The sequence below is a fragment of the Taudactylus pleione genome, unplaced genomic scaffold, assembly GCF_031769625.1.
Source record: "Taudactylus pleione unplaced genomic scaffold, aTauple2 ptg000397bl, whole genome shotgun sequence".
NCBI lineage: Eukaryota > Metazoa > Chordata > Amphibia > Anura > Myobatrachidae > Taudactylus > Taudactylus pleione.
In genome coordinates this window covers 6,022,895-6,094,983 of record NW_028284799.1, presented here as the reverse complement: position 1 = coordinate 6,094,983, position 72,089 = coordinate 6,022,895, and the positions used below count along the sequence as shown (strand labels likewise).

The 72,089-nt window shown below is 45.8% G+C and overlaps 1 protein-coding gene across 1 annotated transcript; it reads left to right on the top strand.

The window, feature by feature from the left end:
- Positions 1-20,851: 20,851 nt before the first annotated feature.
- Positions 20,852-52,255, top strand: LOC148506734 (protein kinase C theta type-like). Its single transcript, XM_088446333.1, has 10 exons — positions 20,852-21,150; positions 21,220-21,356; positions 23,670-23,770; positions 27,754-27,927; positions 38,421-38,512; positions 43,872-43,934; positions 46,543-46,681; positions 47,618-47,773; positions 51,695-51,823; positions 52,124-52,255. The coding sequence occupies exons 1-10, from the start codon at positions 20,852-20,854 to the stop codon at positions 52,253-52,255; spliced, it is 1,422 nt and encodes a 473-aa protein (XP_088302459.1).
- Positions 52,256-72,089: the final 19,834 nt, after the last annotated feature.

Sequence of the window (72,089 nt, the reverse complement as noted above, 5' to 3'; positions counted from 1 at the left end):
ACAGCCAGGTCGGTAGTTTGAGTGACAGATTGAGGCGTTTGTGGGTGGTAACAGGGGAAGGTGCTTGAAAACGGGGGAGTGGAGATCCGAACGCAGGCGTGCCTAATTATGCGAACGGGAGTGCATAATTAACAAAGTAGTGTCATGGCACACGTGACATGGGAGGTTTTTACACTGACATGATCGTAGAGCTTAAGAGAGGGTATGGTCAACCTTAAGCTCTACGACCAGTTCCGATGGTGCCCGATGGTCTCGATTAATCCTTATATGCCCAGAGATGACGTGTAATGCGTACGAGAAAGGGGCGTATTTTTTTTCTTCCGGCCGCTTCCTCCCCTTGGTCGGCCAGCTGCCGATCCGATCTTAGGGACGCAACATGCGAGTGCATCATTTGCATATCCGGCCCCTTTTCCTGTACGACCGTGGCCGCTTCGACCGACTCTGAATGAGGTCCTCAATGTGCTTGTGTGCTTGTTATTATACCTTGCTGTGCTCATTATTTATTTGCTGATAAATTCACTTATGCAGGTTTTGTAGTAGTAGACATTATAGTTAAGTACTGTTGTGTAAGTTTAGTATAGTGTTGTGTAAGTTGTTGTATAGTGTTGTATAAGTGTTGTGCAGCACGTTCATTGGTTAGTGCAGCACATTCATTGGTTAGTGGTTATTGTTTGCACTAAGCCAGTTGTTAGTTGTAGGGTCAGTGTATTGTTATATTGTTAGTTGTTTAGGTGAGTGGGCTCATCAATAGACCAAGTGAATAGACTAGCTGTGTGGATGGGCATATTGTATCTTCATACAGGGTGCTGTGCGGGCGATCAACCAGCAAGGTGACAAGTGACCAACCGGTGAGTATGTTTTCCTACCTTTCTCTATCACTGCTACAGTGTCTTTGTCTCTCTGAGGATGATGTCTCCCAGCCTCCCTCAGGGCTTCTATCTCTCAGTCTCTTTTAGGACCGCTGTCTTTCAGTCACCCTCAGAACTGGCTTGGACTGGACTGCTTGTAAATCGGATTATTTCCCTGTGGGCCCCACTGTACTGTGACCATGCCTTTTTCTGTGAGGGGACGGGGTTTAGTGGGCCACGCCAAGCGGGGGTACGCTGCTTTGCATGCAGGGCTGTAACTAGGGTGGTGCGACATATGCCACTGCAAAGAGCACCGCAGGGCAGGGGGGCACTGTTTGGGCCTGGCAATTTTTCAATTATAAACATTTTCACTAGTAGCTTCCTATTTTTTTATCCCACGGCATCTCCTGGGCACCCCTATCCCCTCTCTGGCCAACTCCCCCTACCATTGTCCACCTCTCCAAACACCTTCAGTCACATCTTTTATTTAACACACACATTTCAAAATACTATCATACCCGGGACTCAAACCCGTCAGTCAGACACCTTACACATGACTATCTACCCCACAATTTCCTATTGGAACCTCAGCACAGAGCCACCGATTCCCGATCCAGATGTTACCAGCACACCTTGAGTACCCTTGCTGGTGAGTTCAGCTGCAGGTGCAGGGTACATACACAGATCTCCTCGGCGCTATTCGTTGCATACACACTACAAGTAGCACACTTTCTATACCGTCAGTCGGTGATCTACATTGGCATGTGCAGCTTCACCTGCACTCTCCGACATCTAGAGCTGGTAAGTTATACTGCATAATTATTATCAATGCAGCCATTGGATTCACACTGTATTTGACAGGGACACCTAGATAATAGTGGTACAGCGGGATCGGTACCACCTCATCATAGTACGGGACAAATCAGATTTGTCATTGCCATTCCCAATAAGACCACACCCCTTTTTACAGGTGCACAACTTATGTGCCTATTTGAAAAATGGGAGGGGGGCGCCAATGCTCTTCACCAAACAATCTAGTTACAGCTCTGCTTGCATGTTTGGGTCATAGACAGGTCTAACTGTGAGACACAGTGGGTCACTTGGAGCTGCCCTGTGCATGGAGTGGGACTAGGGAACTCAAGAGAAACTTCTGCCAACTTGAATGTGGAGCATATGGCGCCAGCCCCAACACTGTGACACACAGTCACACAGGTACACTCCTCGCTTTCGTTATGAATAGCCGGCTGCCGCATGACCCGCAGTTTGACTCCCAGCTGCGGCAGGCCGACAAAACAGCAGAGCCCGGCAGCGGAAGCCCGACAGCGCTGGAAATCCCGATCATCTCTAAGGTAAGTACTTACTAACCTAACCAACCCCCCTAACCCTAACCCTCCTTAGGGGTGCCTAACCCTAACCTCCCCCCCAAAGTGCCTAACCCTAACCTCCCCCCTCTAAGTGCCTAACCCTAACCCCCCCTTCCCTGCTGCCTAAACTTAAGTCCCCCGGGGGGGTGCCTAACCCTGAGTCCCCCCCGGGGGTGCCTAACCCTCCCTCCCCCTAGTATAACCCTAATCCTCCTGGGGGGTGCCTAGCCCTAATTCCCCCCCTGGTGCCCTAAACCTAACTCTCCTCCCCGCAGCTGTCAGCTCGCGGCGCCAGGCATCCCTTCGATCAGGATGCCGGGCGCCTGTCTCCCGGCGCCGGGAAAATGACAGGCGTCTAGATTTTAGACGCCGGTCATTTATCCCTAGGCGGGATAGAGGATTCGGGAAGCCGGCGGTCGGAATTGCAGCCGCCGGCTTCCTAAACGTATCCCACACTCCTCCCTCACTGCACTCTCATTAGCGCTGCTCTCCAGTCACAGCCCTGCTATGCCTCAGTACCAGGGCATTGTCGGCACCACCTAGCTGAAATCAGATGTGCTGTACATGGACTGACATTTTGACCTGTATTTGGATATTCAATGCAACAAATAATCTATTGTAGTGAGTACTGAAAAAGTTGTTAATCACACTCCCCTTCTTTCCTTGAAAAGCAGCAGGCATTGCTTTATGGCGCGAGCATGCTTTTCTGAGCAGTGTGTGTCCTACAAGGGCTGGGGGCTAGCAGCAAACCTTCACGGAACTAGCTGTTGTAAGGATACATTACCTGGCTGCTATAATCATGGCAGCCCTTTTTTGAGCTGCTGGTCAGACAAGAGAGCCACAACATCATTGTGTTCCCATCTTGCCCACTTCTTATCTCATGTTCTCCTCTGTCTTGCAGCAGGGAAGGCTAAAAACCAATGGTCAAGCAACGTAGAAAGCTGGGGATCCAATGGCAGTCAGGTCTGGGGAGTATGCTCTTACCAAGCTTTCAGGAAGGAAAAAGAGCCAGCAGTGGGGTCAGTGGCAGCTGCAGAACTGGGTCTGTTGCACAGTGTAAGCTAGCCGAAAGTAGGGAGACACTGGAGGGGTCACTGTGGTGTCAGTGATAGCATCTCAGGTTCCATGGCCATAGTCACAGTGGAATTTGTGGCTACTGTTGCAGCTACAGCTCCACTGAGAAAACACAGGTGCTTCCTGGCAGTCTGGGTGATGCTCACTATCTTGAGTAGTCTTTTTGGGGGGGCATACTGTTTTACTACAATGTAGGTTATAGTGGGAATTGTTCCATTGTCAACAAATCCCTAATAATTGTGGTGAGCCATCTGTGTTATGTTATATTGTCTTAAACAAATGTTGTTTATAAACAACCTGCATACTGTATGTGTGAACCTTTATTGTGGTAATCCAGGGGATAGTGGGAGGCTTCCTTTATAATGTGGAAGCCTTGCAACGGGGTAGTCCTGGGGTAATGCTAGTGTCATTCACACTTGGCATGTGAGGGTAAGACAGGACACATGGCGCCATCCCGCCATTGTACTCCAGATCATACAGTGTGTACAGCACGCAGTGTATCGCTGCATCACATTGCACCATTGCTGGGTACACACATCGTATATTGTGTACCCAGCTTAACTCCCAGGCTTTTGCATAATTCTGATTTACAAATTACAATACCAGGATAATTAAGATATAGGAGTCCATTTACTAAGCAGTGTTAGGAGACAGAGTGAAAAGTGATAAGAAAGTGATAAGGTGCCAGCCAATCATCTCCCAACTGTCATTTTTCAAACACAGCCTGTGAGAAGACAGGTGGGAGCTGATTGGCTGGCACCTTATCACTTTCTTATCACTTTTCACTCTGTCTCCTAACACTGCTTAGTAAATAGACCCCTTCATTTCAAAGTACAATAAGAATCTTACCTACAGTATATCCCAAATCATCACATCATATACTGCTCTAGTCAACTTATTTAAAGGATCAGGGGTTATCAAGTCCCACCCATGCCCCCATATGAATGTATATGCCATGTAAAAAATATATTTAATCGGCACCAATTAGACTATAAAACTGGATAGTATGCTGCTTATAGGGATTTACTCAATCCCTATAAATAGAAACTAAAAGAAAGGGGTGGAGAAGGAAAGCGCTGACACACCGTTTTTATATATAAGAAAAAAACATTTATTGATAGCTTTCCTCAATGAAAGGATATTACCAGCTATTTAGCAATTATTACTGAGCCAAAGTAATTTGAAAAAAGCATACATTTACCATTGATAAAAACAAATCAGGAAAAATACTCATAAAAAATATTAGCTGTTTTATATTATACCTTCAGAAGATAATAATAACCTCTTGATATTTATATCACAAGATCCTTATTATTGTAGAACCCTTGACAGGCTATTATCTATGAGTAACAATAGACGATCATTATGGATGCATCCCTAACAGGTTGGGGAGGTTTCTCACAAGAAAAAGCAGTAAGGAGCGCCTGGTCAAAAAAGGAATCCTGATTTTTCATAAACATTTTGTAATTATGCGCAGCAAAATTAGCCCTACAATCTCCTGCCACCTTACAGGGGCCTGTATCCAGCTATGCCTGGACAATACGACCACAGTGTCCTATATAAACAAAATGGGCGGCACCAGGTCAACAGCCCTATTCAAAGAGGCATTAGAATTGTGGGATTGGGCAGTCCAGAAAGACATACTTCTGTTTGCAATTTATGTCCCAGGGAAGTTAAACGAATTAGCAGACTCCCTATCCCACAAAAGAATCTCCCTAGATTCAGTAGCACTGAAAAGTCAAATCTTTCAGAAAATAGTTTACACAAATGCGGGAGAATAGAGATAGATCTCTTCACCAGTCACGAATGCTTAGATTCAGTGTTGGATGGATGCAATGTCCTTCCCATGGACGAACCTGACTTGCCCCTATGCTCTCCCTCCACCGCCCTACTCCTGAATGTCTTACATAAAATCAGGGAGGACATAGTACCACAAATTGTGGTAGTATACCCTGTATGGCTATCCAGAGTCTGGTTCCCTCTGATCAACTAGTTACGAATAGGACCGAAAATTCCCCTGGGGTTATCCCAAGAATGCTTTCAGTGGACCCCAGACCTATTAGAGGCACTTCCCCAATGTATGTGGATGGTAATATTACTAGGCTGTTAACAGATGTAGCTCTAGAATCCCCTACAAAAGCCCTAATAAATGCCTCCTTAAGGTCCCGGACAAGGGCTAGATATTGTACAATCATTAAGGAATTTAACCTTTGGTGATCCACAACAAACCCCACTCCCCAGTCTTCACTATTCCATTTAGCTTTAGATTTCCTAGCCTCTAAGTATGAGTCAAGCCTAGCGTCAGCTACCATTAAATCATATGGTTCAGCTTTAGCTATTATGATTCCAAATTGAATGGACAACAAGCTATACCTACGTTTATTAAGAGGCATATATCTCTCTAGGCCCATAGTTCCAAAATATTCACATACTTGGGACATTGAGCCTTTCCTCTCTATCCTGGCTTCCTGGGATACAGACTCCAACATTTTATTTTTATCCCATAAGTTAGCATCTTTGTTGGCTCTAGCCATAGTGGCCAGAGGAGCTGAACTAACTCTTATACATGTCTCTGACCCCTGATTAGTGCAGACTCCTACAGGATTCCAAATTATCCTAAAAAGCCTGACTGCTCTCAGGAGAGACAATATAATGCAGCACTTCATTACCTGTAGGAAACCCTTTCACCCAGCAAGATCCTCAACTATCAGAGGATGGATTGTAGCATCCATGAGCGAGGAAGGGGTAGACTACAAACCAATTCAAAAGTCATTCCCTACATGGGTCTGCAACCACAAAAGCATCAGCTAAAGGCATCCCTTTGCAGATGATAATACTAGTAGTGAGATGCTATTCAGCTCGTACCTTCGCTAAGCGCTGTTGGAGACCAACTGGTCTACAAAAGATCAAGTTTCTCGTAGCAACCACCAGCTGTTACTAGCTGTTGCTAGGTAGCAAGCTTCCAAAACACTGGTTTGCAGGAATCTATGATCTGCAAACTGTATTTGTTCTAGGGAACAGGATTGCCACCTAGCAACAGCTCCCACCCTAACCACCCTTTCTCCTTTGCTAGGACTGTTGTTTCCTCTGGAGATTCTATGTTTTGGCTATTAATAGCTTTTCTCCTATTATCCCTCAAGGTGCAGCAAGGGACCCGAAGAAGCCTCAAGCAGTCACCAATAAGGACCAGAAATAGCCTACCACCCAACATTTAACTCTGTTCCAGAAAGTTGCAACCCATACTGTTTCCACTTTATTTCTTTAGTTCCAGTTCCGATCTCATTGCATAAGCAGTTTCCAAGAGATATCTGTTAAAGTTCAATAAACTTGTTCTTGGTTGGAAATCACTTATGTCCTAGTCTTCCAACACAGTGTAGTGTGATTGTCAAGCAAACTGAAAAGCAGTTATATCAGAAGGAGGTGGCTAGCCCCCATGAAAATGTAATGCACAAAGAAAAAAGAAGAAAACTGGGAGCTCTAATCAGAAATATTTATTAATAACAGTGTACAATTGTGATCATTAATTTGAATTAAACTAGAAAAATAAAAAACTGTCAGTACAAAATAATCACTAGAAACATGCAATGATCAGAATATATGTATATGATCAGCATATAAATAATTAAACAACATTAATGTAACAAATTAGCATCACAGATAAAAATGTATCAATTAAAAGTATTAAGCAACAAGTCATCTTATGAAAAAAATGCAAGTTGTAATAAAAAAGACATTACCAGGAGTCTTTCAATCAGAATCCTCCACAATAATGGCATATATTAAATATTCAATATGCAACTTGTTACTCCAAACAGCACTGTGTCAAAATTGATCTCACACGATTCGTGGGTCAGTAAACATTATAACAGTCTCACAAGTTAAGCACGATCCCCTTTGTAAGTGGAAATATAAAAGAGTCTCTTACCAAGGAAAAGTACAAAACCAAAAGGGTCAGAGCTTGCTGTGCAGGAGGAGAGACAGGTCCACTCGTATGTTTAAGTCCCGGCCGGGCTGTAATAGGCGGAAATATGAAGCGGGTACCTGCTTTGGATGTCCTTATGTAGCCAAGGCATGGCTGTATCAGCTCCTGCAAGCCACTATGCACAGTGCGGGTGCTCGATCAATACATTAAGGGAGGTCCAGAAACATAGCGGCAATCAGGATATGAATCAATCAGTCCCGCTTATGAGGCAAATACCACTAACGCGTTTCTTAGCCCACTATGTACTGGCTGTTTCATCAGAGGTAATTGAGCCTCACTACAACAGACCTGTTTTATAGCTCCAGAGCTAATTTAAGATAATTACATGCAAGTGTATGGCAGCACAGATTTCTGTTTGTGTGCAAAAAAGCCTCCTTATTAACTCAGAGAAAAATTTGTTACCTTCTCATATTTAAATAACACCAGATACATACAGAAAACATAATATATGCAATCAAATAACTATACAATATCTAAAGAAATTTTATGCCTCAAAATGTATAATAGGATAATATTTATCACATAGTCAACCTTAATCAGAAAATCTATAAACTGACATTCTGCATGCTGACAATAAAATAAAAAAATAAAAAATGATGATGATGGGCAAGGACAGATGGAGGTCATGTTCACACCAAGGTCTGGTAACAGGTATCCAAATTTCAATGGGCAGATGCAGAGGCAGGTCAGGTACACTCTCAGGTGTGGTAACAGGTATCCAGATATCAATAGGCAACTATAATGGCAGGACAGGTTCAATCAAAAGACTAGTAGCAGGCACAGGAGTCAAATATAGGAGTCAAACTTCTGTGAGAAGATGAAAAACCTACCAATTTGTGTTAGGTGAGGCACACTTAAGTAGTTTCATACAGCCTGCTCTTTGTACCAGCCTGAACTCACTATATATATATATATAATGTACCAAGAACTGTGAAACATATGAATTTAGAGCACTGCCTCACTTATTCAAGCCGCTCTATAATGTGCAATTAGTCTGGTTAGGAGTCTCTTTGGGATTGCTGTTTCTCTGTCTCTCTCAAGACTGCTGTCTCTCAGAGGCTCTGAGAAAGGGTCTTCAAAAGCCCATCATGGGGCACAGAGGGACTGATAGAAGGTGGAAGCTTAACTGCCTAATATTGCTTGAGCTGCAGGTCATGGTTACATCGCAGGAGCTACTGCCTCGGAGATACTGTTGGTAAGTTGCAGCAATCTTCGGATTCAAGTTTAGCCAATTACCAAGATCCATTTTGAAATTGGATTTTAGTGTCTGTGACTCATTTGGACCCATATCAGGGCCCGAGGCAGTTATGTGGTTAGAGGCCGTGTGAAGGAAACTGGAGGGTTTAATAAAGCTTCTTATTGATGATAAATAATATAGGTTTTAAACAGAATATTGTCAGGGCTCACAATAATATCACTGGTTACAAGCAGGACTGGCGAATATAATCTAGTCAGGAACTGTGGTGAGTGCCCAGCACTAAAACATGCAGTGGCTGATTTTGCCTAGGGGTTGAGAGGCTGCAGCCCCCCCAGTAAAATCTGCCACCTCAGTGTAGTCACTGCAGTCCATGACTGCACTGGCTACACTGTGACTGGCACTGGCCTCCCATTGGAAGTGCTACCTGCCAGTCACAAACAACAAGCAGTCTCAGGGGGAGGAGACACCTCCCCCTGGGACTCGCAGTCCTGGGCTGCTATTAGCACAGAGCCTCTTCTCTGTCTTTCCACCAGCCCTAACAGGCTCCTAGGGGCTGCAGAAAATGCAGCCCATTGGATGCGAATTTATGCGCATGTGCGGCTCCCACAAATCCGAACCCCCCCCCCGAGCCCCCCGATCCGAGCCGGGAACCGAGTCCGGCTCAGGTTTTCCCGCCAGACTCGGTTTTTGGAACAAAGCAAAACGTCATCATCCTAGTGTCGGATTCTCGTGAGACCCGGACTTTGCACATTTCACACCTCCCTCCCCGCCATCTTCACTCCAGTCCTGGAAAGGGAAGTGAGAGGATGTGTCTAGTGTCTGTGGGAAAGTGGCTGCTGTATCAGTCTTGGAGAACCTGCTCTGCTGTATCAGTCCAGTCCAGTGGTGCTGTGCTGCTGTATCAGTCTGAGGGTGACCTGCTCTGCTGTATCAGTCCAGTCCAGTGGTGCTGTGCTGCTGTATCAGTCTGGGGGTGACCTGCACTGCTGTATCAGTCCAGTCCAGTGGTGCTGTGCTGCTGCTGTATCAGTCTGTGGGTGCCCTGCTCTGCTGTATCAGTCCAGTCCAGTCCAGTGGTGCTGTCCTGTGCAGTATATACTATAGTCAGTTACATTTTTTTTTACAGGGGCTGCCCTGTGTGGTGTAGGGGTACGCTGCCCTTCATAAAAAAATAATTTTTACAGGGGCTGCCCTGTGCAATGTAGGGGCACGCTGCCCTTCATAAAAATTTTTTTTTTACATGGGCTGCCCTGTGTGATGTAGGGGTACGTTGCCCTTCATACAAATAATTTTTACAGGGGCTGCCCTGTGTGGTGTACGAGTATGCTGCCCTTCATACAAATAATTTTTACGAGGGCTGCCCTGTGTGGTGTAGGGGTACGCTGCCATGCATAAAAATAAATGATTATTACAGGGGCTGCCCTGTGTAGTGTAGGGGTATGTTGCCCTTCACACAAATAATTTTTACAGGGGCTGCCCTGTATGGTGTAGGGGTACACTGCCCTTCATAAAACATTTTTTTTACAGGTGCTGCCCTGTGTGATGTAGGGGTACGTTGCCATTCATACAAATCATTTTTACAGGGGCTGCCCTGTGTGGTGTACGGGTACATTGCCCTTCATTCAAATAATGTTTACAGGGGCTGCCCTGTGTGGTGTAGGGGTTCGCTGCCCTTCATAATTTTTTTTTTTTTACAGGGGCTGCCCTGTGTGGTGTACGGGTACATTGCCCTTCATTCAAATAATGTTTACAGGGGCTGCCCTGTGTGGTGTAGGGTATGCTGCCCTTCATAAAAAAATTATAATTACAGGGGCTGCCCTGTGTGGTGTAGGGGTACTTTGCCCTTCATACAAATAATTTTTACTGGGGCTGCCCTGTGTGGTGTAGGGGTACGCTGCCCTTCATAAAAAAATAATTTTTACAGGTGCTGCCCTGTGTGATGTAGGGGTATGTTGCCATTCATACAAATAATTTTTACAGGGGCTGCCCTGTGTGGTGTAGGGGTACGCTGCCCTTCATAAAAAAATAATTTTTACAGGTGCTGCCCTGTGTGGTGTACAGGTACGTTGCCCTTCATACAAATAATTTTTACAGGGGCTGCCCTGTGTAGTGTAGGGCATACTTGCCGACAATCAGCTCCAGCCTTCCGGGAGGGAGCTGATTGTCGGCTAATAGCAGGGGGCGGGGAATGACCTGACTCAAGCTGGCAGTGTCTGAACTGACTTCACGTGTGGCAAGTTCGAAGGGCTGGAGAACCTTGCACAACACGGAAATCATTCTCCACTGCGCTTGAGTCAGGTGCATACCCCCTCCTTTGCCTATGTCATAGGTGGATGTATAGGCTTGAATGGCCTTTTGCTGCTCCTCCATCCTCTGAAGCATATAGAGGGTTGAGTTCCACCGCGTCACAACCTCTTGGTTCAGGTGATGGCGGGGCAGGTTCAAGAGTGTTTGCTGGCGCTCCAGTCTTCGGCACGCAGTCGCTGAATGGCGAAAGTGGCCAGAAATTTTTCGGGCCACCCAAAGCATCTCCTGCACGCCCCTGTCGCTTTTCAGAAAATTCTGCACCACCAAGTTTATTGTGTGAGCAAAACATGGGACGTGCTGGAATTTGCCCAGATGTAATGCCCGCACAATATTGGTGGCGTTGTCAGATATCACAAATCCCCAGGAGAGTCTAAGTGGGGTAAGCCACTGGGCGATGATTTCCCTCAGTTTCTCTAAGAGGTTGTCGGCGGTGTGCCTCTTACTGAAACCGGTGATACACAGCGTAGCCTGCCTTGGAACGAGCTGGCGTTTCTGAGATGCTGCGACTGGTGACGCTGCTGCTGTTGCTGCGTAAGGTGATACATCTACCCAGTGGGCTGTCACAGTCATATAGTCCTTAGTCTGCCCTGTTCCACTGGTCCACTTGTCCGTGGTTAAGTGGACATTGGGTACAACGGCATTTTTCAGGACACTGAGGACACTTTTTCTGACGTTTCTGTACAGTCTCGGTATCGCCTGCCTAGTGAAGTGGAATCTAGACGGGATTTGGAACCGGGGACACACTACCTCCATCAATTGTCTAAATCCCACTGCACTAATGGCGGATACTGGACGCACGTCTAACACCAACATAGCAGTCAAGGCCTCAGTTATACGTTTTGCTTCAGGATGACTGCTGTTGTACTTCATCCTCCTCGCTAAGGACTGTTGGAGGGTCAATTGTTTAGTAAAAGTAGTGGTGTTCCTACTTCCTCTCTGGGATGATGAACGACTCCCAGCAGCAGCAACAGCAGCAGCGGCAGCAGGAGGCGTAGCAATGCAGGATCCTCCGGAGGAATCCGGGATAGGAGAGTCATTCATGCCAGTGACATGGCCTGCAGGACTACTTCCGATCCTGACTAAGGAGGAAATTGACGAGAAGGGAGTTGACGGTGTGGTTTGCAGGCGCTTGGATACAACAGGACAACGGGATTTAGGTGTCCCTGGACTGCTTACGGTCTTAGCCAAAGTTTCTGAACTTGACAGTAACTTATTATGAACGCGCTGCAGGTGCCGTATAAGGGAGGATGTTCCTAGGTGGTTAACGTCCCTACCCCTACTTATTCCACCTTTACATAAGGTACATATGGCAAGACAGTTGTTGTCCGGATTTGGATAGAAATATTGCCAAACCAAAGAGGTGGAATGTTTGGTCTTCTGCCCAGGCATGACCGTGATGGGCTTTTTCATCCCACGGACAACAACTGTCTCCCCCGGAGCCTGATTTAAACAAACCACATCACCATCAGAATCCTCCTCGCCAACTTCCTCCTCAGCGCCAGCTACACCAGTATCCTCATCCTGTTGTACTTCAACAGTGACATCTTCAATTTGCATATCAGCAAGTGGACTGTGGGTGCTCCTTTCAGCACTTGCAGGGGGCGTGCAAATGGTGGAAAGAGCCACCTCTTCCCGTCCAGTGCTGGGAAGGTCAGGCATCGCAACCACCACCACACTTGGACTCTCCTTGGGGATTTGTGATATCTTCTTAGAAAGCACAGTTCTTCACTGTGCTTTTGCCAGCTTAACTCTTTTGATTTTTTTAGTGGGAGGAGGGCTTCCATCGTCATGTGAAGCTGAACCACTAGTCATGAACATACTAGGGATCGACCTTAGCCGTTCCTTGCCACTCCGTGTCGTAAATGCCATATTGGCAAGTTTACGTTTCTCTTCAGCTGATTTAAATGTTTTTTTCAAGGTCATTTTCCTGAACTTTGTCATTTGGGATTGTATGTGCCCTCTATTATGACATTGGGCATTGGCCTTGGCAAACGACGTTGATGGCATGTTATCGTCTATGTCATGACTAGTGGCAGCAGCTTCAGCACTAGGAGGAAGTGGTTCTTGATCTTTCTCTATTTTATTTTTATCGGAGAAAGTTTGGTCCTCCATTTATGTTATATCGATTTGATATATACGTGCGGCTAAACACAGAAAATATTTTTTTATTTTTCCTGGAGAGTAGTGCACTTTGTGGGTTACACTAGCCTTTAAGAAATGAGCCAGCCGGCTCTTTACTTATGGGACACAGGCGCACGCTTGGCGCTGCTCCTTTGTTGATGCACGTGCGGCTACTGCGCACACAATTCACAAACACAGAAAATAATTTTTTTTTTGGTTTGGACTAGAGTGTACTTTGGGGGTTACAGCACCCTTTAACGGTCAAGCCAGCCGGCCCTTTACTTATGACACAGGCGCACGCTTGGCACTACTTTGTTGATGCACATGCGGCTACTGCGCACACAATTCACAAACACAGAAAATAATTTTTTTTTTGGTTTGGACTGGAGTGTACTTTGGGGGTTACAGCACCCTTTAACGGTCAAGCCAGCCGGCCCTTTACTTATGACACAGGCGCACGCTTGGCACTACTTTGTTGATGCACGTGCGGCTACTGCGCACACAATTCACAAACACAGAAAATATATATTTTTTTGGTTTGGATTGGAGTGTACTTTGGGGGTTACAGCACCCTTTAACGGTCAAGCCAGCCGGCCCTTTACTTATGACACAGGCGCACGCTTGGCACTACTTTGTTGATGCACGTGCGGCTACTGCGCACACAATTCACAAACACAGAAAATATTTTTTTTTTGGTTTGGACTGGAGTGTACTTTGGGGGTTACAGCACCCTTTAATGGTCAAGCCAGCTGGCCCTTTACTTATGACACAGGCGCTCGCTTGGCACTACTTTGTTGATGCACGTGCGGCTACTGCGCACACAATTCACAAACACAGAAAATATTTTTTTTTTTGGTTTGTACTGGAGTGTACTTTGGGGGTTACAGCACCCTTTAACGGTCAAGCCAGCCGGCCCTTTACTTATGACACAGGCGCACGCTTGGCACTACTTTGTTGATGCACGTGAGGCTACTGCGCACACAATTCACAAACACAGAAAATATTTTTTTTTTTGGTTTGGACTGGAGTGTACTTTGGGGGTTACAGCACCCTTTAACGGTCAAGCCAGCCGGCCCTTTACTTATGACACAGGCGCACGCTTGGCACTACTTTGTTGATGCACGTGTGGCTACTGCGCACACAATTCACAAACACAGAAAACAATTTTTTTTTTGGTTTGGACTGGAGTGTACTTTGGGGGTTACAGCACCCTTTAACGGTCAAGCCAGACGGCCCTTTACTTATGACACAGGCGCACGCTTGGCACTACTTTGTTGATGCACGTGCGGCTACTGCGCACACAATTCACAAACACAGAAAATATTTTTTTTTTTGGTTTGGACTGGAGTGTACTTTGGGGGTTACAGCACCCTTTAACGGTCAAGCCAGCCGGCCCTTTACTTATGACACAGGCGCACGCTTGGCACTACTTTGTTGATGCACGTGCGGCTACTGCGCACACAATTCACAAACACAGAAAATATATATTTTTTTGGTTTGGACTGGAGTGTACTTTGTGGGTTACAGCACCCTTTAATGGTCAAGCCAGCCGGCCCTTTACTTATGACACAGGCGCACGCTTGGCACTACTTTGTTGATGCACGTGCGGCTACTGCGCACACAATTCACAAACACAGAAAATATTTATTTTTTTGGTTTGGACTGGAGTGTACTTTGGGGGTTACAGCACCCTTTAACGGTCAAGCCAGCCGGCCCTTTACTTATGACACAGGCGCACGCTTGGCACTACTTTGTTGATGCACGTGCGGCTACTGCGCACACAATTCACAAACACAGAAAATATATTATTTTTTTAGCACTTGGGGGGAGCACCCCTGATGGACAGAGCACCCCCTGGACAACACTACAGCACCCCTTTAGGACTGGGACACTGCACAGGACTTTGGAGTGGACACAGCCCCTATGGAGAACTGACTGCACAACACAGTCCAGCCAGCCCCTATGGACTTTGAAGTAGTGGACACAGCCCCTATTAACAACAGCAGCACAGCACAACACAGCCAGCCCCTATGGACTTTGAAGTAGTGGACAACAGCAGCACAGCACAGCGCAGCACAGCACAACACTACTCTGCACTACACTACACTACACTACACAGCCCAGCCAGCCCTAACTCCCACCCTCCCTCTTCACTGTCCACAGCCGAGTGAGAAAATGGCGCCGACGCGGGTACCTTATATAGGATCCAAAACCCGCGAGACTCGGAAGGCGGGATGATGACGTTTTGCCTCGATTTCAGATCCGAGTCAGGCGGGAAAAGTTGAGCCTGACTCGGATCTGCCTCGGATCGGGGGGGCTCGGGGGGGTTCGGATTTCAGAAATCCGAACCCGCTCACCCCTAATTATTATTATCATTATTATTATGCTTCCCTCACTGTGCCCTCCCTAACAGCAGCGGGTGGGTGGAGTGCACAAGGATTCAGTAGATGGATGTGAAATCCTTCTTGGCCTAGTGGCAGAGCGGTGGTTATACATTGCCAACATCCAGGGTTCAAATCTCACCACAGCCCAATATTATTTTGTAATCATGATTACTTTAGATTCATTCCTCTATATATTTTTTTTAATAAAGTACAATGGTGGATCCATCCACACTAAACAAGTTTCAGACACAAGTGTCAGGTTTAAGATGCACAATCAGCATCAGGGGCTTAGGGGTATATTTACTAAAGTGCAGGCTTTTAGAAGTGGAGTTGTTGCCCATAGAAACCAATCAGATTCTACTTATCATTTATCTAGCACCCTGTAGAAGATAATAGCTAGAATCTGATTGGTTCCTATGGGCAACAACTCCACTTCTAAAAACCAAACACTTTAGTAAATATACCCCTTAGAGGGGTCAGAAGCACTCACAGCGTGTTGGGGTTCAGGGGCTCAAACGCAACCCCGGAGACTATTTCTGTGTGAGTAACAGTCTGTCACTCTCACACGCACATGATGCTGTGCTGCGGCCGCCTGCGCTGACTGCCACTGACTGTTCTGACTGCCACTGACTGTTCACAGCTGGGCAGCTCAGCCTGCTGACAACAATGACAGACAGTCACATACTAATGAATGTTGTAGACAGGGCTTCCGGGAAACGGGGCTATGTGTACGGGGGGCGAACGCCCTAATCGCCCTCCAGTGGATCCGCCACTGGCTTGTAACAATATTCAACCCCCTGAAAGTCAACAAATTTGTCTGTACTACAAACAACACACAGATTGTTCCAGGTGGTATTTTTTTTTAAATAGTGTTATTTGTAATAAAGACATATCTGTAGACATTTAGGGGGGTATTCCATTAGCCGCGGGGCAGGGCCGGCTCGAAGCATGTTCAACCAGTGCGGTCGAACAGGGGCACCACCCCATAGAGGGCGCACTCCTCCCAGCCATTCCCGATTTCAGCGGGACTTTCTTGTTTTTTGGGCACTGCCAGCGCTGTTCCACCCGCAGGATGATTCGTCCCACGGGCTGGGCACCTCCACCATCGCAGCTGTGCGGTGGTGCCAGCCCCGGAGAAGAGGAATGGATTGCGCGCACATGCATGCGGCATTCATTCAGTGCAGGAAGAAGGCTGGTGGAGGCCCAGCTACTGATGTAGTGTTGGGCTTGCCTCCAGCCTGACGTTAACGGGAGGCGTGCCATACGGGCACGCCCCCAAATAACATAATTTAAGGGGCCTGGCCTATGGAAATTAGGCCACGCGGTAAAGAGGCGTCATGTCCCGGTCCCGCACAGGGCACGGCTCACCCTGGAGCCGGCCCTACCATGGGGTTTCCTCCTTGACTAACATCAAAAATTCCTGTGGCACGGGGAAGGGCTATTCAATTAAATATCCATTTTCCCACACTGAAAAATCGGGATTCAGGCACGGAAACTCACTGATTCCGCGTAAACTGCGGAATCAATGTTTTTTTTTCCCGCACGCAAACCCGATTTTGTGTTTTTTTCCGTGGACTTTACCTCACACCTCCATGAGCTGCAAGGTTTAGTCCAACTGTGGGGGCTCGTCCGCGGGGTAATCCCCACTAATTGAATTGCTCCGGTGCGGCAATTAGAAACTGGGTAAACCCCGCGGCTACCTGAATACCCCCCCCCTAGAGGGTTGAATACCTTTGCAAGCCACTATAAATCATGGAACAAATTAGTTTGCATTTAGTTATTTTAAGAAATAGAATACAGTACTGCAGCAAGAGTTCTAATATAATGTATCCACTTATACGTTCTTTATTATTGAGCAAAATATACCCAGATATGTTAGAAATGAGATTTGAGATAATAAAATCTTTAGGATCGCTGGTATTAGCAGAATTAATCCTCCAAAGTGCGGTTTGAGTCCCATAAAATGATTGAAGTATTTGCCTTTTGTGTGCTCCAATAGTCACTATAGCTCATGAGCCGCTGAGCTGGATGTCGCTGGAATTACTGTACCACAGTAGCGAGGAGGAAGCATTATGCTCTGCACTGCTTGTGCAAATGGTTCTGTGCATCATAGTGGTTGGCAGAGAATTGGTTCAGTGATCGTGGTTTCTTCTTTTCCACCCAGAATTTTACCAAGCTCTCAGTGGAAAGGAACAAAATGCAATGACTGAACCCTCTGACAACCACTACAGTATGTATTAGTTTCTTGTACCCTCTGATTTGTTATAGTGAATTGTGGTCTGCATACTACATTTGTTATCAACCATATATGCAGTAAGACATGGTAATGTGCAGTTTATCTACCTTCATCTAAAGCAGTGATGGTAAACTTCTTTTTTACAGACTGCCTTTACTGAACCCTCATACTGGGTGGTTGTATTTACAACCCAAATGTTCATCCTTACTATTGTAACCAATACATGGACCCTGACAGATGATAGGAGTAGAGGAGAAGATGTGCCAGAAAGTAAAGAAGCTTTCACAAAGTTAGGAAGCAAGTGAAGGAATGAAGAGTGTGCAGGAGATGAGCATAGTAAACTGTATTGAAAACAGCATAGAGGTGAGAGAGGATGAGTATGGAGAAGTGTCCTTCAACTTGGCTGTGTGCACACTGTTGGGCTGCTCTCAGCCAAGTCGTAGGGTCACTTCTCACACTTTAGTATTGGAAGTTGCAGTGGAACGTAGAGGGTTGAAGAGGGAGTGAGAGGAGAGAAAGGGGTTTAGCAGTTGTATACAAGCCTTTCATGTAGTTTAGAAAGAGATGGAGGAGATAGTGGTCATAGAGAAAGTTAGAGATTAGTTTGAAAACATAGGAAAGTGCCAGTGGGGATACAGCTGTTGATGGGCTAGCACTGGGGGGGGGGGGGGGACAGAAATGGGATTCAAGGAGACAGCTTGGAGAGGAGAAGAGTGTGAGTACCAATGTCTGTTATAACTGGAGAGAAAAAACTGCGAGTCAATAGGGGAGTGGAAGAGAAAGTGGGTGTGGGAGATTTTATTTGTGATACTGTAATTAGTGTACGCAATGATTATTAAACTGGCTTATGTTTAAAAGATAAAACAAAACCCAATATGATACTTGTGTATAGTTAGCTATATATGCATCACTTAACATGAAGGAGGATGAGCTGTGCCGGACAAGCCGTCTGACTGCTTTAGTTTGCAGCCTGTCCCAAGACTCACTCCTGACATGCAAGTGGTAGCAGAACTTCTGAGTTATAATAGTGGTGTCTATACCGCATAATAAATAGGTTCCTATGTGAACACTAATGTTATTATACCACCAGCCATTTGAAGACTACGAGAACCACCTACACAGAGGATGAGATTGGTGGATTAGAGCAACGGCAACCATCTTTATTGCAGCCTTGCCAGTCAGCTGGCAGGTGATAAATTTATATTTTACAAAAGACAAGTGTGTGTGAGAGGCTGGGAAGTGGGTATTGGAGGAAGGAGAGGCGGTATGCCGAAACATAGCCCAAGGAGCCAATAAACCTTCTCCGTCCTATTATCTGTGTTTCTACTTTTATGGCACTCTCCTCGAGTGCTTGTGGTATCCTGCAATGCTTTGTATCTGGTTACACTAGCACCCTGATAGCAGATGCTGTTCTTATCTGTATTTCACTGAGCCAGTGCTGGAGACTCTCTTCCCATGTTTCATTGCCCAGGCACAGCATAAACACCGAGGTTGGATTCATAGTTTGTAGTAAAGCAACCTTGGGGAAACCATGTTGCACTGCAGTGGGGCAAAGTTTAAATGTACATATTCATTCTAAATTACAGTACAGAATAAAAATAAAGCCAATAAAGGTGCAGTGGCCTGTCTCTTAATGCACCTACCCAAGACAGAGTCACAGACCGCTAGAAAAGTGCTACGAGCCCGGGACTGTGCAAAAGCATTCCGGTCTGTGTCTATTATAACATCCATCTAATAGGAAGTGAATGACTGCATATAGATACGTTTATCTCCTGATTAATGGTTGGATTAATAATGGGAAATAATTTTTAATGTTGATACACTATGAGTCAGTGGTGGAACTAGCGGCGGTGTAGCGGTGGCTTGCACCGGGGCCCCCTGTGGTGCAGGGACCCATAGCTACCTGCATCCAACAGTGCCACTGCACCCGCTGCCAGTGTCCCCTAGGCCCCACAGTATTTAAGTGTAGTTCAGACCACAGTGAGAGTGGTCCGCACTACACAGTAACAAACACCGCCACGGAGGGAGCTGGGCTGGAGCTCACTCATAGGCTTTGCCTTCCGGCTCCCCCTGCAGCAGGTGATGGGAGAGACGTCATGACGTCTCTCCCATAGCGCAGAGTGGGCCGGGAGGAGCGGACAGCGGCAGGAGCGGTAAGTTGTGTGTTGTTTTTTTTTGTGTGTGTGTGCGTAAAGGGCACATGCACTGCATAGGGGGGGCGCTACTGGGGGCACTGTAAAGGCAGGGTGGCCGATTCTAGGGGCACTGTATAGGAGGGTAAGCTACTGGGGGCACTGTATAGATGGGGTGGTCGCTACTGGGGCACTCTATAGAGGGGACTACAACTGGGGGCACTGTATGGGGGGGACTACTACTGAGGGCAGTGCATAGGGGGACTACTGAGGGCACTGTGTAGGGGGGACAACTTCTGAGGGCACTGTATAAGGGGCACTACTGTGGGCACTGCATAGGGGGACTGCTACTGGGGGCACTGTATATGGGGCACTACTGGGGGCACTGCATAGGGGGACCACTACTGGGGGCACTGCATAGGGGGGCCCAAAGCATATTCTTGCACCTGGGCCCACCATTCTCTAGTTCCGCCACTGCTATGAATTCTCCTTCATGCTGTTTTAATTGCTGACCGAGTGCTGAGTTTATACAATATTTTTGTTCAACCCCTTGAATTAAAGCTGAAAATCTGCACCTCAATTGTATTCCCATTGTTTAATTTAATATCCATTGTGGTGGTGTACAGAGCCAAAATTATGAAAATTATCCAAATATATATGGACCTAATTGTATATACATATAAGTATCAGTTTACTCTTATGTATTTTGTATTGATGACCACAAATGTAGTTACTGGATAACTTTCTTTTGTCTTCTTGTTCCTTTATGTGGTTGTATATTGTTGCCTATAAAGCTATAATTCGGGTAAAACATATATACCTATAGGACATATTGTACTTCTTTGTATATGTGTATATTATCCATAATGGGAAATCACAGGTCGCCTTATGTAATAGGCTGCGAGATGCAGCCATGGACGCAATTCAAGAGAGTCAGCACATATTTCAAAAGTGGTAATAATTTAAACGGCATAACCAACCCGGTATAAAAATACGCTTTAAAAATACATGGGGCAATACCGACTGATGTTGGGCGCATTCCTGCATCTCACCGGCTATTACATAAGGCCCAGAAGCTGCCTTAGAAACACATTACAGCCAGTACAGGGAGCAGGGAGCTGGTCTCACGGCCACTGACATCACAGGATTCCATCAGCCTGAGTGACAGTTGGTTGTAACTGACACCGGAGCTGAGCAGCCAGAAGATGGAGCCCAGTCACGGAGAGCGAGGAGACCAAACGGAGGAGAAGGCGATTAGAGGAGAGATGAGGAGCAGTGATGCTGTGACACCCAGCCAGCTCCAGCATCCCAATGCTGTAGATGTCGCAGAGTTGAACATTATTACCATCAATGAGCTTGGCGAGTATGAAGAGATTACATCTGGTGGAAGAGAGGACAGGACCAATGTCACCCCAGAGGGTCACCAGCGTGAAAGAGAGAGTTCCCATGAGGCTGTGGGTGGCAAGAAGAAGAGAAAGCGTCAGAGGGAAGAAGAGACAGGACAGCGGAAGAAGAAAAAGAAGACGGAGAAGAAAAAGAAGAAGAAGGAGAGGAAGGAGGAGAGGAAGGAGAGGAAGGAGGTGAAACAGCATGAGGGTGATGTGCATGGAAAGAGGAAGAGATTACACCAGGATGTGGCCGAGGTCCGAGAGAAGAAGGTCAGGAAGGACACTGAGGACGGCGATTTCCCTCATGAATGGGACAGACCAGGTAATGAGGGATACGTGATTCTCAATATGGAGAACTTGCTCTCCTACTGCATCTAGTTATAGATCAAGCTGTAGCTGGTGGTCTGTCAAATGTTACCTAGTGGTTACTGGGTCACGTTTCACTCACGTAGAGGGAGGTATTGTGGCCGCCATAAATTAGCTATGAGAATAGTCAGTTATTACAGGTGCTACTTATGCTACTTATGTAATAGTGCCAAATTCTCATATAGGTCATATGTCATCACTTCAGAAATAACAAATATACCACATTGCAGGACTTTCTCAGTGTTGTAGGTTGTTACAGTATTGTAGCTGTTAAAAATTTGCTTTGGCATTATACATATGAAAGATGGTTACTCTTTCCCAGATACATGTTATAAGTAATGGTAAATGCTGCCTAAGGGGGAGATGTCCTAAGCCTTGGAGAGAGATAATGTGTAGAGTGCTAAAGTACCAACCAATCAGCTCCTAACTGTCTCTTTACAGGCTGCGTTTGAAAAATTACAGATAGGAGCTGATTGATTGGTACTTTAGCACTCTACACTTTATCTCTCTCCAAGGCTTAGTACATCTACCCCTAAATGTTATATGTATAGGGCTAAAAAATAGACCTCATGCAATAAGGAGTATAATACCAAATGGAAAGAATCAGCACAGAAGCCTCTACTGGATCATGGGTATATTTAGAGAACACTAATCAAAGTCACTGATTGGTGAAAAACTGTATCCGAAACCCATTTTGAATCTATCAAAATAATAGCAGTAATAATATAATATACTGTAGACATTTTAGTGCGCTAACGTCCAGCCAATGTCCTACATGCCTCTAGGTGGGAAGTCACCATTTGGTAGGGAAAGTCTGATACTCAGTCTAATGAAACAGCCATACGATATACTGAATGGGTCTCTAGTACTTTGTAGCTCCTCAATTGGACTTTTTCCTGCTTATATAACAAAATATCACAAATGTAACATGAAATCAGTTTGATGTAAACTGTTCTAGAAAGTTTCCTTTTTATGTTCTGTGATTCATCCTGTGATACTTGTTTGTGCAATGTGCAAGAATAGTGTCTGAGCCTTATGTGGCCCCTGACATGGCACGTGGCTCATCCCATTCACACATTACAACATATGTAACAGAATCATGTAGGCTGTAAAATAGAAATGTTTACTTATTTTTCTGTATTCTTATTCCATCTGCCAACAGTGCACAAAACAACAAATAATACTGTTCTAGCTAGAAAATTACATTTGTAATGTTGTCCCCTAAATACCATCTACCCAGGGCTGTATTAAGGTCTGTGGGGACCCCTGGGCAACAAACATGTGGGGACCCCTATTAAATATGGACAAAATGAGGGTATGCGCAATGGAGACCATATCGCTCATAAGTGATACACTGACAAACAGCAATAAACTAAGCTTAGCACTGAAAAGAGGACATATAGCAAGTGACATAACCCCTTTAGAACAGTTTCCTCAGAGAAATCAAACTTCAAGCACACACAATAAAAAAAATACACAATAAAAACACACATATAGGAACCCACATGACATATTATTCGCCCACCTTACCTTACACACATCTGTAATACTTAGCAAGACTGCGAGACCAGCAGTAACATGGAGTACAAACGCAGCCACACACACACTTGCACAAGCTCTGACCTTACTCTGAAATTGCTAACCTCATCACACAGAGTGAAACCCCAAGCTGCAAAAGGCATCGCAGTGGCTAATTTATACACGCCCCTGTCACAGCATTCAAATGCACTGGCATGCCTGCATTTCGCCGACCAACCCCTTGTCACTTCCCCCAAATGGTACTTCCTGTCAATCGCTCTGCGATGGGCCTGCGTAATCACTACTCAGTCCCAATCGCAGTCCCAATCGCAGTGGAGTGTTCATGCACGCACACTGCGATGCATACACATGCGCAGAATGCAACAATTGGCCGATTGCGTGCGTAATCGTAGCTGCGATCAGTAATGAATCAGGCCCTTAATTAGTACCTCAGTCAATTTGATTTAACTACCTGTGCTAAAATATGGATATCTCTAAAACCTGAACTGTTGGGGTGCCTGGAGGATCGCATTTGGGAACATTTGTGGTAATGTTACGAGTAGAACTTATATAAAAGAAAAAAACTTGAATTAAGGCTTAAAGATTATTTTCATTGAGTCTTACAAGATCCCGTAGGGCCCATATGCCACAGCTGAATACTGATTTGTATAATATATAATATTTTCTATCATCTGACCCTTATTTTATATAAAGAGCAAATGTATAACCTATTCTTATGTTACCCCATTAGGAGGAAGCGGAGTCTCCCCAGCAGGCCCTGATCACAGAACCCCATTATCTATCAGGAGGTTCATTTTCCACAAAGTGATCGGCCAGGGCAGCTTTGGAAAAGTAAGATTCTGGTTTCCATCTGGTTTGTCATGATGTAACCATTATGCCTAACTGTATATACACACAGCTATATGTACCTATAACAAACCTGCCACCATGGGCGTATCTATAGTGGGTGCAGGGCAGAGCCGTAACTAGATTTTTTGGTGCCCTGTGCCAGAAAGAGCATTGGCGTCCCCCTCATTTTTCAAAGGGACATAATGCACCCAAAAAAGGGCCCTGGCTTCATGGGGAAGGGTCAGGGAAGAGATAGGGGAGGCCAGGAGATGCTGGGGATGAAATAAGAGGAAGCTACAAGCAAGAATGATAATAAACAGAAATTTAACAGGCCCAAACAGCGCCCCCTGACCTGTGGTGCCCTGTGCGATGGCACCGGCCGCACTGCCCTAGCTACGGCTCTGGTGCAGGGTGTGCGGGGCACACAGGACCCCGGGTCCAGGGGGCCCCGCACCGCACACCCTGCACCCATATTATTTAAAACTCACCTGTCCATGGTCCCGCGTCGGGTATCAGCGCTGCACAGAACACCAGAAAATGGCCGCCGCGGCCATTTTTCCGGCATTCTGCACATGCGCAGTAGACTCTGGGCACACTCTAGTGCCCATAGTCTACTGCTTCTGTGGTGGCCGGCCGCCGGGGAGAGAGGAGGGGGCCCTGCACAGGGAATACACACGGGCCCCCTCCTCTCTTAAGACGCCCCTGTCTGCCACATTGACATTTGGTTACACAATAGTCATTATAAATGTTTGTGTCCATATCCCATTTGTGTCTGTGTCTAAATGCAGCTATTGTTATTGATGTGAATAGTGTTACATGTGCAAATGTCAGTGTGCGCCAGTGGGAAAAGTTGTATTTTCTGCAGGAAGGAGTTGGGCAGATTGGGGCATCTGTACATACATCCATGCTGATCAACGTATAGGATAAAAGTTCAATCAAATAGTAATTTAGGAGAATGCTATTTAGAAATCTTAAAAGTTTATGTTATTGAACGGGAGTATATTAGACTCTGAATTGGCATTGTTTTGTTTGCTGCATACCTATTTTCACTTCAGTAAAAGTAGATACACTCAAGGACATAGAAGGGCTGCAACATGCCCTGGGCCAGCCCTGCCCCTAGCATGTGGTGTCATTATGTCACAACAAGGGGGTGTGGCTGCTGGACCAGGGAGAAGTTGAGAGTACTTAGGAAAGTCCTAAAGATGCTCTGTGCAGCAGCTTCGTAGGCTGTAGGGTGCCAATTCAGGCACCCTGCATGCCAAATACAGGTGGCATGTGGCAATGACTGTGTCATCCCCTAGACCCTGTGCCCCCAGTGGTATAGCTTGACCACTCCTAGTTATGGCCATGGCTGCACTGTTTATTTATAAAAACAAGGAACTGGACAGCACCTTCAAATTCACTTCACAGAATAATACATCCATTTATGTTAAGAAAGCATTCCAGCACTATGAAGAACAATAATATATTTACTTTTTACTGTAGCAGAAAAGTAAACCCTAAAGGCACACATCCACTAGAAGACATCAAAATGACTGCACGATTACGACATTGTAATCGTGCAGTCATTTCTCAGTCTGTGATGTGTCTACACTGAACGAGCAGTCGTTCAGTGTAGGCACATTAATCATCTGCAAACATGTTGAACCTGACATTATCATCAGGTTGTACAACATATTTGTATGATGATAGATGTCTAAACGACCAGCAGGAGCGCGCATCGCTGGTCGTTTTAGACTTTTTTTTTAACGATCTGTAAAAGATTTTCAAATGATTATTGAACGATAACGATATCGTTATCGTTCAATCGCTAAATTTAATCATCTGTGTGCCTTAAATGTGCATGTTATTCTGTGTATATCAGGAGAAAATGCCCATCATACACAGCTCCTGGTTACTCACATATAGTCCCGGCTCCAAACATATGGTGTTATCTGGTTAACATCTATGGCAAATACCACCCTATAATATACAACTCAACATTGGAGGGAATTGGATCAGGACAGGGACATCACATCACGGATCGAGTGTCTGCATCATGGGGGGGATATGTGAAGATCACTAAGCTACCCCTTTTTCCCAATCTGGTTTCCCTCCTTTTGACCTCCCACTGCCCCATGCACCAGTGAAAAGCACATGTAGCACCCATGTACCTCTCCTAAGCAGAGCAGCAGTGAGTGGACATAACTCCCCATCAGGACTATGCATTCACTATCCTGACTTTAACATACAGCTCTCAAATCTGAACTACTCTGCCAATATTGAAATGGCTGGAAGGTATGCTACAGCCCCATTGTATATTCATAGAGCCAAATATCTCATTATCTACTTCTGTAGTCAGGGCCGTAGAGAGCTCTGCCGTGCCCATGTACAGAGGGGATGTGGCCTAATCGCAGGAGACGTGGTCACGCCCCCTTGAACCCCCTAACAAAAATAAACACTTTTGCAGTCTCCCATTGCAGCTCAGCACACACTGTGTGCTGGGCTGCTGTTTTGGAGAGAGAAGGGAGTGGGGACGGCGCCAGACACGGGCCCCCGCCGGGCCCCTCAGGAAGCCCGGATAAACAGTACCCGCTCCCCCCCCCTCCTCTCTCGGCACCCCTGTCTGCAGTGCCATGATTTAGGGGCCTATTCATCAAACGATAAATGGCCCGTAACCATGCAGAAACGCCAGTTTCCTAATTTTTAAGTTACCGGGCCATTCATCATTAGGGGTCCCTTCGATGATGAATAGGCCCCTTGTGCCTCTATAGAATTCTTATATCAGAGCACTCACCTCCTAACATCCACATTGCTGCCTATGTGCTCAGAGACAAGTGATGTATTAACCTATAAGTAAATATAGTGCATCATAGCTTGCACCGTGTTAAGTTTGCATACCCTAAAACAGAGGTTCCCAAACACAGTCATCAAGGCTCCCCAACAGTTCAGGTTTTAGAGATATCCATGGTTGAGTGCAGGTGACTTAATTAGTACCTCAGTCAATTTGATTTAATCACCTGCGCTCAACCATGGATATCTCGAAAACCTGAACTGTTGGGGAGGCTGGAGGACCCTAAGAACTTATTTTAGGCTGGATATCACTACTAGGTAGTACATGTAATATTTAGATTAAGGCCCGTAATCCCAAAAATCTGTGTAACACTTCCTATAAATATGCACATACTGTATATATATATATTTGTTGGTGCCTTCCTCTCTGCAAATGGCATTTGCAAGAATACATGATCCACTCAGTGACACCTACCTGTTGGATTATATATCTATATATATATATTTATCCCAGGCTGTTATATTTCAGCACTTTTTCATTTATTCAATAATGGTTCACTTACATTCCCTTTTCTCCTGACACAGTGTTATCATTACTTAGTGTATGACCCATACCTCATATGTGAGTCAGGGAAGCAGTTGGGAAGCCGGCAGACGCAATGCCGACCGCCAGCTTCCCAGCTGCTTAATCCCAGCAAGGGTTAAATGACAGGCGTTGAAATCCCGACGCCTGTCATTTTACTTATGCCAGGAGAACGGCGCCCGGCATCCCGACCGAAGGGATGGCAGGCGCCAGCCGTGGACAGCTGCAGGGGAAGGGGAGGGTTAGGTTTAGGGCTCCCGGGGGGGACTTAGGTTTAGGAACCCCCCCGGGAGGTTAGGGTCAGGCTAGGGGAAGGGGGGTTAGGCACCCCCGGGGGGAGGTTAGGGTTAGGCACCCCCCCGGGGGACTTAGGTTTAGGCGGCGAGGAAGGGGGGTTAGGTTTAGGCACTTAGAGGGGGGATTAGGGTTAGGCACTGGGGGGGAGGTTAGGGTTAGGCACCCTAAAGGAGGGTTAGGGGGGGGAATTAGATTAGTTATACTTACCTCTCTAGACAATTGGGATTTCCTCCTCTGTCGGGATGCCGCTGCCGGCGGTAAATCATACTGATCCCATGAGTCATATATATCTGTCTTTCCTACTGATGCTGTAACATCTCTCTGTACTGTACAGGTGTTAATGGCATCTGACACTGTGACCAGGAGACAACTTGCAGTCAAAGTCATCAAGAAGAGGGAGGTGCTACAAGCAGACGTGGTGAGAGAGGTGCTGGTGGAGCGAGAGGCCCTGCACGATGTCTCTGGGACGGCATTCATCATTCGAGGGCTATTTGCCTTCCAGACTGAGGTACTTTCATGAATACTTAGAACTGGCCCATAAAATAAAGGTGCACTGCTGAAGGGGTGTGGTCAGCTGTCAGAGAGTCGTGTCCAGGCACCACACTGACCCTGTGACCTCACCTGACTGATTCCTCTATCCTTCAGGCAGTGTCACTAAGGTGACCAGGGCAGTGATTCTTCTTGTCTTCAAAAGTACCGAATGAGATACATGGTGGATGGAGTGCAGGAAGGGCAGGAGCAAATGTATGTATTTTAGAAGGGTTGGGCACGCTATGCTGCCAGGGTGGGAATGACCATCGTGCAAGGGAAGAGGTTATATTTTTTAACCAGTGCAAGGTTGCTATCCAGCCCCCTTCTCTTCCACTTCTAATACACAGGCAATGCTATGTGCCCTACTGTTAGGTGCACACATCTCTCCCTTCATGAGCAGAGCAATGTGATGTGGGATATTCTAAGGAAACCACTGAATGATTATTGAGGGGCATAAATGTGTCAGTGGTTTGGCAGCCTGGTGTATATACCACTGATTGTCCCACCGGAGGCTTGAAACACATCCAGCAGAATTCCCATTCCTTAGCAGAGGTACTTGTGTCCCTGATGGCTTCATCTTGATAGCTGCATGACCTGGGCATCCAGCAGCTGAGATACCAGGGGCACTGCACATACCATAACTAGTTGCTTGAACTGAGCGTAGCTGGATCTCTGTGCATGCGAGTCATGGGCCCTCATTCAGAGCCGCTCGTTAGCGGCAGTACGCTCGTTCCGAGCGATGTTTGCACATCTGCGCATGCGTACGGTTTTTAGTACGCATGCGTGAACCAGTGAGTGCGGCCGAAAATCGTTGGTACGCAATATAGCGAGTGCCTGCTATTTTGAGTGACAGAATGAGGCGTATGTGGGTGGTAACAGGGGAAGGTGCTTGAAAATGGGGAGTGGAGATCCGAACGCAGGCGTGCTTAAAGGTCAAAACGGGCGTTTTATGGGTGTGCATATTTAAAACAGCAGCGTCATTGACCACGTCACTGGGTTATTTTATAGCCAGAACTGCTCGCAAATTTGTGGTAGCAAACACCAACCACAAGAATAGCGAGCAGTTCATACGCTGGTCGATGTACTCGATTAATCTAATAAATAGCGGACATGACGTAGGATGCGAGCGGCCAGGGGGCGTTTTTAACAAATAAACGAGCGTATGTTTTGCTCGCTCGTTCAGACTTAGAGGTGTGAACAGACTGCAATGTGCGTACGGATCATTTGAATAGCCACCCCTTGTTTTTAAACGAGCGACCACAAATAGCGAACGGCTCTGAATGAGGGCCATGATCCTTATCTATCTGCTTGCCTAAATAATTACTAATAAAGCTGCAACTGCATTGGAGTACATTATAATTCAGTATTTACATGTTGGTGATCTATTCATTATCAGTGAAACCGCTGTGCATGGCTACTAACATTGGTTTTGGCCGCATATAACAATAACTCATGCTTTGCTTGTTATATTTGATTATCAGACTGATTACTTATAAACCTCTGATTGTGATGTGGTTAAAGATTATATATTTTTATTACTGTGATAATATATATTGGTTTATTTATACATTGATCAAGTATTTATTAATTTTTGTATATGTGATCAATAAGTTTTTTCGTTTGACCTACAGACCTTCCTATAATTTGTCTTATATTGTGAGACATAACTCCCAACTGTCCTTGCAGTGTGGACAAAGAGGTATATTTACTAACACACAGGGCCTGATTCAGACTTGGGAATAGTGGGCCTGATTCAGACCCAGTCGCAAGCGTTGGGCGATCGCAACCGGGTCGATGTTTGCCCACTGGGCATGCGCACGATGGAGCTGGCTCCGTCGTGCGCATGCGCGAGACCCGGCTAGCGACGGGTGCTCTGTCGCTCCGGGTCTCACTCCGAAGGGGGCGAGCTGTCGATGGTGATTGACTGCTCGCCCCGTTTGGTAGGTGGGCAGGGGGGGTGGCTAGCCAAATGGAGGCGTTCCTGAAGGAACGCCTGCCGTTTGGGGGCGGCCCCACTGACATCACCAGTGATGTCAGTGGGAGAGCTTCCGGCTCTATTAGAGCCAGAAGCTCTCTGGGGCTTGCGGCCACGAGACCCTACCACAAGGGTCTCGTCGCAAGCCCGATGGTCGCGATGGTCTTGACCATCAACCTGGCCGCTTGCAATAACTGTGGGTGGTCACCCACAGCTATGCGAGCGGCCAGGAGGCCGAACAAAAAAAAACGCCCTGATTCAGAGCGAGCGCTCGTTCGTCTCTGAATCAGGCCCAGAGAGAAAGATCTCTCGCAACTGATCATCTTGGTGAAACCATGCTGCACTGCAGGTGGGGAAAATTTTAAATGTGCAGAGAGATTTAGATTTGGGAGGAGTGTTTCCAAACTGACATCTAAATTGTAGAGTAATAATAAAGCTGTGCAGTATATGTGGGCTACATGCAAAAGCAGCCAGTATTTACCCCACATGTAAAAAATGTATGTATTTACACCCCTTGCATTGCAATATGGTTTGTTCAGGTTCACAGTTGAGAGAGAGATATCTCACTCTGGCCCTGATTCAGAGCCGGACGCTCTGACAGAGCGCTCGCTCTGAATCAGGGCCGTCCTTCTCTTTTTTTAGAGCGGCCTCCTGGCCGCTCGCATAGCTGTGGGTGACCACCCACAGCTATAGCAAGCGGGCAAAAAGATGGTCGCGATAGTCAAGACCATCGCGACCATCGGGCTTGCGACAAGACCCTTGTGGTAGGTTCTCATTGCCGCAAGCCCCGGAACGCCTCCGTCTGGGCAGCCACGCCCCCGACACGCCCACCAAAGGGAGCGTGCTGTCAGTCACCATCGACAGCACGCTCCCTTTGGTACGAGAACCATAGCGACGGCTTGGCCGTCGCTATCCGGGCCTCGCGCATGCGCACGACGGGTCAGTCATGCGCAAGTGCACTGGGCCCACTCGCGAGCGGGTCTGAATTAGGCCCTCTATTCCCAAGTCTGAATCAGGCCCACAGTTTGCTTTGTAAAAGCTGCCGATCATGAGCACCAAAGAGGGTATCCAATTAGCCGCAATAACCTTTTTGGAGAAAAATGGGTTTTCGGGCTATCCTATTAGCTGTGGTTTTTGCACATGCAAAACGTGGTATAGGAATTATCGCAAATTTCTTTTCACCACCTCTGAGCAGGTGAATTTGTTGACCGTATTTTATGCTAACAATGTCGGGACATGGTGCAGAACCACTGGGAAACCCTCCTTAATGACTAAATAGGCAAAAATAATATTTAAATTAGCTTAATATGTGCAATAATGACGTCTTTTTTAAGGTGAAAAATTAAAAAGTGTTGGAGAATGGGTTTAAAGCATACATGCCTACTCTCCCGGGAGTCGCGGGAGGCTCACGATTTTTCGGGTAACCCCCTGCGACCCCGAAAGAGTAGGCATATCTCCGGATGGGGGAGATTTTAGGACAAATTTGTGGGATAGTGTGCAGGGGGAGGGGCTAAATGATGCAAATCGCGTCATTTAGCGCTGCCCCCTCCTCGCGGACCCATGAATCACAGGCTTTCTAGGAAAGGGGGAGGGACCTAATGGCAGCTGAAGCCTGGCCCTGCCCCCCGAAACTGAGATGATCAGGCTGCTCCCGGAAAAGAAGTAAGAAAAGTTGGTAAGTATGGTTTAAAGTAGTCCGTCATTTATATGGAGGTGCTGTATTGATGGGACAGGTGTTTTAAACATTGCAGGTGCAAGTGACAGGTGTATTTTTATTTTTACCAATATAAAAAAATGCCCTATAATAACACAAAAGTATACTTACACCCATCTTAATGTACCCCTAATTTAATTACAGCATTTATTTTGGCCCAAAAAACATTGCTTTCTATCATTTTTTCACTGTTAGAGAAAAATGCACATAACAGCCATTGGACACAATTTAATAACCCCAAACCCTTGGATTATACTAACACACTTTTATACCTTTTTTGGGGGTACAGGCTGATTTCCTCATTTTCATCTTTCATCATACTTATCATCTGTCCACTCCAGAGCCATAACTAGACTTTTTGGTGCCCTGTGCCGGAAAGAACATTTGCGCCCCCCCCCCTCATTTTTCAAATAGGCACATAAGATAGTGCACCTGAAAAGGGGCCATGGCCTCATGGGGAAGGGCCAGGGAAGACATAGGGAAGGGAACCAATGTGCACGATTATTCTCGCATGGAAGATAGGCGCAAGGCCGTAACTAGAGTTGCACCACCCTAGTTAAGGCCCTGCGCCTATCATCCATGCGAGAATTATCGTGCACATTGGTTATCTCTGGTTTTGCAGTAGGATAGCATGATAAACGGGAGCACGCAAACATGCGATAAGCGGCAAATTTGGGCGATAGGTGGGAAAAGTTTTCTCCAGAGAAAACTTTATCGCTATCATTGCTATTTGGATATCCCCTTAGACCGATAGTATCAATTAGTCAAAGCTATCAATGATCAGTGGGTTTGACAAACTGCTTGTTAGTAAATATACCCCAACGTCCTTACAGAGTGGGTTAGTCACCCAAAATGAGGACTCCCCCACTAGAACCAGGACAGTTGAGTGTTATGCTCTCTCCTACAGGTTCTTGCAGGTTTCCCTACCACATGCCTCCTAACTGTCCCGCATTCAGCGGGACAGTCCCATTTTTCTGGGACTGTCTCGTTGTCCCACCCGCAGGCTGCTGTGTCCCGTTGTGGGGGAGGAAGTGGGGAGCAGACACTGCTAGTGGCGTAACTAGGGGGGGTCGAGCTGGGCACATGCCAAGGGTGCTGTCGAACCCAGCGGTGGGTGGGGGGGGGGGGGCACGGCCGGCAGCCGTCATGGCACTACACAGTAAAACAAACCGCCGTGGGCACCAGGTAGTACATTCACTGACAGTGAGTGTGCTACCCGGCTGCGGTGTGTTTGTTTTAGCAGCCAATAAGAGTCAGACTTATTCTTATTGGCTGCTGCACCCAGGGCCGGCGTTGGGCTGGAGCTCTCTCATGAGCTCCACCTTCTGGCTCCTGCAGTGGATGAAGGGAGAGATATCATGATGTCTTTTACCATAGTGCCAAGCGGGAGGAGCGGATGGCGGTGTGCGCAGTAATCGGTATGTAATGCCGGCTGTCGATGGTTAGTATCCCGACAGGGATCGGGGAAGTATAATTATCCTCCCCCCTTCTCCCCCTAACCCTCCCTTTTTGTAACCTAACCCTAACTCTCCCCACCCCACACCCTAACCCTCCCCTTTAGTGCCTAAACCCCTCCTCTGCCCCCTTAGTGCCTAACCCTAACCCCCCCCAGAAGTGCCTGACCCTAACCCTCCCTCCTAGGAGTACCTATCCCTAACCTCCCCCCTCCAAAACATAACGCTAACCCCGCTATGCTACCTAAACCTAACCCTCCCCCCCGTGGCTAACACGAGGGGTGTCCCGGCTTACCTTCATTCGGGCTGGCGTCCTCCTGGATTCTGGCATCGGGATTAAGATAGGTGTTGGTATTTCGATACCTATCTTATGTCCCTAGTTGGGCTTCCAGCGTCAGGATTGAAACCGGCAGCATTGTGTCTGCTGTTCTCATAACTACATCCCGCGGGTGCAGGAGCAGGGTTTTGGGAAAGTATAGTTTTGTGGTCTGTGTGTTGTATGTGTAAAGGGCACTACTACCGGGACACTGTATAAGGGGCAGTACTGGGGGCACTGCATAAGGGGCACTACTGGGGACACTGTATAAGGGGCACTACTGTTGGCACTGCATAAGGAGCACTATTACTGGGGGCATTCCATAAGGGGCACTATTACTGGGGGCACTGCATAAAGGGCACTTCTACTGGGGGCAATGATTAAGGGGCATTACTACTGGGGGCAGTACTACAGGAAGCTTTGCATAAGGGGCACTACTACTGAGGGCACTGCATAAAGAGCTTTACTACTGGGGCACTGAATAAGGCACTGCTACAGGGGCATTGCACAAGGGCCACTACTACTGGGGGCACTGCATAAAGAGCACTACTAATGGGGACACTGCATAAAGGGCACTACTACTGTGTTGCACTGTATAAGAGACACTACTACAGGGGCATTGCATAAGGGGCACTACTACTGTTGGCTTTGCATAAGGGGCACTGCTACCTGGGACATTGCATAAGGGGCACTACTACAGTGGGCATTGCATAAGGGGCACTACTACTGTTGGCATTGCATAAGGGGCACTGCTACCTGGGACATTGCATAAGGGGCACTACTACAGGGGCATTGCATAAGGGGCACTACTACTGTTGGCATTGCATAAGGGGCACTGCTACCTGGGACATTGCATAAGGGGCACTACTACACTGGGCATTGCATAAGGGGCACTACTACTGAGGGCATTGCATAAGGGGTACTACTACAGGAGCATTGCATAATGGGTACTACTACTGGGGGCACTGCATAAGGGGCACTACTGGGGACACTGTATAAGGGGCACTACTGTTGGCACTGCATAAGGAGCACTATTACTGGGGGCATTCCATAAGGGGCACTATTACTGGGGGCACTGCATAAAGGGCACTTCTACTGGGGGCAATGATTAAGGGGCACTACTACTGGGGGCAGTACTACAGGAAGCTTTGCATAAGGGGCACTACTACTGAGGGCACTGCATAAAGAGCTTTACTACTGGGGCACTGAATAAGGCACTGCTACAGGGGCATTGCACAAGGGCCACTACTACTGGGGGCACTGCATAAAGGGCACTACTAATGGGGACACTGCATAAAGGGCACTACTACTGTGTTGCACTGTATAAGAGACACTACTACAGGGGCATTGCATAAGGGGCACTACTACTGTTGGCTTTGCATAAGGGGCACTGCTACCTGGGACATTGCATAAGGGGCACTACTACAGTGGGCATTGCATAAGGGGCACTACTACTGTTGGCATTGCATAAGGGGCACTGCTACCTGGGACATTGCATAAGGGGCACTACTACAGGGGCATTGCATAAGGGGCACTACTACTGTTGGCATTGCATAAGGGGCACTGCTACCTGGGACATTGCATAAGGGGCACTACTACAGTGGGCATTGCATAAGGGGCACTACTACTGAGGGCATTGCATAAGGGGTACTACTACAGGAGCATTGCATAATGGGTACTACTACTGGGGGCACTGAATAAGGGGCACTACTGGGGACACTGTATAAGGGGCACTACTGTTGGCACTGCATAAGGAGCACTATTACTGGGGGCATTCCATAAGGGGCACTATTACTGGGGGCACTGCATAAAGGGCACTTCTACTGGGGGCAATGATTAAGGGGCACTACTACTGGGGGCAGTACTACAGGAAGCTTTGCATAAGGGGCACTACTACTGAGGGCACTGCATAAAGAGCTTTACTACTGGGGCACTGAATAAGGCACTGCTACAGGGGCATTGCACAAGGGCCACTACTACTGGGGGCACTGCATAAAGTGCACTACTAATGGGGACACTGCATAAAGGGCAATACTACTACTGTGTTGCACTGTATAAGAGACACTACTACAGGGGCATTGCATAAGGGGCACTACTACTGTTGGCTTTGCATAAGGGGCACTGCTACCTGGGACATTGCATAAGGGGCACTACTACAGTGGGCATTGCATAAGGGGCACTACTACTGTTGGCATTGCATAAGGGGCACTGCTACCTGCGACATTGCATAAGGGGCACTACTACAGGGGCATTGCATAAGGGGCACTACTACTGTTGGCATTGCATAAGGGGCACTGCTACCTGGGACATTGCATAAGGGGCACTACTGCAGTGGGCATTGCATAAGGGGCACTACTACTGAGGGCATTGCATAAGGGGTACTACTACAGGAGCATTGCATAATGGGTACTACTACTGGGGGCATTGCATAAGGGACACTACTACTGTGGGCATTAAGGTGCATATGAAATGGAAAGGAATGTTCCCAGAGTGATGAAAAATGGTGGCATGTCGTGTTGACATGCTCCCATTTTTAAGTGGCCTGGACCATTTTTGCGGTATGTGACCATGTCCACTTGTTGGTGCATGCGCCTTAGGCGTGTGCATACAGTTGGGGGGCGCCATTTTTCATCTTGCCCTGGGTGCCAAAGACCCTAGTTATGCCACTGCACACCGTTGCTCTGCATGGTAGAGCAGCAGGTAAATAGCGGTAGAATAGATGGCACATGTGACTTAATTAGTGTAATCGGTATGTAATGCCACCGGACTAAATTCTGACGCTGGAAGCCCGAACCGTCAGGATCCCAACTGGGGCAGGCAAATACCCTAACCTTCCCCTCTACCCCCACCTAACCCTCCCTTAGTGGTGCCTAACCTTACCCTCCCCCCCAGTGATGCCTAACCCTAACCCCCCCTTCCCTCACCCTAAACCCAACCCTCCCGGGGAGGTGCCTAACCCTAAACTCCCCCCTGTGGCACCTAACCCTAACCCCCCCTTCCCCTAGCCTGACCCTAACCCTCCCCGGGGGGTGCCTAACTCTAAGGCCCCCCGGGGGTACCTAAAACAAAACCTCCCCCCTACGGCTAACAGCTAACAGTCCCCACTTACCTACGCTCGGGATACCGGGCATTGGGATTTTGGCATCTGGCTAAAGATAGGCATCGCTATTTAGATGCCTATCTTTAGTACAGAGCCAGGCTTCCAGCGTCAGGATTCCCACGTCCGGCATTCCGGACGCCGGTAAATAAACTGCATCCCTTAATTAGTACCCCAGTCAGTTTGATGATTCCATCTGTGGAAAAGCATGGATATCCTTAAAACCTGGACTGTTAGGGCACCTTGAAGTTTGGGAAACCCTGCCATAGAGCTGTTTATCTGCAATTAAAGGTCATCTCATAGATCAGATACTTATAGATACTGACTCCGCAAACTCCATAAAGGGTCACGTTTACTCTGTAATTTCCACCTACAGAGCCAGCGCTGCTTATCTGCTCTCAGGAAAATCTCTGGATAACTTCAGGACAGTTCATGTGTCTCTGGGCTCTCAGAGATACTCAGCACTACATTATACCAACATTGCTCTCTCAGCACTCAGTTATCATGTGTAGAATCGCATCAATGCTGCCAATGGATTCCAGCTATGTCTCATGTGTTTCCAGCCCAGGGAACGCAGTTAGGCACTTGGTTGCTAGAGGACCAGTGAGTGCATGTGTTTCTATCCAGCAGGCTGCAGACAAAACCTGACTGTTATCACTTTTGTAAAGAGCATTATGTACACCTGAGAGGTGCTGGGCACGTGTCAACATGATCTGGGACAGCCGTGTCAATTTTAAGCACTCCCTGGGGCCACTTCAGGAACCATGAAAAGTTTAGCGGGCTGCACCCCAAATTTTAATAGGGGAAGATTTATCAAAGCTTGGAGAGAGATGAAGTGGACAGAGATAAAGTACCAACCAATCATCTCCTAACTGTCATTTTTTGAACACCCCACATATCCATTACAGCTTCAGGCTGTGGGCCCACTGGGGATTTCTATGAACTTTTTATGTAGTAATGTTATCATGGTATCATAGCACTATTCCTTCCTCCTACTGCCTTCATACTTTTTGCCCCTGTAAGGAGCAGGCCGTGCTGCCAGACACCATTTTTTATTGCACCTGTCTAAAGTAAATTGTAACCTGTTTTCAGGGTTGGATTTGAAGCACACAATGCACAACCCTATAGAAAGTTCAGCTATTCTGTCTCTATCCATCTCTTCAAGGGGCCTATTCATGATGTTAATTATCAGGGTCCGAACGGACCCCGATAATTAACATTCTAATTCGCCGCGGCCAATTCAGCATTGCTCTGGCGCGGTGGCAGCTGATGTGAAATCAGCTGCCCCCGGAAGCGGCTTCACTGCTCCTTTTCTGAGCGGTGAATCTTTTCACTGCTCCTGCCGGAGCAGTGACGGCGGTGCGCATGAGCGACCTACAGGTCACGCATGTGCACAAGTGTCCCTAACGTCCGGTGGAAGGAGCCGGACAGGGGCGGAGGGATCCGAAAGGATCCCTTCTTGCAACCCGGACCTACTTCCCATAGGGAAGAGCGGGTTGCAAACCCCAAGCGGGGTTATTCGCCATCTGAAGATGGCGAGTTCCTCCGCAGTCAAGCTCAGAAAATATAATATTTTCGGAGCTTGATAAATTCTGTCCCCATACTAGTGTAGAGCCATTCCACAAACAGAAGTTAAGTAGGAGGTATCTGTGATATGTCCTGCTTCACCCTCTTAATGAATGGCCCGAATACTTAATTGTCACAATTGCAGGTGAAAATGTGCTTTTTCACCTGCTTTTGTGACAATTAAGTGATGATGAATAGGCCCCCAAGTGAATTACTAAATAATTGTCAAATATAATTATTCTTACTTTGTAAATGACAGTGAGTTATGTTCTGTCTGTAGCTGCTGATGAGTGAGAACAGTAATATAATATATCATAATATTTTGGATCTGTGTCTGCCTACTGACAGGAGCTTCTCTTCCTGGGGATGGAGCTGGCATATGGAGGAGACCTATTTGATCTGCTGGAAACAACTGGACCATTGGGTCTCACTACATCAACGTAAGAGCTGAAAATGAGCTGAGTGTAATGCTGCATATAGAGTACAGTAGTAGATGAGGGAGGATTTGACTTACAGCATAACTTATAGGTATGTCAGGGCTGCAGAACTTGGCTGTAATCTCTATATTGTCCTTGTCCAGCTGGTCCAGCTATCATCCACCCTGAATCATTGGGAGAATACAGTCATACCCAGTGGTTAAAGTGGATATTGTTAAGCTTTACTTAGGCAAGCCCAAATGCTGAGCCCCCCTGATATTTCCATACTCCCACTTCCTCCCCTCGCAGTGCACCTTATACCATACCACACAACGCCACCTACCTGCCCAGCGCTACGCTTCGCACCTTTTAGAAGTTCTCTCACCCAGTCCTCAGCAGCATTTTCAATTTGGTATGGCCGGCTCGCGGATTGGCAGAAATGTGAGACGGCCATGTGGCTGCCTCTAATTAGCTGCCAGTCCGTGAGCCATCATTGGCTCACTGGCCAGTGGCCAATCAGGGGTGGCCACAAGGCCAACCCTGTTTGGCTGCCGGCCGCGAGCTATAATTGGCTCACAGCCGCGCCAAGTTGAAAATGCTGCTGGTCGCCGGTGAATGGCATTCGGTCCATGTGCTGTCAAATTTAAACAGAAGCCCACAGCCACAGACAGTGACAATCCTAGCGCAGGTCTCTGAAGTGAAGTGCTGAAGTGAAGTGCCGGTATAATACCAATACCAATTTATACCGGCACACTTCGAGCACTGGTCATACCTGACAGTCTTGCAGCTGAGGCGTCACAGGGTCTGATGCACACTCTGACTATAACTGTGTGCCAGAGGCATGCCCACACCCAATAGGGGGTGTGGCCTAAAATAAAGGGCATGGCCTCGCACGGGATCCCGATGACCTCACTGCAGGGGCAGCCCAGCAATGCTGGAGATGCTGGGCTGTCCCTGGAGACTGGGCTGCCAGCACTGTCAACTCCTCTATGACAGGAGCCGGGTGCTGCAGGAGAATACCACACTGCAGCACCTGGTTCCTGTCACTGCAGAGGAGTTGGCATTTTGGTGTCACCACCTCCGAGGGTGACACCCAAGTACAGCCCCCACCCCCCTCATGACGCCACTGCATTGCAGACAAATACCTGACAGCATTGCAGACAAATACCTGACAGCATTGCAGACAAATACCTGACAGCATTGCAGACAAAATAAAGTACAAAAGCAAACACTCACAGAAATAACACTGATATCCTCATTGTGGCAGGTTTGGGGATATATTTACATACCTCTCAACTGTCCCTATTCCATTGGGACAGTCCCGCTTCTTGGGCACTGTCCTGCTCTCTCACCCCCGGGCTGCAGTTTCCCGCAGGTGGGAGAGAGGTTAGGGAAATACTCTAACACCGCTGCTCTGTATAGCAGAGCAGAAGTGAATGGATTGTGTTGGATGCGTGCATCATCCACACACACTGTGCCTGTTTTGGGAGAGGCTGGGGGCTCCCAGATTGCTAACCAAGCCCCAGCATGATGAAAATTGGGGCGTGACTTGCGAGTATTTAATTTCTAGCAAGGCCACACCCCTTTGGCCATGCCACGCCCCCTAAATTTCGCTTGCATGCCCTTCATCCACACAAATGTTGGGAGGTATGTATTTACAACCAATCCGATTCTAGCTTTTAAAAGGTGCTAAATAAATGATAAATAGAATATGATTACTTGCTATGGGCAATACCTCCATATAAACCCACATTTTAGTAACTATACCCCCTGGTCTCTATTATCACTCTGCACTGACTGCTATAGGGGGCCCTATTCATCATGATAAAAATATCATGTGTGATAGTTTAGTTTTGAACTCAAGTTCTTTGTTTAGCTAAGTCCTATTCATCATCCTTGCAAGACTAAAGTATCACTTCAGAAAAGATGCTATGGGCTCTATTTATTAACATTATTTTGACTAAAATAAAGTGAAAAAGGGTGTTTTCACACCCTTTTCACATTATTTTAGTTTCACCTATAGTTATTACAGGGCAATTGGAGTAGAATTAGTAAAATTCTACTCCAGCCCCTAATTATCACTTATTTTTAGTAAAGCAGATCGCATTTCCCATAATTGTAATGGGAAATGTGATCCGACCATAGTTACTAAAAATAAATTGTAAAACAATACCTGGGGAAGCCCTGTGATAATAACGCCACCTGGAGGTGGCGTTATCCAGGGTCTCCCCCGGTTGCCGGGCTCCCACTCTGCTCTAACGGGGAGAGCAGAGGCGGGAGCTGGTACCAGTAATCAGCTGTGTGGTCTAAACAGACCGCAAGCTGATTGCTGTAAAAAAACATTTTTTTTTTACTTACCTGAATCCAGGGACTGGTGATCGGGCCTCCGGTGATGGCTCCTCTCCGGTCAGCTGGTCTCCCACAGTGCACTGCTGCCCGGTCATCAGGTGATCGGGTCCCAGTGCAGTATGGGAGATCACCTGATCGGGAAGCCCGGAGAAGATCACCGGAGGCCAGGAGGATGCAGGTAAGTGTAATGAAGGGAGGGGGGTCCGCGATCGCGGGGGGCGGGGCTTAGCGTCGGTGGGGGGGTAGCAGCGACGGTGGGTCGGCGCATGCCCGGGCTCTTAGTCGCGGTATTTTTTCTGAAAATAACGCGACTAGAGTGCAGATGGGATTCACAGGGACAGAGATTTATAGTAAATCCCTGTGATATTGCCTGAATTCGCAATGCAAATTCACTCAGTAATATCACACTACAATCCGCATTCAATATGCGGATTGTAGTAAATAGAGCCCTATGGGTCTATTTATTACAATCCGCATATTGAATGCAGATTGTAGTGTGATATTAACGACTGAGAATTCAGGCACTATCACAGGGATATTGCGATAAAGCTCTGTCTGATAGAGCCAATATCACAGGGATATTGCGATAAAGCTCTGTCTGATAGAGCCAAAAGCACTCCTACCGCAGGGTCTCATCGCAAGCCTGATGGTCGCGATGGTCTTGACCATCGTGACCATCATTTTGGCCGCTCGCTATAGCTGTGGGTGGTCACCCACAGCTATGCGAGCGGCCAGGAAGCTGCTCCAAAAAGGAGCAAGGACGGCCCTGATTCAGAGCGAGCGCTCTGTCAGAGCGTCCGGCTCTGACTCAGGGCCTGTGTCCCCACTCTGCCCAGTCCTCTCTGAGGTGCCCTCCCCCCCCCACTGCCGGATCATCCCTGCCTCATCTGTCCCCCTCCCCCCGCGCGTGCCCTGAGTTATACCTGTGCTGACCACCCCACCGTGTCGTACTGGTGCCGGCTGCTCTGTGTTCCATGCTGCCAGGTCATGTCTCCAATGTCCACCGGTTCCACTGTCAATGCTACCTCCTGCTGGGTCTTGTCTCTGATGTCCACCCCGCCCGCACCACTGTCACGCTGCCACCTGCTGGGTCCTGTGTCCGATGTCCGCCCTGCCAGCTCCACTGTCATGCTGACGCCTACCGAGTCCTGTCTCCAATGTTTCCCAGCTTCACTGTCTGCAGGAGCTGCACTGGTAAGCAGTCACTGACAGGCAGCCGAAGTTCCCTGCCACTTCTCCCCCAACTCCTCTCTCCTTCTAGCCCGAAGACCTGATTCAGAGCCGGACGCTATTTGCGGCCGCTCGTTCAAAAAAAGGGTCTGGCTATTTAAATAAAGCGCTCGCTCTTTGCGGTCTGTTGACGCCTCTATGTCTAAACGAGCGAACAAAACATGCGCTCACTATTTTGGAAAAAACGCCCCTTGGCCGCTCGCATCATGCGTCATCTCCGCTATTTATTTGATTAATCGAGAACATCGAAAGGCATATGAACTGCTCGCAGTGCTTGTGGTTGGATTTTCCTACCGCAATCTTGCGAGCAGTTCTGGCTAAAAGACAACCAAGTGATGTGGTCGATGACGCTGCTTTGTTAATTATGCACACGCTTAAAACGCCCATTTTGACCGTTTGGCATGCCTGTGTTCGGATCTCCACTCCCCGTTTTCAAGCACCTTCCCCTGTTACCACCCACAAACGCCTCATTCTGTCACTCAAATTAGCAGGCATTCGCTATTTTGCGAGCACACGATTTTCGACCGCAATGACTGGTTGGCACATGCGTACTAAAACCCATATGCATGCGCAGATGTGCGAACATCGCTCGGAGCGAACGAGCGGCCGCTTACGAGCTGCTCTGAATCAGGCCCCCAGTTAGTAGGTGAGCCCTGGACTGACTGGTCATTCGGCAGATGGAGCAGATGAGTGGGGAGGAGGGAAGCCAAGAAATGCAGGTAGGACTCAGACATTTTACACAAGTTCAAAAAAAAATGCTTTTTGAAACTTGATGAATTACATAATTTCCACATCCCCATACTAAGTATGGAGACTGTGGAAATTATCGGGGGAGAATTGTAACCGGGGAATATCTGTGATATCTCCTGCGTTACAAGCTTGATGAATAGCCCTGATCCTTAATTTTTACAAAAGTAGGTGAAAGTGTTAATTTTCACCTACTTTTGTAGAAATTAAGTCATGAAGAATATGGCCCTTAGGTCTTTTCTTCCTTCTGACTGTCAGACACAACGAGGTGATATCTGAATATGGGATATCACATAAGGCAGTATGTTTACATAGGGCTCTATTTACTACAATCCGCATTGGTAATGCAGATTGTAGTGTGCTATTACCGACTGAATTCGCATTGCTTACACTTACCTGCATGCTCCAGGCCTCCGGTGATGTTCTCCATTCCTCCGGTCAGGTGATCTCCCATACTGCACTGTGGCCCGATCACCTGATGACCGGGCCGCAGTGCACTGTGGGAGACCAGCTGACCGGAGGGGAGACATAACCAGAGGCCCGATCACCGGTCCCTGGAGTCAGGTAAGTAATTTTTTTTTTTTTACAGTAATCAGCTTGCGGTCTGTTTAGACCACACAGCTGATTACAGGGACTGACTCCCGGCTCTGCTCGTTACAGCAGGGCAGGAGGCCGGTAACCGGGGGGGACCCTGGATAACGCCACCTCCAGGTGGCGTTATTATCACAGGGCTTTCCCCGATATTTTTTTCACACTATTTTTAGTAACTATGGTCGGATCACATTTCCCATTACAGTTATGGGAAATGCGATCTGCTTTACTAAAAATAAGTGATACTTAGGGGTTGGAGTAGAATTTTATGAATTCTACTCCAATTGCCCTGTAGTAACTATAGGTGATACTAAAATATTGTGAAAAGGATGTGAAAACACCCTTTTTCACTTTATTTTAGTAAAAATAATGTTAATAAATAGAGCCCATAGTCCTGAGCAACAGGGGTGAGGTGTTACCAGTGTATTACATATGTTTACTGCAGTTTCTTTTCTTTCTCTGCCAGCTTCTATGCAGCTGAAATTGTGTCTGGTTTGGAACATCTCCACTCAAAGGGCTTTATCCATCGGTAAGTATGTTTGTTTTCTCATTGTAGTTGGTCATGGTTTCCTATCTCAGTTCTGCCATTGTTATTCCATTTCTTTGTACACTTGTGTCTTATTCACAATGAGGAGTGCAGTAGACTGACCATACACAGACAGGGCCTGATGCTGGGTCGGATGGGAATTGCCTGTATGTTGCGTACATGGAAGAAATGCATATGTTCTCTGTATGCAGAGCTGTACGCATCTTGTGGTGCACCCGCCTCCTAGGTGTATGATTGGTTTGCTTCTAGTCACCGTCATCATTGCACACTTGTATCTACCTGATACTAGGTGTAAAAGATAAACCTGGAAATAGCCATATATATTCTTATGCCATGACATATTTGCCTACTCTCTTGATTCGGCCGTGAGCCTCCCGAAAATTATGTGGCACTCCCAGCCCCCTGGAAAAGCAGGCAAGTCTCCCAGCTGAGAAGAGAGAGAGAACAATATGTGCTTCTTGAAAACACTGTTTAGTGTAAATTGTATAAGAGATGAGAATTGCACCATTTTGGTTTATTATCTCAGACAGCAGAATACTGTAGTTATCCCATGCTCTGTGTTAAGCCTCCCATAAATTATACTGATGGATGGGGAAACCTTTGTCCCATACATGCCTACCCCGCCGGACGTCGGGGCTCTTGTGTGCATGCGTGACCTGTATGCATGCGCAGTCCCGTCACTGCTCTGACAGGAGCAGTGAATGGATTCACTCCTCTGAAAAGGAGCAGTGAAACCACTCTCGGGGGCAGCTAATATCACATCAGCTGCCACCGACATAGGCAAACGCAGGGGGGGGTTCCGTCTGCCTGGAAACCCCCCTCCCCAGCCCACACTATGACCACAATAGAAATAGTAATATAATAGATTGTTACTAGTGCTGCATGTTCTTCTCAGTATCACAAATTAAATAATTAGCACCACCTGTGGATCTTTTAACATGTATCAGCCAGTAATAAATAACCTGTGCACCAACTACAAGATCTGGAAAATATGCACTGCTATAGAGCCCAATATGTACATATACAGTATGTCCAGGGCAGTGCTAGGTTCTCCTGCTCCTCCTCCAGGCTCCCGGACTTGCTCTAATACTCTGGAATGGTGTCCACATCTAAAATAAATACGTTCAGCTCAGACAGGATGGCCTACATCTAATGGCTTACTGAGATCACTGGTCCTGTATATGCTGGAATTATTACACACAATACACTTTGTATGATGCTTATTAAAGCTGGTTAAGTACTAATTCTGCCCTCTTCATTGACACGCCACACCCGCTCTAAAATAAAGCATCTGGAAACCCCCCTCTGGAAATCCTGCGTTTGCCACTGACCGAGCCGGAGCAATGATGAATTGCTCCGGCAGCTGCGGCGAGTTAGGACCCCAATAATTAACATGATGAATAGGCCCCTTAGTGTGTTTTCTTCAACAAGTACATTTTACTAACTGCTTTGGGGCTTGTTTACATTCGGATGTGTAAATCAATTTATAACACGCCTCTCAGATGTAGCAGTACACGCCCACTTTAACGTGCGCTCAAAGGTGCTGCTTTCATAATCAACCTGAAATGCTTTTTCAAAAGTAGGCAAGTATGGCATAATTTATTGATAACATCAAAGAGAGATGCAAAGAAAATGTTTGCAGGAAAGAGGAGATGGGCAGATCAGTAACAGACTGTCAGGCACTGCAACCCTGCAGCAGCCTCAAAAGGTTATATAGAGAGGACAGCATCCTGTCCGGTATGTATTGCGGCCGCCAGTCACAATCATGATGGCAGAATGCCGGCTAGGGATCCGTGATAGGTGTCGAGATAACGACGCCTATCATAATCCCGACGCCGGAATCCAGTATGATGCGGGCCCAAACGAGGTAAGTCCGGGGGCCCGTCCTCTTAGCCGCGGGGGGAGGGTTAGGTTTAGGGCACCCCGGGGAGACTTAGGGCTAGGCCCCCCCCCGGGAGGGTTAGGTTTAGGGTGCGGGGAGGGGGGTTAGGTTTAGGCACCCCTGGAGGAGGTTAGGATTAGGCACTAGGGGGGAGGTTATGGTTAGGCACCCCTAAGGGATGGTTAGGGTTAGGGGGGGAGAGGCGAGGGTTAGGTTACTTACATGCCACTATCAGGATTTCCTCCCTAAACAGCTGCCGGCATTTTAATCCCATTCCATCCTGCCCTCCCCACAAGGCATACTGAACTTACACAACAGGGAAATATATACATTCAGGGAGTGAAGGTTGCTTATAAAAGGTGTGTATTAAGCTATACGTGCCGTCATTCTGGCTGCCCTCTCCAACCCTTAATAGATTAGTATATTATTCCTACTAGAGGAAGACTAGATCATACAGAGGATATCTATACTTAAAGATTTATAAAATTGAAGTTGCATTTATTATAGATTATCAAGGTATCTGTAGTTCATATATAAATTTATATACATACTTTATGTGGCTCATGTTCTTTCAACATGTATCATATAGCGTTATCCCATTTGAAATCTTTCTTTACTTAGAAAATCAATTATAAAGTATATTATAATAATATGTTGATATAAATATTTATAGAACAGAAATAAAATGTAGAATCTTCCTTTTCACAGAGACATCAAACCAGAGAACATTCTCATAGATGGTGCCGGCCATATGAAAATTGCAGATCTGGGCCTTGCATTAAACAACATGCATGAAGGTGTATATGCCTTTGGGTGTGCAGGAACACCAGGCTATATTGCCCCGGAGGTGAGTTATAGAGGATGTTAGTGATTTTCTCTTATATGCATATTTGCCAATATTCTGGCTTTTCCTTCTGGGAGGGAGTAGTCAGATCAGCATTGCAGGGGGCGTGGTTGGTCAGTTTGTGGGCAGAGCGGGGCATGGCCACACGATCGCTACACAATGCAGAAATACGGCATTGTGAAGGAGGTGGTGGGGCCAAAATGATGCGATTCAGCTTGAATCGTGTCATCGGCCTCCCCCACTGCGGGGTTTCTCTTATAAGTGCAGGGGAGCGGTAGCTGTCGAGAGGCTTGTCTGCCTTTCTGGAGGGCTGGGAGCGGCACCCGATTTTCGGAAGGCTCCCAGCCGGATCGGGTGAGGGTAGGCAAGTATGCTTATATGATATTTACTTATTCTTAATAGCGAGTACACTTATACAGATAATAATCATATCTTACTCAGGGTGACCTAAGCACAAGTAGAAAAACAAGTTGTTGTACAGGCATGGCCAACTTGGGGCTCCCAGCTATTGTACAACTACAAGTCCCAGTCGAACAATTGTGCTGCTAGGGAATGCTAAAACTGTGGCAGGGCATGCTGGGACTTGTTATTTTGGTGTCACCCCGTCAGATGGTGTCACCGTAACATGGAGAGAGGAAGGGGGAGTTTGTGGGCTGCCCCAGCAGCTGCAGGAGCGCTGGGAAAGCCCATTGTGTGCCGAGAACGGGAGGCATTAACGCCTCCCGGATCGGCACACATAGGGGGCGTGGCTTTGCAGTCAAAGACACGCACCTTTCATGAAGTCACACCCCCTTTTGAGCGTGCAAAGCATTTCAGTCCTGCCGCACCAGGTGTCACAGAGGTAAGTGACGCCTCTGCATAGCGTCATCTAAAGAATTACATTTACATTATTGAGAATACTACTATAGCATGTAGTAAATTATGTCTTTCTCTTGGCAGATGGAAGGTCACCTCGGGTACAACAGGGCGGCAGATTGGTTCTCATTTGGAATTGTACTTTTCGAAATGTTAACCGGAGAATCTCCGTTCCTGTGCAGGCTACTTGACTTACCGGGCTTTTTACTAGATTCTGATGCTGAAGACATCATTGAAAAGGTGAGTGTGAGTAAGTGCTGAGTATGCTGCTCAGGTTACAGGGTCACTCATTTAAAATGAGAAACAGGAAATGTAAATGATAAATGTACATAGAAATGTTTACAAACAGTAACACATTAAGGGGCCTATTAATCAAATGATAAAGGGCCCGGTAACCATGTGGAAATGCTAAGAAGTAGCTGCGATACTAACCACGGGGACAACTGCTTTTCGGAGCAGCTGTCCCCTCACCGGAGCAATGCTGAATTGCTCCGGTGTCAGGTTTAAGTATCCTTTCAGTGAGTTCAATACTTCATCATTGGAAGTCATACGGCCTTCGATGATGAACAGGCACCTTAATAAACACAAAAGCAGAAGTGACACAGGGCCTGATTCAGAGCCGGACGCTATTTGCGCTCGCTCGTTCAGAAAAAGGGGCTGGCTATTTAAGTTGAGCGCTCGCTCTTTGCGGTCTGTTGACGCCTCTATGTCTGAGCGAGCGTCCGAAACATGCGCTCGCTATTTTGTAAAGACGCCCCTTGGCCGTTTGCATCATACGTCATCTCCGCTATTTATTAGATTAATCGAGTACATTGAAAGGCATATGAACTGCTCGCTATTCTTGTGGTAGCATTTTCCTACCGCAATCATGCGAGCAGTTCAGGCTAAAAGACAACCAAGTGACGTGGTCGATGACGCTGCTTTGTTAATTATGCACACCCTTAAAACGCCCATTTTGACCATTTGGCACGCCTGCGTTCGGATCTCCACTCCCCGTTTTCAAGCACCTTCCCCTGTTATCACCCACAAACGCCTCATTCTGTCACTCAAATTAGCAGGCATTCGCTATTTTGCAAGCACACGATTTCCGACCGCACTGACTGGTTGGCGCATGCGCATTACAACCCATACGCATGCGCAGATGTGCGAACATCGCTCGGAGCGAACGAGCGGCCGCTTACGAGCGGCTCTGAATCAGGCCCACAGTTTATAACACACCATAATAACCCTACAAAATAATTCTAAATTCCATCAAAAACAAATGTATTAAGCACATCTTCAGTCACAATGGAATATGTTAGTGCGACAACAGAAAAGGGGGAAAGTAATGACAGTGAGACACGTTATGTACCTACATATTTAGCATCATGTAACTTTGCACCTATATGGCTGCACATAGCATGCAGAGTAAACCTGGCACACTAATACTGATACAGCCTATGACTGCTGCCCACTGTGCCAGTGCTGGTGATACATGAATGCAGCACTTACATTTCCTGCAATCACAAAACATATCATATAATGGCTGATTTTTCTAGATCAGTGTATCTCAATCATTTTCCTCTTGGGTACCACCAACATTTCCAAAGCAGTGTCAGCCTACTTATCGTTCAGATCGATTAGTTGGGAAAAATCAAACATGTTTGATTTTTCCAACTAGTTGGAACAACCGTTTTTGCCACTTTTCAGCGTGTGGGAGCATAGGAATAATTATCGTTTGCTCCCACACACTGACCGATTGTCATTCCAACCAGCCAACCAGAGCCGCCACTGACTGTCATACACTTAGCACACTGTCACTGAGGAGGGACTTTCCAACTCACTTTATTTATATAATATTTACAAACATCATAAACTTTTTTTTTTCAACTGTAGAAAACACCAGTTGACAAAGGAGGGGTGTGGGGCAATATATGGCCATAGAAGTGTCAAACACTATATGGGCTCAGAATTTAAGTGACTATATGGATGCAAAGGGTGACAGGAGAGGGTGTGTCATGTGCCCAGGTAACATAAGGCAATGCCAGGTACTATATGGAAGTTAGGTGAGCAGGTCCTATAGCACAACTGGGGTGGGGGTATATGGCTGTACAGGATCTTAAGGGGTGAAGTTGTAGGGGCTGATCCTGTAGCACAGCTGGGGTGGGGGGTTGATGGTATATAGTTGTACTGGACTGTAAGGGGTAAATTTACAGGGCAGGTCCTGTAGTACAGTTAGGATGAGGGCTGTATATAGCTGTACAGCAAAGTAAGGGGTAACATTTGTGTAGTAGGTTCTGTAGCACAATTGGCGGGGATGTATAGCTGTACAGGATAGTAAGAGGTGAAGTTAGTGGGGAAAGTCCTATAGTGTAGTTAGTAGGGGGTATATGATGGTAGATGGGGTGAAGTTAGAGGGGCAGGTTCTAGGAGGTTTGCAGTTCTCCCCCATCATGTTTATGAAAGTCAGCCCACTGTCACTCTTCTGGATCACTGCCACTGGGTGATCTCAGCTGCAGCCACCAAGGGATTTTCTGTTGCTGCTGAATGCTCCTGGTTGCCATGAGTTGGGCCAGGGACACAGAACACAGGAGCAGCCTGGGGTAGTCAGCCACCCGCAGCTGGGACAGAGGTCAGTGCTCCTCGGGGTCCATCTGCAATGCTCTGTGTTCCTGCATCCGCCGGATCAGTTGCACAAGCCGAAGCCCTGTTGGAACAGAACACCTGGAAGCATCTCCAGTGCTGCTTGGGCTATCGGAAGTACTACAGCAATGGACCCACTCCTGGTACTGAGGGGGCAGAGGGAGAAAGAAGGTCTTCGGGACACAAGACTAGGCTCCCCTGACATCCACTGTAGTGTGTCAAAAGTAGGTGGACACTATGGGCCAGTGTCTGCTTACTAATCATTCAGTTGGGGGAAAGTCCCCCCTATACTAGAATAATTAGTTATTAGTTGGGAAAAATCAAACATGTCTGATGTTCCCCACTAGTTGGGACAACTGTTTTTTTGCCATTTTTCAGTGTGTGGGGGCAAACAAACGATTATTGTTTGCACCCAAATACACTGGCCGATTATCATTCCAACTAGCCAACTAGTTGGCTGATTGGAATAATATCATTCTAGTGTATGGCCAGCTTTACTCCTGTTACTCTGATCAGTCCTGAAGGTCAGTCATGGAGCATTTCCTCCCTGATACCACTAAGAGGAGAGGGGAATGGGCAGGAGGAATGGGCACAGTATATATTTTTTTTAATTGATCTCCACATTTACTGATGGCAGCTCTGGTGACTGCTATGTGTGTTATGCATTATGTATGGATGTAACTCCAGTCCAGACATGTAGCATACTGTATGTATGGAATCAGTATGTAATACCCCCGACAGGGGTGAATATCCCAATCTATAATTTGGGTAAGTACCCATAACCTTACCCCCTACCCCAACCCTAACCCTCCTTTAGGGGGGCCTAACCCTAACCTCCCCCTAGTACCTAACCCTAACCCCCTTGTAAGTGCCTAAACCTAACCCCCCCTTCCCCGCAGCCTAAACCTAAGTCTCCAGGGGGGGTGTCTAACCCTAACCTCCCCCCGGGGGTGCCTAACCCTTACCCCCCTTCCCCTAGCCTAAACCTAACCCTCCCAGTGGGGTGCCTAAGTCCCCACGGGAGCCCTAAAACCTAACCCTCCCCCCTGCAGCTGTCCGCGCCCGATGCCCAGCTTACCTTTGTTCGGTATGCAGGGCGTCGGGCTCCCGGCGTATGTGGGGATTTCGACGCCTGTCACTTGTACCTTGCTGGGAGTTGACAGTCGGGAAGCCGGCGGTCGGCATTTCGACCGGCAGCTTCCTGACAGCATCTTGTATGTATTTCCTATCTGTGTCATGTTTTAAATGACCAACCTGGCAACCCACCATACTTCATTTATAACACAGACATCATATACACATTTTATGACAATTATAATTAGTGTTATGTCTGAAACATTATTCAGTGTAGATGACCTGTTATTTGTCATACATTTTATTCTTGTGCTTACTGGATATGGCAAAAGGCTGTTTGTCACTTGTTTGATCTTACAAGTGTATAATGGCTACAGAATGTATTGATATAAGGGTCACAATTTAATTTGCAGCACAACAGTTACATAGTTATGGTCTTAGTTATGGTTTTGATGTTCTTTTCAGCTCGTGTGTGAAGATCCAGACAAACGTCTTGGTGCGGATGGTGTAATTAGATACCACCCCTTCTTCTGGAGTATTGATTGGGTGAGGCTAGAAGCCCTCCAGGTACCACCCCCATTCATACCCAGCAAAGTAAGTGCACAGTTATAATGTCAGAGAGTCTGTGTTGGTCTGTGCTGTGTGTGTATAACATTGATGATTGTTAAACAGAATAGTAAAGCTGCCATAACTCTTTTCTTACTGACATTTGGTGTAGTTGTTACATAAATTACAGTCAGAGGATAAAATGCCTTAATTAGGGAAGGTGAATGGGATTTCCCCTATTGTGAATAAAATATTATTATAAGTATATATTGTCTGTCTGACACATATAAGGGTGTTTCCTCTCACTCTTTATATGAAATACATGTCTCCTATTTCTTCTCCCTACAGCCATCTGAGAAGTCACTTCCGCACCTGGCGTTAGATGATCTTCTGTCAGGTACAACATCAGCCTGTGCCCCTCCAATAAGTTCTTTCCACCAGGAACTTTTCCGGGAATTTTCATTTAACACCAGCATATAGCCGCCTGCTGCCAATTACACCTGGTAGTCCTTCATGAGCCCTGCTGCACTTTCATATGGCAGAACATCGCCCTCCAGTTCTCTGAGGCCCTTGTAAACCAGAACGTGTACCATCTAACATCACCAGGAACAAGGTAAGACCAAGGTAACATCTTTATTATGTGTCCTCTATATTTACACTCTGGACCAAGCACCCAGCTACGTCTCTATAACATCTTAGCCCCAGTATCCTTTAGAGGATGATAGAAAAATAAGATCTAAGGAGTGTGTTGGCCGGCTAGTGAGGGGAAAAGGTGGAGGCCGGATTTAATTTTAATTAAATTATTTTATTTAAAACAGAAGAATGTATTTTATAAAAAGATGTATTATGTAGGTCATTCTTGATAACACTCATACCCATATATCTATAGACTTCTGGGAAATTGGTAACCCAGAGTGTACTTATTACCATACCTTGCTTTGCTCATCATTTCTTTGCTAATAAACTCACTTATGCGGGTATTGTAGTAGCAGACATTGTATTTAAGTACTGTTGTGTAAGTTTAGTATATTGTTGTGTAAGTTTAGTATAGTTGTATAATTTAGGATAGTGCATCACATCCAGGGGTCAGAGGTTATTATTACACTAGGCCAGTTGTTAGTTGGAGGGTCAGTGTATTGTTATATAGTTAGTTGCCTAGCTGGGTGGGCCCATCACTTGGGCTAGTGAATAGACTAGCTGTGTGGGTGGGCATATTGTATCTCCATACAGGGCGATCAACCAGCAAGGTTACAAGTGTCCAGCTGGTGAGTATACATTCCATGTTTTCTTGCTTTTTTCTTTCCCCAGTTTGTAATGGGCTTTGGTAGTCCATGCACACTTGTGAAAGTACAATGTACGTCACCTGAGCGTGTGAGCATTCAATAGGTGAAATGAGGGTGGCTGAGGTTCTTGTGATGACCATTTATCCATCCTTGTGAAGGGCACCATCACCCCCGAAGTTTGTCCTACACAGCTAAGAAGTGGGCAGCATTGATTTCATTCTTGTTCCAATGATGATAATCCTGCAGGTCCTGGGGGGGTCATTGCGCCATTCCCAGGGGCAAACGCAGGATATCTAAAGGGGGGTTTCCAAATCCCCAATCTCGGGAAAAAAAACAAAAAACAAAAAACTAATATATATATATATATATATATATATATATATATATATATATATATAAATATATATTTATGTAAACACACATACACGCCTGTATATTTCTATACACACAGTATATTTATATATACATATATATAAATATATGTAAAACTTACATGTTATATATATATGTGTATATATATATATACATATATACATATATGTGTGTATATATATATATAGTGTGTGTATATATATATATATATATATATATATATATATATATATAGTGTGTGTATATATATATATATATATATATATATATATAGCAAAGGGATGGAGCTCCAGGTCTCATATAGATTCAGAGAGAAGAGCAGGCAGAGACAGTATCATATATATATTAGGGATGTGCGCCGGACCATTTTTGGCGGATTTGGATTTGGATTTGGTTCTAATTCGTCATCCGGATTTGGATTTGGATTTGCCAAACTGCGGTGACTGGCTTTGGATTTGGATTTGGATTTGGATTTGGATTTTTTGCCAAAATTGGCAAAAAAAGCTAAAATTACATAAATTGGGCTTTTTTTTCTTCCTAGAGTGTTATTTACCTCAATAACATTAATTTCCAGTCATTTACAGTCAATTTAGACCACCTCACAGCTTAAATTATTCGTTTCACCATTATTGGCCAAAGGTTGCAGTGAGCTGACTGGTGACCAAGCGTCAGAGCAGCGGCGCAGTGGCACAGACACCACAGTTTAAAGCACATCTATGAAACTATGCCACACAGCAGTGGCAGAAATGAAAGGTAGTGCTAGATGGAATTGTCCTTGGGCCCTCCCACCCACCCTTTATGTTGGATCTTAAAAAGGACATGCACACTTTAACAAACAAAGCATTTCAGCGACAGGTACTGCCACTTTGTGGCTGAAGTGCTTGGTTTGTTTGGGCCCCCACAAAAAAATCTTCCAATCTACTAAAGGCAACAGGTCTACAGTGGCATGATGTCACCATCATTGCCATCCTCACCCTCATCAGTGTGTACATCATCCGATTCCTCACACAATATCAGTTCATCCCCGCTGGAATCTACCATTACAGAAGTATCTGTACTGTGACGTGATTGGTGGGAAAGGTTTTCCTCGTGAAATTTCCAGTTCATTTTAATGAACATCATTTTTTCTACATTTTGTGGAAGTAGCCTCCTTCGTCGTTCACTCACAAGGTTCCCGGCTGTACTGAAAACTCTCTCCGAGTACACACTGGAGGGTGGGCAGCTTAAATAATGCAAAGCCAGTTTATACAAGGGTCTCCAAATTGCCTTTTTTTTCTTCCAATATTCGAAGGGACTCTGTGACATGTCTACGTGTATGGTGTCCTGAAAATAATCCTCCACCATTCTTTGGATGGTAATCATATTAGATGGAGTTGCGGTAGAGGTGTCACTGGTGTTGGGCAAATCTTTTAGACCCGACCAGATGTCAAAATGTTGACTTGACTTATCTGCATCACCACTGGGTCTTTTGGAAAAGGTGCATTTTTTTCTGGCTGCTGCTGCAGAAACCGAAGGAGGAGACGTCATCGTAGTGCCATGTGTCACTTCAGCTGCCAACTTGCTCACCAGGAGCGCTTTGGTTCTTTTAAGATCTGGGTCAGTTGTAAAGAAAGACACAGCATATGACTTGAACCTAGGATCAAGAATGGTTGCTAAAATATAATGATCAGATTTCAAGATCTTGGCCACCCGTGGATCCTGGCGAAGCGAACAAAGGACTTGATCTATCAGTCCAGCATACTTTGCGGAATCACTTTGTTTAATATCATCCTTCAATTTCTCCAGCTGCTTTTCCAAAAGCGAAATCAGGGGAATCACCTTACTCAAGCTAGCAGTGTCAGCACTCACTTCACAAGTGGCAACTTCAAATGGTTTGAGCACCTTGCACAAGACAGAAAGTACTCTCCACTGTGCTGGGGTAAGGTACATTCCCCCTCCTCTCCCAATGTCATGGCTTGTCGTATAGCTATGGATGGCTTTTTGCTGCTCCTCCATCCGCTGAAGCATATACAGGGTTGAGTTCCACCTCGTTACCACTTCTTGCTTCAGTTGATGGCAGGGCAAATTAAACTGCTCTTGCAGGTGCTGCAATCTCCTGCACGCTGTTGCTGAATGCCGAAAATGTCCCGAAATTTTTCGGGCCACAGACAGCATCTCCTGAACGCCCCTGTCGTTTTTTAAAAAACCCTGCACCACTAAGTTTATTGTGTGAGCAAAACAGGGGATGTGTTGGAATTCACCCAGCTGTAATGCTTTCACTATATTTGTAGCATTGTCAGAAATCACAAATCCTGAGGAGAGTCCAAGTAGGGTAAGCCATGTTTCTATGACATCTCTTAGTTTTTCTAAGAGGTTGTCAGCGGTATGCCTCTTATTGAATCCGGTGATGCACAGAGTTGCCTGCCTCTGAATGAGCTGGTGTTGTTTGTTAGATACTGCTGCTGCTGAAGGCGATTCACCCACCCAGTGGGCTGTCACAGTCATGTAATCTTTAGTTTGTCCACTACCGCTTGTCCACATATCTGTGGTTAAGTGGACAGTGGGTACAATAGCATTTTGCAGACCAATAATTAGGTTCTGTTTAACGTCCTGGTACAGCCGAGGAATGGCTTTTCGGGTAAAATGAAACCGAGATGGAATTTGGTACCGGGGACACATGACCTCAACTAGCTGTGTAAATCCCACTGCATTAATTGAGGATATTGGACGCAGATCTAATATTAGCATAGCTGTCATGGCGTCAGTGATCCGCTGTGCGACAGGGTGAGAGCTGTCATACTTGCTTCCCCTTGCAAGAGATTCTTTAACAGTCAATTGTTTTTTTGGTATACTACTAGTAGTCTTCTTTGTCCACTTCTGGGATGAAGATCCACCAGCAGCAGCAGCAGCAGGCCTAGCGCTCAAAGATTCAGTTTCTTCTGAGGTGTCCTGGAAATTGGAGGAGTCACCGTGACTTAGCACTAATAAATTGGATGTTGTACTACCACTGATCATTCCTGAGGATATTGAGGAGGAAGGTGTTGTCGGTGGAGATTGCAGGTGCTGGGATTTAGTAGAGAGAAGGCATCTAGCTAATGCTGGACTGCTTGTTGTTATTTTTTTTGCAGTAGTTTCTGTTATCAAACACCTGTCATGAGCTCGCTGCAGATGACGTAATAGCGTAGAGGTTCCTAGATGTTTAACGTCCCTACCTCTACTAACTGTGGTCTCACAGAGGCTACAAATGGCTTGACAAACGTTGTCAGGGTTTGGGTAAAAGTAATTCCACACAAAAGATGTGGATTTCTTGGTTCTATGCCCAGGCATGGCAATGGCCTTCTTATCTTGGCCAAGAGCTGCTTCCACTGGTGCCTGACTTATACAAATAATATCCTCATCCTCAACATCCTCATTAGTGCCAGCATCAGCTGCACATATATTCCTCTCATCCTCTTGCAATTCCACGGTGGCATCCTCAATTTCTATGTCCTCGGCAATACTGCTCATCCCCACAACTACAGATGGAAAAGAAACTGTGGAGGGCGGCTTCTCTGAAAGGTCAGGCTTACACATAGAAATGCCACTTGTGGACCCACTTAGACTCTCCTCAGGGATTTCTGACATTTGTGTTTCAAAAAACACAGTTTGTTCGACTGCCTTATTGGTTTTACATTTTTTCACACTTCTATAGTCTGATTGAAAAGGTCTTTTATCATCACGAGAGGCACAAGATGCCTCACTGACAGCTGCAGAACCACCACTCAGAAATAAAGGGCAAAGCCTGAGTCTTTCCTTGCCGCTACGTGTGGTGAATGGTATGTTGCCAATTTTCTGTTTCTCTGCAAAAGTAGTAGTCTTTAGAGGTTTTTTTTTTGTCTTTACCCCTGTAAAATCTAAATTTTTTGATTTCAGGTTCCCTAAGGTTTTAAAGCCTCTACGCCCTTGAGCATCAGCTTTAGATAAAAGTGATGGACTTCCAGCCGCTGCAATGCTAGCATTTACATGTTGTTTCTGCTCTCCTCTCAGTTCATTCTCGTGATCCATATTACTTTATCACTATGAACTGGAGTCACAGAGCTTGTATACACACAGTGGGCTATGCCCTTTCACGGAGCTTGTATAATAGACACAGTGGGCTATGCCCTGTCATGGAGCATGTATAATACACTCAGTGGGCTATGCCCTGTCACGGAGCTTGTATAATAGACTCAGTGGGCTATGCCCTGTCACGGAGCTTGTATAATAGACACAGTGGGCTTATGCCCTGTCACAGAGCTTGTATAATACACACAGTGGGCTTATGCCCTGTCACGGAGCTTGTATAATACTCAGTGGGCTTATGCCCTGTCACGGAGCTTGTATAATAGACACAGTGGGCTATGCCCTGTCACGGAGCTTGTATAATACACTCAGTGGGCTATGCCCTGTCACGAAGCTTGTATAATACTCAGTGGGCTTATGCCCTGTCACGGAGCTTGTATAATAGACTCAGTGGGCTATGCCCTGTCACGAAGCTTGTATAATAGACACAGTGGGCTTATGCCCTGTCACAGAGCTTGTATAATAGACACAGTGGGCTTATGCCCTGTCACGGAGCTTGTATAATACTCAGTGGGCTTATGCCCTGTCACGGAGCTTGTATAATACACTCAGTGGGCTATGCCCTGTCACGGAGCTTGTATAATAGACACAGTGGGCTATGCCCTGTCACGGAGCTTGTATAATACTCAGTGGGCTTATGCCCTGTCACGGAGCTTGTATAATACTCAGTGGGCTTATGCCCTGTCACGGAGCTTGTATAATACACTCAGTGGGCTATGCCCTGTCACGGAGCTTGTATAATAGACACAGTAGGCTATGCCCTGTCACGGAGCTTGTATAATACTCAGTGGGTTTATGCCCTGTCACGGAGCTTGTATAATAGACACAGTGGGCTATGCCCTGTCACGGAGCTTGTATAATACACTCAGTGGGCTATGCCCTGTCACGGAGCTTGTATAATAGACACAGTGGGCTATGCCCTGTCACGGAGCTTGTATAAAAGACCCAGTGGGCTATGCCCTGTCACGGAGCTTGTATAATACACTCAGTGGGCTATGCCCTGTCACGGAGCTTGTATAATAGACCCAGTGGGCTATGCCCTGTCACGGAGCTTGTATAATAGACACAGTGGGCTATGCCCTGTCACGGAGCTTGTATAATACTCAGTGGGCTTATGCCCTGTCACGGAGCTTGTATAATAGACACAGTGGGCTATGCCCTGTCACGGAGCTTGTATAATACACTCAGTGGGCTATGCCCTGTCACGGAGCTTGTATAATAGACACAGTAGGCTATGCCCTGTCACGGAGCTTGTATAATACTCAGTGGGTTTATGCCCTGTCACGGAGCTTGTATAATAGACACAGTGGGCTATGCCCTGTCACGGAGCTTGTATAATACACTCAGTGGGCTATGCCCTGTCACGGAGCTTGTATAATAGACACAGTGGGCTATGCCCTGTCACGGAGCTTGTATAATAGACCCAGTGGGCTATGCCCTGTCACGGAGCTTGTATAATACACTCAGTGGGCTATGCCCTGTCACGGAGCTTGTATAATAGACCCAGTGGGCTATGCCCTGTCACGGAGCTTGTATAATAGACACAGTGGGCTATGCCCTGTCACGGAGCTTGTATAATACTCAGTGGGCATATGCCCTGTCACGGAGCTTGTATAATACACTCAGTGGGCTATGCCCTGTCACGGAGCTTGTATAATAGACACAGTGGGCTATGCCCTGTCACAGAGCTTGTATAATAGACACAGTGGGCTATGTCCTGTCAAGAAGCTTGTATAATACTCAGTGGGCTATGCCCTGTCACGGAGCTTGTATAATACACTGAGTGGGCTATGCCCTGTCACGGAGCTTGTATAATACTCAGTGGGCTTATGCCCTGTCACGGAGCTTGTATAATACACTCAGTGGGCTTATGCCCTGTCACGGAGCTTGTATAATAGACACAGTGGGCTATGCCCTGTCACAGAGCTTGTATAATAGACACAGTGGGCTATGCCCTGTCAAGGAGCTTGTATAATACTCAGTGGGCTATGCCCTGTCACGGAGCTTGTATAATACACTCAGTGGGCTATGCCCTGTCAGTTGTCATGGAGCTTGTATAATACAGTGAGTAGTAGAGTACACATACACACAGAGGGCTTATTATGCCCAGTCACAGAGCACACACAAGGGCTTATGCCCAGTAAAGTCACAGAGCACTGCCTACTCTAATCTATCTAACACTAGAACAGACAGCGCACTAGCTAACTACCTAACTACGCGTCACGCGAGAAATGGCGCCGACTGCCGGGCGCCGCGCCTTTTTATTGAGGCCGAACGTCACTCGGCTCTCGCGAGAATCCGACGCCGGACGGGTGACGTTCGGCCTCGAGGTGGAATCCGAGTCAGGCGGGAACACCCGAACTTGCGTTCGGGTGGACTCGGATTCCACCTGTTCGGAGAGGTTCGGATTCCTCAGAATCCGAACCGCTCATCACTAATATATATATATATATATATATATATATGTATACACACATGTGTATACATTTGTATGCATACATATGTATGTATGTGTATACACACATACATACATACACATACACACGTACGTACGTACGTACGTACGTACATACATACATGCATACATACATATACATACCAGGGCCTGGGCTAGTGATGTTTTGGAAGGGCACCCTTGAAGCATTCATAAGCAATCACTCTAGAAACCATGAAGGGTTTCAAAGGGTTAACTCACCATCATGCCTGTCCGGGCTGTGGAGAGCTCCCGTGCAGCAGCGTGTGTAGAGGGGGATGGTTTTGAACGTACAGCAACGTGAGTGCAGAGAGAGGGTTCCCTTCCCTGCCTCAGCTGAAATAACAGAAGGGCTAGTTTTCTGACAGCCCGTGCAGAAGAAGGCTCGGGCTGTCCGTGTGTGTGTGTGTGCAGGGGGGGTTTCTAGGTACTCAGAAACCCCCCATGCGTGCGCTACTGATTCCAGAGGGTGCTGCGCATGGAGCTGCATACCCTGACAGGACCCTCTATTACTCACAGTCTCTCTCAGGGCTGCTGACTCTACTTCTCTTTCTCCAGCTCTTCTCAGACGTGTCAAACACTGATCATTTTCATTTTAAATGCCAAACTCCTGACTGAGCTTCTTTAGCCCCAAGGTCCAGTCCTAGATCCTCAGACCATGGTGACATCGCTGGAGTTGATAATTTTGGAGGTGCTGCTGGTAACTTGCAGCAATCGTCATGCTATGGCCATTTTTAAACCAAATGGATTCAAGTTTAACCAAGCCATTTTGATATTGGTATTGCCAATAGGAAGAATCTTGGCTAGCCACTCGCAGCTAGGTGTGCCAGAGCACCACCCCTTTGTGCAGACATATTTTAGGTGTGGAATGCGGGAATAGCTCAGTCTGCAGGCAGCAGTGGAGGGAGAACTATAAGAAAGCATGAAGACCGGCACAGATGGAATCCAGGACTAGAAAGTGGCAATATAGAAGATGGCGAGGTTAAGCCAGAAGACTTCAGAGCTGTGGCAGAGCAATGAGGATGGCAGTTTTTGGCAAGAGGGTAGTTGAGAATTAAAGCCCAAAGAAGGCCTGCAGTTGTGGAAGGCAAGAGAGATATGTGAATCCCCCACTGCAGCCTCTCCCAACAGACCAGGTGGGTGCCCTTGGGCCCTGACTTCTTAACTTTAATTTCCAATAGATCTTCTTCCCCACTTTTCCTTCTAAATATGTCCTGCCATCGCCTCTCAATAGATGTGCTGCATATTGGGCAGAAGACCCTTCATATTGCCCCACTTCATAGTTTACAACATTAATTAGGCTGGTTGCACATTGGTATTTATCTCTAGTTAGGATTGCTGCATATTGGGCACTTGGCTCTGATATTGCCATTTAATTAGCGTACTGTATGTATAGGCATTCTGCACTGCCTGTGTCTTATACAAGCATCAATTTCATAAGAAAAACCCAAGAGTAGGTAGAAATGGTGGGTATGTAGAAGGGGAGGAGTGTCAGTGATAGTTTTCGTGTTAAATGCCAAACTCCTGACTGAGCCTCTATAGCCCCAATGTGTATCCCCCCTACATCATGATAGAGAAATAATAATTAAGGAGTGTGAATGGCTGGCTAGTGAGGGGAGGTGGTGGCCAGAATTTTAATTAAACGATTTAATTCAGAAGTCTATTTATTTTGCACATAAGTGCCCAGGTTGCCATTATGGTTCTACATTGGTGTGATAGGTATTATTTCAGGTCTACATGGCATTTAGGTTCTGCCCATATTGGGAGATGACCCCACATTTCATCAGCAACTAGGGTTCTATGGAGTGGGTTTGGCTTGGTAACATACATACTTATATATGTAGCCCAGAGTGTGCTTGTTATTATACCTTGCTGTGCTCATTTTTTATTTGCTGATAAATTCACTTATGCGGGTATTGTAGTAGTAGCAGAGGAGTAGCAACCATGGCGCCTGGAGAAAGCGCATATCATAGCGCCCCCCCCCCCCCCTTTCCTTCCTCCCTGTACTGAACTGTGCCATTGGGGTATGGCCAGCCTGCGGGTGGAATACTGAAGTGAAGAGAAAACCAGCAAACAGTGGCAGTATCATGTTGGGGCATGGAAGCCCCACTGGTGGAATAGAGTGCTCTGGTGAGCTCCTTTGGCCCTGCTTTATTTATGTATAGCACCTAGGATCTGACTTTTATCTCCTTTGAATCATTGTTATTAGTCAATAGAGGAGATTGTATTATATATTCTGATCATTTTACTTAAATTGACAGAGAACATGTTCTAGAGTGAGATTCCACAGGGTGCACAGCGTATTACTGCAATTACTGCCCCAAGCAGCTTTCACTGGAGAGGGAACACCTATGGGAAGCTCCATTCTCAGCTATGCTCTTACTTCACAAATATACATTGCACCTATAGTACTACTAACCATGACATGTTCTGTCTACCACCATTTTCTTATTTCAGGTCTCCTAATATTTTTTAAAAGACCTTTAAAATAACACTTTGCGGTCATGCCTGGGAACACTTCCATTACATTAAATAGCAATGCAGTGACTTTTTTAAAACTCATAACTTATAATTGAAGTTTAGGATTTTACCTCAGATGTGTCACTTTTTAAAGTCCATTGAAACACAATGAATGCATGAGGAAAGTAGTGGGAGATCAAAGAGGAGAGGGGAGAGGAAAGTGCCATCAGAGAGGGAATGTGACAGAAGCCAGTAAGAAATGAGAGGGGAAGGGCAAAGAGTCGATGAGAGAAGGGAGCTGACAGAAGCCAATAAGAAAAGGAGAGGAGAGAGGTAGTGACAGAAGCCAATAAAAAAGGATCGGGGAAGGACAATAAGTCGATCTGAGTGCGGAGGTGACAGAAATCAATAAAAAAGGAGAGGGGAAGGGCAAAGAGTCGGTCAGAGAGGGGTGGTGACAGAAGCCAATAAGAAATGGAGAGGAGAGGGGTGGTGACAGAAGCCAATAAAAAAGGAGAAGGGAAGGGCAAAGCCAAGCAGAGAGGGGAGGTGACAGAAGCCATTAAGAAAGGAGAGGGCAGGGGCAAAGAGCACAGGGTAGAGGGGAGGGAATTAAAGAGGTGAATGTAATCAATCTGAAAGAAAAGGGAGGTGAGAGAAGATGATCACAGAGGAGGGAGGGCCGGAGGGGAGGCAATGTGGGCAGCTTGAGGGAGCATGAAATGTAGAAACAGATCTCAGATCCGTAACTTATTTAGGATATAAAGAAAACAAACCGAGATAAAATAACAGACGCTGTCATACTGTGCAGTGCCCCATGAATTCTGGAACCCTGAATGGCGCCCCCTCTGTCCATTTTGGAGTCTGCAGCTCATACTCCACTGGAACCACCCTCGCTACACCCCTGAGTAGTAGACATTATAGTTAAGTACTGTTGTGTAAGTTTAGTATAGTATTGTGTAAGTTTAGGATAGTTAGTGCAGCACAATCATTGGTTAGTGCAACACATTCATTGGTTAGTGGTTATTGTTTGCACTAGGCCAGTTGTTAGTTGTAGGGTCAGTGTATTGTTATATAGTAAGATGTTTAGGTGGGTGGGCACATCAGTAGACCAAGTGAATAGACTAGCTGTGTGGGTGGGCATATTGTATCTTCATACAGGGTGCTGTGCGGGTGATCAACCAGCAAGGTGACAAGTGACCAACCGGTGAGTATGTTTTCCTACCTTTCTCTATCCCTTAATCCTACTGGGCTTTAGCAATCCTTGTACACTAGTGCATGGACAAAGTGCATCACCTGGTGTGTGAGTGCTCGAAGCTGAACTGAGGGTGGCTGAGGTGCTTGTGATGACCATTTACCCATCTTGGTTAAGGATGCCATCACCCAGGGGTTTCTTCCTATCCGCAAAGAAAGCAGCAGCACTGAATTTTTTGTTTTATTCTTATTCCAGTGATGACAATCCTGTGTGTCCTCAGAGGGTCATTATGCTGTTCCATAGCTAGCTATACATGGAGGTGCATATCCTCACAGGACTCTCTACTACTTACACAGTCTCTTTTAGGACTGCTGTCTCTCATTCTATTTCTTCAGCTCTTCTCAGACCTGTCAGTTCCTTACAGGGTGGGTATGTAGAAGGGGAGAAGTGTTCAACAGTGATCATTTTCATTTGAAATGCCAAACTCATGCCTGAGTCTCTTTAGCACCAAGGTTCAGTCCCCCCATGTTATGATAGAGAAAAAATAACTAAGGAGTGTGATTGGCCGGCTCGTGACGGGAGGTGGAGGCCAGAATTTAAATTAAAATATTTAAATTAAAAAGTCTATTTATTTTGCACATATGTACAATAGGGATGCAATCAAGCTCTCTGTCCTACCAGAATAAGCCCTAGGTTTTACATAGAACACTAATCATTCAACACATTGTATATCAAAAGGGACACTGAATATTTAGTTATTTAGATACACCACACTAAGAAATATATTTATTGTATAATGAACCTCGAACCGCGAGATATAAAGATTTGAGACACTACCTCACTCCTTTAACCCTCTCTATAAAGTGCAGCTAATCTGTTTAGCAATAATTACAAAAAATTGGGTATGTGCGCTCTAATTATCAGAACTAGGTAAAATGTATAGGAGCAGCTAAATGGTCAGGTCACCACTTAACCCTATCATCAATAAATAAGTAAGCATAAAGCTAGGACCAACAAGCGCTCACAAACAATCAACTAAATGATACTGTATACAATAAATATGCACGTTGCGGTACCCCACATCAATCAATGTAAACCATTGATAAAATTAATAAGATATATAAACGAGAAGTAAAGTAAAGTAAAGAAATGGTCAATCTTGTGACTTCAAAATAATGTAGTGGTGTATTCCAATTGCTTGGTAAGTGGTTGTAGTAGGCAAAATTTATAGCAGAGTCTTGTAAAATGATAGTGGACCATATACTTGAAAGTTAAAAGGTAAAGTTAATAATGATGTGCAAATCCTGATGCACCATGGATATACCGTGTCCTGTATATTGAGATGGATCAATTAGTTTATAACACAGTACAGTATCAGTCTTGAAAGGCATATGTTGTTAACATGGTTGGATCTGAGGGGTAGGACTGAAGAAACCCTGGCTCTGCAGTAGCCAAGGCCCGCACAGACTGCTTCACTGCTGTCCGGATCAGCGCTGGAGGTGACCCGGCAGGAGCGCAGCTTGTCAGCCTGTGATAGACGAGCAAAGGACACTCTCCAACACCCGCCCCGCCACCTCCAGCGCTGATCCGGACAGCAGTGAAGCAGTCTGTGTGGGCCTTGGCTACTGCAGAGCCAGGGTTTCTTCAGTCCTACCCCTCAGATCCAACCATCTTAACAACATATGCCTTTCAAGACTGATACTGTACTGTGTTATAAACTAATTGATCCATCTCAATATACAGGACACGGTATATCCATGGTGCATCAGGATTTGCACATCATTATTAACTTTACCTTTTAACTTTCAAGTATATGGTCCACTATCATTTTACAAGACTCTGCTATAAATTTTGCCTACTACAACCACTTACCAAGCGATTGGAATACACCACTACATTATTTTGAAGTCACAAGATTGACCATTTCTTTACTTTAAGATTTGCGCATAATCAACACTACAACCGCTCGTCTATTATACAGACTATTAAACAGTTTCACTAAGATAGTGGACTACATTATAGTGATCTATTGTAGGAGCTTTTTTATTGTCCAATCTATGTGGATACAGCGCAATCCATTTTATTTTTGTTTAGTCCATTACATTCAATTAGACAATTCATGTAGTTGGACTGATCTGTCTACAACTTATTAAAATACCATTTATGTTTTTTATATGAACATTGATTCTCGTTTATATATCTTATAAATTTTATCAATGGTTTACATTGATTGATGTGGGGTACCGCAACGTGCATATTTATTGTATACAGTATCATTTAGTTGATTGTTTGTGAGTGCTTGTTGGTCCTAGCTTTATGCTTACTTATTTAATCTGTTTAGCAGCCTCTCTCAGGACTACTGTCTCTTAGTCTGCCTCTGGAATTCTGTCCATCAGTCTCCTTTAGGACTGTTGTCTCTTATTTGTAAAGTGGGAACCAGCGCTGAACCTCAGAAGCCCAGCGCAGCACACTGAGGAACTGGTGGTAAAGGGAAGCCCAGCCACCAGATATCTTACCCAGCAAGATTTTGCTAGAGGCTTAGGCCATGGTGACATCGCTGGAGCTGATAACTTTGGAGGTGCTGCTGGTAAGTTGAAGCAATCGTCATGCTGTGGCCATCTCGAATCTAACTGGATTCAAGTTTAACAAATCCATTTTGATATTGGCCAATAGGAAGAATCTTGGCTAGCCACTCACGGCTAGCTGTGTCATAGCACCACCCCCTTGTGCAGACATATTTTAGGTGTGGCATGCGGGAGTAGCTCAGTCTGCAGTCAGTGGTGGAGGGAGAACTTCAAGCAAACATGAAGACTGGCAGTCCTTCATGAGCCCAGCTGCACTTTTATATGGCAGAACATCAGTTCTCTGAGGCCCATGTAAACCAGAACGTGTACCATCTAACATCCCCAGGAATAAGGTAAGACCAAGGTAACATGTTTACTATGTGTCCTCTATATTTACACTCTGGACCAAGCACCCAGCTACGTCTCTATAACACCTTAGCCCCAGTATCCCTCAGAGGATGATAGAAAAATAAGAACTAAGGAGTGTGTTGGTCGGCTAGTGAGGGGAAAAGGTGGAAGCCGGATTTAATTTTAAATAAATTATTTTATTTAAAAAAAGAAAAATGTATTTTCTAAAAAAAAAAATATTATTATGTAGGTCAGGCTTGGTAACACTCATACCCATATATAGACTTCTGGGATATTGGTAACCCACAGTGTACTTATTACCATACCTTGCTCTGCTCATCATTTCTTTGCTAATAAAGTAACTTATGCGTGTATTGTAGTACAGGTTGAGTCTCCCATATCCAAATATTCCGAAATACGGAATATTTTTAGCATGACTGAGATAGTGAAACTTTTGATTTTTGATGGTTCAATGTACACAAACTTTATTAAGGCACACAATTATTAAAAATAAAGTATAAAATGACCTATAGGCTGTGCGTATAAGGTGTATATGAAACATAAATGAATTTCATGTATGTACACAAACTTTGTTTGAGCCACAAAATTATTGAAAATATTGTATAAAATAACCTTCAGGCTATGTATATCAGGTGTATATGAATCATAAATGCATTCTGTGTTTAGATTTCCGCCCTATTCCAAAGACATTTCAATATGGTATGCAATTATTCCAAAATACGGAATATTCCGATATCCAAAATACCCTTGGTCTCAAGCATTTTGGATATGGGAGACTCAATCTGTAGTAGATATTGTATTTAAGTACTGTTGTGTAAGTTTAGTATATTGTTGTGTAAGTTTAGGATAGTGCATCACATCCAGGGCCAGAGGTTATTATTACAATAGGCCAGTTGTTAGTTGGAGGGTCAGTGTATTATTATATAGTTAGTTACCTAGCTGGGTGAGCACATCACTTGGGCTAGTGAATAGACTAGCTGTGTGGATGGGCATATTGTATCTCCATACAGGGTGATCAACCAGCAAAGTTACAGGTGTCCAGCTGGTGAGTATACACTCCATGTTTTCTTGCCTTTTTCTTTCCCCAGGCTTTGGCAGCCCATGCACACTTGTGAAAGTACAATGTACGTCACCTGAGCATGTGAGCACTCAATAGGTGAAATGAGGGTGACTGAGGTTCTTGTGATGACCATTTATCCATCCTTGTGAAGGGCACCATCAACCCAGAGATTTAATTTAATTCAGAAGTATATTTATTTTGTATATAAGTGCACAGGTTGCCATTATGGTTCTACATTGGTGTGATAGGTATTATTTCAGGTCTACATGGCATTTAGGCTCTGCCGAAATTGGGAGATGACCCCACATTACATCAGCAGCTAGGGTTCTATGGAGTGGGTTTGGCTTGGTCACATACATACTTATATATGTAAACTTCTGGGAAATTAATAACTCAGAATGTGCTTGTTATTATACCTTGCTGTGCTCATTATTTATTTGCTGATAAACTCACATATGCAGGTATTGCAGTAGTAGACATTATAGTTAAGTACTGTTGTGTAAGTTTAGTATAGTGTTGTGTAAGTTTAGGATAGGTAGTACAGCACATTCATTGGTTAGTGGTCATTGTTTGCACTAGGCCAGTTGTTAGTTGTAGGGTCAGTGTATTGTTATATAGGGCTCTATTTACTACAATCCCCATATTGAATGCAGATTGTAGTGTGATATTACCGAGTGAATATGCGAATTCAGGCAATATCACAGGGATTTACTACAAATCCCTTACTGGGACAGAGCTTGCGATAAAGTTCTGTCCCTGCAAATCCCCTTCGGAGCCTTATCATCGTATTTTTAGCAAAAAGTACCGTGATTAAGTGCCCGCACATGCGCCGACCGGTCGCCGCTGCTACCCCCCTCGACGCTAAGCCCCGCCCCCGACGCTAAGCCCCGCTCCCACGATCATGGACCCCCCCCGCGACCCCCCTCTCCCTTAATTACACTTACCTGCATATTCCGGGCCTCCGGTGATGTTCTCCATTCCTCCAGTCAGGTGATCTCCCATACTGCACTGTGGCCCCATCACCTGTTGACCGGGCAGCAGTGCACTATGGGAGACCAGCTGACTGGAGGGGAGTCATCACCGGAGGCTCGATCACCAGTCCCTGGAGTCAGGTAAGTAAATTTTTTTTTTTACTATTTTTTTTTTCTTTTTTTTACAGTAATCAGCTTGCGGTCTGTTTAGACCACACAGCTGATTATTGGGACCGACTCCCGGCTCTCCTCTCCCCGTTAGAGCAGGGCAGGAGGCCGGTAACTGGGGGAGACCCTGGATAATGCCACCTACATGTGGCGTTATTATCATAGGGCTTTCCCCGATATTTTTTCACATTTTATTTTTAGTAACTCTGGTCGGATCACATTTCCCATTACAATTATGGGAAATGCGATCTGCTTTACTAAAAATAAGTGATACTTAGGGGTTGGAGTAGAATTTTACGAATTCTACTCCAATTGCCCTGTAATAGCTATAGGTGATACTAAAATAATGTGAAAATGGTGTGAAAACACCCTTTTTCACTTTATTTTAGTCAAAATAATGTTAATAAATAGAGCCCATAGTAAGATGTTTAGGTGAGTGGGCACATCAGTAGACCAAGTGAATAGACTAGCTGTGTGGGTGGGCATATTGTATCTTCATACAGGGTGCTGTGCGGGCGATCAACCAGCAAGGTGACAAGTGACCAACTGGTGAGTATGTTTTCCTACCTTTCTCTATTCCTTAATCCTACTGGGCTTTAGCAATCCTTGTACACTAGTGCATGGACAAAGTGCATCACCTGGTGTGTGAGTGCTCGAAGCTGAACTGAGGGTGGCTGAGGTGCTTGTGATGACCATTTACCCATCTTGGTTAAGGATGCCATCACCCAGGGGTTTCTTCCTATCTGCAAAGAAAGCAGCAGCACTGAATTTTTTTTTTAATTCTTATTCCAGTGATGACAATCCTGTGTGTCCTCAGAGGGTCATTATACTGCCCCATAGCTAGCTATACATGGAGGTGCATATTCTCACAGGACTCTCTACTACTTACACAGTCTCTTTTAGGACTGTTGTCTCTCATTCTATCTCTTCAGCTCTTCTCAGACCTGTCAGTTCCTTACAGGGTGGGTATGTAGAAGGGGAGGAGTGTCCAACAGTGATCATTTTCATTTGAAATGCCAAACTCATGACTGAGCCTCTTTAGCACCAAGGTTCAGTCCCCCCACGTTATGATAGAGAAAAAATAACTAAGGCGTGTGATTGGCCGGCTCGTGACGGGAGGTGGAGGCCAGAATTTTAATTATAATATTTAAATTAAAAAGTCTATTTATTTTGCACATATGTACAATAGGGATGCAATCAAGCTCTCTGTCCTACCAGAATAAGCCCTAGGTTTTACATAGAACACTAATCATTCAACACATTGTATATCAAAAGGGACACTGAATATTTAGTTATTTATACACAACACTGAGAAATATATTTATTGTTTGATGAACCTCAAACCGCGCGATATAAAGATTCGGGACACTACCTCACTCCTTTAACCCTCTCTATAAAGTGCAGCTAATCTGTTTAGCAGCCTTTCTCAGGACTGCTGTCTCTTAGTCTGCGTCTGGAATTCTGTCCATCAGTCTCCTTTAGGACTGTTGTCTCTTATTTGCAAAGTGGGAACCAGCGCTGAACCTCAGAAGCCCAGCGCAGCACACTGAGGAACTGGTGGTAAAGGGAAGCCCAGCCACCAGATATCTTACCCAGCAAGATTTTGCTAGAGGCTTAGGCCATGGTGACATCGCTGGAGCTGATAACTTTGGAGGTGCTGCTGGTAAGTTGAAGCAGTCGTCATGCTGTGACCATCTCGAATCTAACTGGATTCAAGTTTAACAAATCCATTTTTATATTGGCCAATAGGAAGAATCTTGGCTAGCCACTCATGGCTAGCTGTGTCATAGCACCACCCCCTTGTGCAGACATATTTTAGGTGTGGCATGCGGGAATAGCTCAGTCTGCAGTCAGTGGTGGAGGGAGAACTTCAAGCAAGCATGAAGACTGGCAGCCCTTCATGAGCCCAGCTGCACTTTTATATGGCAGAACATCAGTTCTCTGAGGCCCATGTAAACCAGAACGTGTACCATCTAACATCCCCAGGAATAAGGTAAGACCAAGGTAACATGTTTACTATGTGTCCTCTATATTTAGACTCTCGACCAAGCACCCAGCTACCCCACGTCAAGCGGGGGTATGCTGCTTTGCATGCAGGGCTTTGTTGGCCGGCTAGTGAGGGGAAAAGGTGGAGGCCGGATTTAATTTAAATAAATTATATTATTTAAAACAGAAAAATGTATTTTCTAAAAAAAAATATTATTATGTAGGTCAGGCTTGGTAACACTCATACCCATATATCTATAGATTTCTGGGATATTGGTAACCCACAGTGTACATATTACCATACCTTGCTCTTCTCATTATTTCTTTGCTATTAAAGTCACTTATGCGGGTATTTTAGTACAGGTTGAGTCTCCCATATCCAAATATCCCGAAATATGGAATATTCCAAAATACAGAATATTTTTAGCATGACTGAGATAGTGAAACTTTTGATTTTTGATGGTTCAATGTACACAAACTTTATTAAGGCACACAATTATTAAAAATAAAGTATAAAATGACCTATAGGCTGTGTGTATAAGGTGTATATGAAACATAAATGAATTTCATGTATGTACACAAACTTTGTTTGAGCCACAAAATTATTGAAAATATTGTATAAAATTACCTTCAGGCTGTGTATAAGGTGTATATGAATCATAAATGTATTCTGTGTTTAGATTTGCGCCCTATTCCTTAGACATATCAATATGGTATGCAATTATTCCAAAATACGGAGTATTCCGATATCCAAAATACCCTTGGTCCCAAGCATTTTGGATATGGGAGACTCAATCTGTAGTAAATATTGTATTTAAGTACTGTTGTGTAAGTTTAGTATATTGTTGTGTAAGTTTAGGATAGTTGTATCATTTAGGATAGTGCATCACGTCCAGGGGTCAGAGGTTATTATTACACTAGGCCAGTTGTTAGTTGGAGGGTCAGTGTATTATTATATAGTTAGTTACCTAGCTGGGTGGGCACATCACTTGGGCTAGTGAATAGACTAGCTGTGTGGGTGGGCATATTGTATCTCCATACAGGGTGATCAACCAGCAAAGTTACAGGTGTCCAGCTGGTGAGTATACACTCCATGTTTTCTTGCCTTTTTCTTTCCCCAGGCTTTGGCAGCCCATGCACACTTGTGAAAGTACAATGTACGTCACCTGAGCGTGTGAGCACTCAATAGATGAAATGAGGGTGACTGAGGTTCTTGTGATGACCATTTATCCATCCTTGTGAAGGGCACCATCAACCCAGAGATTTAATTTAATTCAGAAGTATATTTATTTTGCACATAAGTGCATAGGTTGCCATTATGGTTCTACATTGG

Bases quoted from the DNA above. Each gene is read 5' to 3' on its own strand.
- LOC148506734 (XM_088446333.1), top strand. From the start codon at position 20,852: ATGGAGCCCAGTCACGGAGAGCGAGGAGACCAAACGGAGGAGAAGGCG. The intron at 21,357-23,669 runs GTAATGAGGGAT...TTACCCCATTAG, and splicing joins TCATGAATGGGACAGACCAG to GAGGAAGCGGAGTCTCCCCA. The intron at 43,935-46,542 runs GTAAGTATGTTT...TCCTTTTCACAG, and splicing joins TCAAAGGGCTTTATCCATCG to AGACATCAAACCAGAGAACA.